The sequence below is a fragment of the Ammospiza caudacuta genome, chromosome 17, assembly GCF_027887145.1.
Source record: "Ammospiza caudacuta isolate bAmmCau1 chromosome 17, bAmmCau1.pri, whole genome shotgun sequence".
NCBI classification, from domain to species: domain Eukaryota; kingdom Metazoa; phylum Chordata; class Aves; order Passeriformes; family Passerellidae; genus Ammospiza; species Ammospiza caudacuta.
In genome coordinates, this window is record NC_080609.1 from 5,620,022 (window position 1) to 5,692,110 (window position 72,089).

General features: G+C 41.3%; 1 long non-coding RNA gene across 2 annotated transcripts; it reads left to right on the forward strand.

The window, feature by feature from the left end:
- The first annotated feature begins 11,997 nt into the window (after positions 1 to 11,997).
- On the forward strand, positions 11,998 to 32,805 carry LOC131565436 (uncharacterized). Of its 2 annotated transcripts, none has more exons than XR_009275448.1 (4): positions 11,998 to 12,130; positions 13,158 to 13,218; positions 13,356 to 13,620; positions 32,521 to 32,805. It is a non-coding gene; the product is annotated as an uncharacterized LOC131565436 (long non-coding RNA). The 2 variants fall into 2 exon arrangements; XR_009275447.1 differs by lacking the exon at positions 32,521 to 32,805 and adding an exon at positions 15,007 to 15,692.
- Positions 32,806 to 72,089: the final 39,284 nt, after the last annotated feature.

Consider the following 72,089-nt stretch of genomic DNA (forward strand, 5'->3'; position numbering starts at 1 on the left):
CTTTTAGAAGTTTTCTCTTGGATCAGTTTATACAGGATTTTTTCAACATGTAGTTGCCATGAGAATATTGGGTTAGGTTGTTCTCAATTCTTCTGCTAAAGACTCTCCTATTAACTTAATTATTAATTGAGAAACACTTCTAGAGTAGCCTGCTGGCTGGGACTCTGCCCTGGATCCCAGTCCCTGCTCCACATCCCGGTGAGTGAATCCTGCCTCCATGACCCTACTGCTGGGTTAAAGGGGATCAGGTGACAGCGGTGTCCCTTCTCCATCCCATGGGACACACTGGCTCCTCATAGCTCCTATTCCAAAAGGGATTTACAGCTGAAAATCCAAACTGGAGGAAAGCTTGTTTTGAAGGTGCTTTAGAGCCCCACAGTTTGCTCTGTGAGCTGGAATTTACCCTTCACTGACTGGGCAGCCTCTGTCCCTGGCCAATTTAATGATTTCACTCTTTAACAACAGGCCTGTGAGTCTGGAGTTCAGGATGTAAGAAAACTGTTAAATAAAACATAAGTGAATGCAAAAATAATCATTTAATGGACATTATGAAAGGACAGTAAACCAAACAGTTCAGTCCAATGGATGATGTATAACATCTAAACAAATATGACAACTAATTAAGGATTAGGTTCTGTGTTTTGGATGACAGGCCTTATAAAAACGAACAGCTAGGTTATGTTGGGGGAAAAAAAAAGCTGCATTTTGCAAATGTCAGGCAGACAGTTCAGTAAGCAGAAAAGCTCAGTTATCCAATTAAAATAAATGTGCAGTGTTCTCAATATAAAGAGCTAAAGCATCCTTATGTCGAGGAGTTAAGATGCTGAAATATAAGTGGAACAAAAAGTGCTCTCTATAAAGAATAATGCAATCTATCAAGATTAACATTTTGCATGCTGGCAAGGGCAGATAGTAATGTGTTTCAATTCCTGAAATTGGAAACATTAGACTAAGATCAGTACCAATTTAAACCCCAGGTAACCCCAAATATTGAATTGAATTAATTATTTACAACCACAAAGGGCTAATAACTTGCCCTGATGCCTTCTTTGGGAAATAGATATTTACAGTAGGTGCTCTCCTATTCCCCATAATCCTCCCTGGTACTTCATGTGAAATATAATTACAAGTTGCATAAATGCAATTTAGGAAAAAGTCTTCCACTAGAAATAATTCTGATTTATTCAGGAGTTTGATTCCAGTCCTGAGAAAGAATGAGGCTGGTTTGAACATTGTCATGTGCATGGGGTGTCAGGGGGAGGCCATAAAGTTTCAAGCCCACCAGTAGGGGACATAGTTAAACCTAATTTTTTTGTTGCTTTCTAACAAAAGGAGGTTATTGTGTAACAGTGGAAAGCAAGCAGTGGGGAGGGACCACAATAACAATTAAACTAGGTTGCACTTGATTTGTAGGAAAAAAAGATTCCACTATCTACACTTCCAGCAGAGCATATATTTTTTTTAAGCTGAGATTTAGACCTGTCCTTTGATGCAGGTCTTCAAAATAAGAATTTCTGAGGCTGGAAATGTGTAACAAAATTTCTAAAAGGATATTCAGTTCAAGGTATTTTCAACAGAATTAACATGAAACATATGGATTTTCTGGTGGTTTATAAAGCAGAAAGCAGAACATTATTACTAGGAGGGAGGCTTTACCAGAGCATTAAAATGAAATTCAAGTTTGTGAGGTGCCTGACATATAAAATAAAATCTGTCAAATGTTGAAGTGAGAGGTGATATCTTAGCTCTGCAGTGCTTGAGAAAACATGGAAGAGCATGGCTGTAACACTCCCACCTCTGTTTGATTTCGCCACCCACAGATTTGCCACCTTTTTAATGAAGTGAGCAGTTGCACTTGCAGCTCTGAGACTTGCCTCTGCTGTCCTCACCTTTATTCTTCTAGAAGCAACGTTTCACGTCTCCTTGGCCACAACTTTTGATGTTCACCCAGAAGGGCAGTGATCCAGCTCCCTATTATTTGAGAAGAATGATGGCCCGGGGACACAGACATTGTTAATTCACAAACTCAGCTGATGAGCTCTGCAACTGAGGTTTCATCACAGACTTGAAATTTCTGGGGCCCCGTTGCTCTTCAGTTAAAAAGCAAACAAAGTTCTTTCAGGAAAAATAGCAAGCAAGAGAAAAAAAATAGTTTTATCTGTGAAGCTGAAAAGCAGCTTTTATTGGCAGTTCTCTTACACTAAGAATAGAGAGAGAAATATGCATGTTGCTACAGCTGGTAAATTCTGCCAGAGAGACAAGAAATTCCTATGGGATGTCTCTAGATTCTGGTACATGTCTTTTTTATTGTTTTAATTTTTAGTTTTATTTTCAAACATGACCTTCTGCTAGGCCACACAATAAAAATTGAACATTTCCCCCTGTATTCCCCCAGCATTGGCCCCTAATCCCTGATTCCCCCTGGCAAGAACCATCCATAACCCTTGGACTTGGTTTGTGCCCTGGGATTAAGAGGAAGGCATGCATCAGCAGAGCATGCTGCACCAGTCCTCCACTCTGAATCCACTCTGAAATCACCTCTGGAAAATAAGAAGTGGCAACATGAATATGATAAGCAGAGCAACATGGCCTACTTTCTGATAATCTTCTTTTATAGCTTTATTCTCGGTGGCTTTGAGGGGAAGTCACTGCAGAAATCATTTTGCCCAGTGCCAAAATAATGGAAATACATGCAAATTTGTGCTCTCCCCCAGTTGTCTGTCTTTTTGTCCTTTAGTCAGCCTCATCCTGCCACCACTCTACAGAATTTCATACCTGTGTGGAACCCAGCATAGGACTGGGGACAGGGAAATAGGATATCATTACTGGAACACCCTAAGAAACAAATCCCCAGTAAAATGAATTATTGTAAGGGAACAGGAGATTTGGGAAAGTGAAAACCAACGAAGTTATTCCTGTTGAAGGTCAGAAGAAACTTGGTGCCAGCAGACACCATAGCTAGCACTGACCTGCCCAAACTGAGAGGGGATCTCCAGAACATTGTCACCTCACACCAAAGCACACACAGGATTATTTGAAAGCCCCCAAAGGCCACTTGCCTTATTTTGATGAGGTGTTTTCAAGTTGTTTTAGACAAAGCACTCCCAGGGTTTTCAGAGGCTGAAGTCACCTGAAGAGAGAGGTGTGGTCCAATTGCATACTTGTTTGCCTAGAACTTTCACAAAGAACAGTTCCATCTTCTTTTTTCTTTTTAATTGTGAGAATTCTTCACTTTTTCTACAAATATAAAAGTCCTTCTTCCTTCTAATTTCTTTCCTAAATTGAAAATAATTTTCTTCTCCATGTTGTCAGAATTAATTTTAAAGATTAAAATAAATAAATAAATAAATAAATAAATAGAAAGGAAAAAGAAGATGTGCTGGCAATGCTGCAGGTCTGCAAAGGAACACAGCACTGAGGTAAAGGAAGGCAGGTTGCTGAGTGAGTAGGTCCTAGGAATTTTAAATAAGCTTAAGACTGCTAAAAGGAAAAGTCATGAGGTCTCTGGTGTTTGTGAACATGCTGCAGAAAAGCAGACACATTAAAAGTGAAAGTTTTCCATTCTCTGTTGTGTAAGCACAAGCAGGCAACAACACCAACAATGTATTTTAATCAGAGAAGAGCTAACAGCTTAAATTTGCTCATTTGCAGGGTTCAGCCCAGAGCTCATAAGCACCTAAGGTGATTTCTGTAACTTCAGGAATGGATGTCCCAAAACAAATTGATACTTTTTTTTTTTTAAAGTTAGGTCTAAAAAACTTTTTCCAGGGAGATAGAATTTCAGGATTTTAGAATTAACTAATTAAAAGCCTGGTTTGGGGCAGCTGTGTATGTTTAATATGAGTCACATGCTAGCTTTATTTTCATCCTTGCCCATCGTAGTTCATTCACTGTGTAGTTTCTTAGAAAAAAGGAGTTTTGAACTCACTGAAAACATTTCACTCATTTGTTGAAAACTCCACCAAAGCAGGAAAATCCCCCGACTGTCCTGCTCCTGCTGGGCACACAACAGGAGGGACCCTTAGAGCAGATGGGCCTTGGGCAGCTGCAGATGGGAACCACCAAACCCAGCCCTGAGGGGCTCCAGGTACCCCTGCTTAAACTGGGGTGCATCAAACAGCAAACACCACTTAATAATCATAAATGCACACTGAAGCACACCAATGCAACCATCCCAGGGTCAGTGAGACCTCACAGGGTGTTGTCTGGGTGGGGAACTCCAAGCTAGCAGCTCGGCCTGCAGGGTGGGCAGGGACAGCCAGGCTGGGATGTCACAGGCTGGGCACCTGGAGGGGTTCAGGGGTGTCTGATGTCATCTTAGCATCATCTAAGAGACTTAGATTACCTAAACTGAAGGCCTTCAAAGCCTTAAACAAGAGTTAAACCCTCTTAGTTTCTGCTGAAGTCCACAGGCTGTTACCCTGCATCCCCTAAATGCAGCTCAGGTGCTTTAATTTAGCTAGAACCTTTCAATTTACTAGACAGATGGGCTTTGATCCCTCATGTGTGTCACGCTCCTATAAGGCCACAGTCACAGCTGCTGAACCACAGGAGAGCCATGGCAATCCTTTATAAGAACAAGGTCCATCCCAGCCCTGTGGGGCTGGGGTTCCTATCCCAGCGCTGGCGCCTGTGCTCCTGTGCAATGGGGAACAGAGGCTGCCCACTCCTTTTTCCCACATTGCTGCACAGAGAATTTATTTTCAGCCATCAAAGGTAAATTTGACCGTGAAGAAAACGTAGAATTGAGGCTTTTCTCCCTCTGAGTTGCATTCCTCCGCGCGCACAGGATAAATTAATTGTGTTTTTACCTTATGCTTTCCTGAAAATGTTCTCTAATAACTCAACCTAGATGAGTTATTTAAGAGGAATTCAAAACTGAGCTTTCCTAGAATCTCAACTGTGAAAGCAAATCAATTCTATAATGCACCTGATGATAACGTAAATGAAAAGGACAAATACTTATGTAAGAGAAGGAAACCAACAGTCTTGTCAGGAAGTTGGGAGGCTTAACTCTTCAAGTCACTTTTAAATATCTCCCCATGACTAGAAAAATTCCCAGTAGCTTATAGCTGAATAGAAAAATTGCCCCAGGACACTTCATCTTTGCATAACAATGAAAGAAATGTGCTGAAGAGTGATACAAAACAATGCAGAAAACTTTTTACCATTAGTGACGGGTACAATGCCATGTCTTCTTCTACAACAGGCCCTGAATCTTTCAGAGTTTAACTTAAAACTGAAAAAGCCTCAAGATGGGCCATGAAGGGGTCTGGGAAATCCCCCATGTTGGACATCTGTAAAACAGCTGGGACTTCCCCCTGCATGTGGAGTTGCTTGTTGCTAAAATGGCTTTACTGAAATGTTGCTAAAGTTTTAAAGAATACTTCTAAAAGCGAACAACTGTGATTGCACTGTTTCCAGCAGTAATTGCATTCCTATGTTGCAGCTTATGAAGGTTTTCTGAGATCTTACTTTTGTGTTTGATCCAGGAGAAGCAGTTTGCCTAAATAACTCAACTCAGTGGGATTTTTTTCTTGTTGTATTTCCTCTTAAAGCTTTTTTTTCCTTTTTTTTTTTTTTTTTTTTTTTTTACAATTCCTAATATGAAACCAGAGCCTGAGAAGATCAAAAGATCAAACAGCAAGTAAAGATTTAAAGAGCATAACACACGTTCTGGAACTGAGGAAAAGATCCCAACAAAACAAATAAAAGACCAAAGAACCCCCTAGAGTAGATTGCTACTCTCTCTGTATATTAACCTGACTTTAAATGGCAGGAGTTCCTTTGGGCTCATTTTTAAGTGGATATAATAGCTGTCTTTCAAGAGAAACCTGGGAAAAAGGGATGGACAGGCAGAGGGGAGATCTCCAACATCCTTGCAAAGCCATTCTTCCCTGGGAGTGCCTCCACCAGTGCTGGGGAGATCTATGCAAAGTCATTTTACATGGAATAAAGACCTGTCTGTAGCCACCTTCTCTTCCACAGGCTCTGCCTTGTGGAGAGCACAAAGGCATTTTCATTTCCCTCTTTGCTATTGCATTTGCTGGGAATGTCCTGACAAAGGCAGGAAGAATGAATCTGACTCCATGTTCTCAGAAGGCTAATTTATTACTTTATTATACTATATTATATTAAAGAATACTTTACTGAATTATACTAAAGAATACAGAAAGGATACTTACTAAATGCTAAAAATATAATAATGACAATTTGTGACTCTTTCCAGAGTCCTGACACAGTTTGGCACTGACTGGCCAAAAACAACTCACCGCAGAATCCAATGGAACAATCACCTTTGGGTAAACAATCTCCAAACACATTCCAGACAAGCAAAACCCAGGAGAAGCAATTGAGATAAGAATTGTTTTCCTTTTCTCTGAGGCTTCTCAGCTTCCCAGGAGAAAAATCCTGGGTGAAGGGATTTTTCCAGAGAACATGAATGCTACACTTTGCAGCCAAGACATGTGGCAAACGCAGCCATTTGGGTTTCAAAGCCTTTGTTCTTCACCCCTGACTGATATACAGCACTGTGACAGGCATAAGTTTTCCCCTTATTCAGCATGAAATTAACTTGACGTGCTCAAAGCAGCAGAGCTATCAAGCCCGGATCATAATCAGCATTGGCTTCTTGGGGGACCCTTCCCAGCCCAGCGCTAACTTGGGGTCTGTACTCACCATGAGCCCCACGGGCAGCCCCAGCACCCTCCACGTGTGCTCTGCAAAGGGCCAAAGAAGGGATGGATGCTCCCCATGTGTAGCCACACTTCTCCTCACAGAGAAAAGCAAGGCAATCTTCCCAAAAATATTTCTGAGATTCACATTCTCTGAACCTCAGGAAAAGGAAAAACAATCCTTATCTCATTTGCTGTGCCTGTGTTAGTGCAAAAGTAGAATGCAATATGGAGATTGTTTATCCAAAGTGATGATGTTATGTTTCCTTGACCTATCAGGGCCAGATATGTGTGTGTTGGGGCTGTCACTGACTGTCACGAGATTCTGTGCAGTGTGTGCAGAGTTGAGTGCTTGGCAGATTCAGTTTAGACGTAATGTAATATAGTGTAATATTATATAGAATAATATAGTATAAAGTGAAGTAATTCATTATGAAGTAATTAATTAGCCTTCTGATAAGATGGAGTCAGATGCGTCATTCTCTCCCCTCATCGGAGAGAAAATATCTACTATACCCCTGTCCTCTCCAGCCTCCATCTGCAGCCCCAAAGCCACAGAAGGGATGGATGCTCCCCTTGCTCTCTCCCTGCCCTCTGCAGCCCCAAAGCCAAAGGAATGGATGTTCCCCCTGTCCTCTCCAGCCTCCCTCTGCAGCCCCAAAGCTAAAGGAGGGATAGATGTTCCCCTTTTTGTTCCCCTTGCCCTCTCCAGCCTCCCTCTGCAGCCCCAAAGCCAAAGGAGGGATGGATGTTCCCCTTTTTGTTCCCCCTGCCCTCTCCAGCCTCTCTCTGCAGCCCCAAAGGCATCACCAGCCAGCCCGGATGCGTTGTTTTAAATATGCTCGTAATGAGTAAATGCACCCGCAGCCCTTCAGAGCTGCTGTTTCCAATGTTTAAGTGCCTTTTGGGAAGCTTTTAGGCTGAAATGTTGCTGTTAAGACACTGAAATATGAGTAAATCTTGCAAACGACACAAGTTCTAATGTTCCTCGTTTCTGTGGCGCTGCACGCTGTGCTAATGACCCGGTGACTGGATTTGCTGCTTTGGAAAGCAGAGCTCTGTGCTGTAAAACTTTCATCTAACTCGAGCTGCCTCTCTCTAACGAATTTTTTATTTGTTTACTTGTTGTTTCAGTAGAATTTAAAAGTAGCAATTAAAAAAGTCCAGCCAACCAAGCCCTCGTCCCCTAACGAGGAAGTTGCCTTAATTCAAGATTTAATATAATGATGAGGAAAACATTGTGCTCTGTCCAGTAGAGTGATAAGAAGTTAAGGAAGATGCATAAATATGCTCATACTTTGCATGAACAGGAATGCATAATTCATGTGAAGGTTTACACTCACACCAGCCACCACAGCTACATTTTCCACTCAGCTCTGCCTGGGCCTGACTCCTGTTTCTTGGTCAGAAAATCCTGATGTCCTGTGAACCCTGGCTCTCCTGTTCCCATGTACTTTGTTTGCTACAGGGTGGAGCAACTCCTGAGTGTGGCTGTGCCAGGCAGGGAGGCTGACCTGGCACACTCAGCATCTCCACAGTGGTTTGAAGCAGAACCTGAGCAACCAGCTTTCCCTCTGAGCCTTGGAAAAGAGGCCAGGGATTAAGAAGAAGCAGGAGTAGACAGGGAGAGTGTGGTGTTCAACAGCACAGGAGAGGAGGAGAGCCATGGAATGAAAGGAGGAGCAAGCCAAGGAGACTGTGCAGGTCTCACCTGGGGACATGGGTGTCTCCCCTGGATTAGGGAAGGGGAATATGGAAGCCAAGCTGCATCCCATGGTGGCTGCCTGTGCAGAGCTGCTCCCCTTTGCCTTCTGCTGAGAAGATCTGTGTGGTGCTGGAGGACAACAGGCATGGGGAAAATAAAAATTTACAATTCCTACAGCCAAGGTCAACACTGCCATCTCTGCTTGTTCTGGTGGAGCTCACAGGAGGAGCATGGGGACACACTGATGCTCCTGGCACTCCCACCTGCCCTTCCTGCATGGAGCCCTGGGGCACAGCCACCCCTTTGTCCCCAGGTTTGCTTTGCCTAGGACTAGGAAAAAAATAATTTGCATACAAAAGTAAATAAACCCCCAGCACTTCTGTTTAAAAAGCAGAGACCAATATTTACTATGTGTTTATTTACTGTACTGCTGGTGAAAACAATGTTGTTAGAAAAATAAATGGGCAAAATATGGTGATTTTTGTCTTATTTCTGAGCTAACTGAAAAGATGAGAGATAAAAGCTGATAAAAGCTATTTGCAATGAAATCCCTGACTGCTCCCCCCTGTCCCTCCACAGAGCAGGGACTGTCACAGTCCTCCAAGGGCTGGCAAAGAAATGTGTCCTTGTGGCCACCAGTCTGACTGTGGCCGTGCTGTGCTCACTGGCAGGGGTAGGGGGGTTTCCATCTCCATGCTTTGAGATGTCCTGTGCCATCCTTTGGGATGTCCTGTGCCATCAGCCCCTGGCACAAGCCCAGCACGGCTTGGGAGAGAGAGGGGACGTGGCAAACACAGCCCTGAGTGCAGAGAAGAGGAGAAGGAGCCTTGGGGAGTTTGGGCAACAAGCAGAGCAGTGCCAGCTCTCACTGATCGCACAGGAGGGGTGAATTTCACTGCTCCCCATCCAGGGGTCTCCAGCTCAGCCTCCACACTCTCAGGGGCTGGTGGGGAGTGGGATTCTGCAGTGCAAGGACCAAAATGAGCCGTGGGAGGGGAGGGCAAAGCGGGACAGGAGCTCTGGACAGAGGGACCAGCATCTCCTGCGACCTCAGTGGCCTCAAAACCACAAATAAACCTCCTCCCCCTCCCCATTATTGCTTTTTTTTAAAGCTACTCTCGGTTCCAAAACTTTATATTGGAGCTCCAAAAGCTGACAGAATAGTGTGTTTTGAGAGCTGTAGGTCTTTATTATGGTGAAATCATAACATCTAAAATCCAATTCAGCCCTTGCTATAAATAAGTATAATGAAGAATTTAATGATATTTCCACTAAAATTAGTCAGAAGGCAAACTTTAAAAAATGACACAGATCATTAACTGGGAACATTTCTCAGAAGAGATTTGTTATATTAAAAAGGCACTGAAATTACTAGCGTTAATCAAGTGTATTGTATTAAAAACTCTGTATAGATTAATTAAGTACTTTAAATATGAAGAAATAAAAAAGTGGGGATATAGAAGAGGAATCACAGACTTGAATCTCAGTCTCTTGACATGCTACTTCCCCTGAACTTCTTAAGCACCTAATTTAGTAAGAATTCAAATTAAATACTTATTCTTGGCTGGTCTAAGCTGTTTTTAATACCCTATTACATAAGTAACAAGATTCCTGGCATGACTTTTCATTCACTTTCCTCAAATACAGATACTGGGCTCTTGTCCCTGCCACACCCTGGGCTCAGTTGAGTCAGTAAGGGCCACAGACAGTCAGCAAAACACATTTTATACCATTTTTGAGATACTTAGCTGTGGTTCTTTGCCTTCAGAACCTGGCACTTTTAGGTGATCTCCCGCTGGAACAAATCTGGGCTTGTTTAGCCACTGACTGCAGAGAAGAAGAGCATTCAGCTCATACACCTTAATTTGTATTTGCCAATGAGGGCAATTTGCCTCTGCACTGCTGCTCCCTTGGGTACCAGGCACTTAAAACAACCTCAGTTCAAAGTACCAACTTTAAAAAAAAAAAATAAAAAAGCAAAACTGTGACATAGGCAGGCTGCATTTTATCTTTCTCCTTGTGGGAGCCGTGGAGCATCATCTCTGTCCTGCAGGCTGAGCCAGCCTTGCACAGGTTGGAAAGTGAGGTTATTCTGTGGGTGGAAAGCAGCAGCATCAGGCTCTCTGAGCCCTTGTTAGCACAGGCAGCAGCTCCAGGAGTGCTTGTTCCTCTCCTGTAGCAGCACACCCCATTGGCAGAGATGTTATACACACAATTAGAATATTCACTGTCAGCTCCTGCAGAAAAATGTGCTTTACTCTTATGGCATGGGAAAAACAAAGTTGTATTTTCCTGCTTGGGTGTTGCAGTGTTTTTGCCAGATCCATTTGTACCAGGGGTACTTCAAGGACAGGAAAAAATAACAGAGGTGCTCCCTCCATCTGCAGCACTTGGACTATAAAGGAGAATCTGTAAGAGAGGTCAGCAAAGCTGTCCTCACCCTACCTGCAAAATAACCAGTCTTTTCTTATAGACAGACACACAATTTTACATTTCTACATGAAGAAAACTATAGCCCATCTTCTTCCCATGCTGCCCATGCAAAGTCCCAGCCAGGCCCCTGAACAGGTTGGGGGCTGACCCACAGAAACCTGAACCAGCTGTACACTCTGCCCAATCCTGTGTTTCTCCCAGGGATCATAGAACCTTTTACTGGTTTAAACTAAACATTCAGGCTTGAAAGCTGGGAGACTTACATTTTTATTTTTTTAATGGATTTAGTATTAACAAAATAAAATAAAAAATATAATTCTGGTGCAGTTTGACTGGCTCAGTAGGAGGTATTATCATACATCCTTGTCTCCCAGTTTCTTATTTCAATTGTGTGGTGCTTTAAATGACACTGGATAATACAGCAGAGTGTGTGTCAGAAACAGGTCACCAGCTGATTTTCTGCAGCTGCTTTATGGAAAAATATATTCCTTAAAACTCAAAAGCTCTTCAGCCAAGGCCCCAATACTTGAGGAGCTGTTGTATATTCCAGGTTTGTTATAGTGCAGCTCACATTCTGGGCACACTCTTTAGTTGTGTGATAAAAAACACTGACATAGATTCATGTAAAATGCAGTAACCTAAAATGTTTGTAGCCACATACTATCACTGAAACAGAATGAAGTACATGTATATTTTATTTTATTTTATTTTATTTTATTTTATTTTATTTTATTTTATTTTATTTTATTTTATTTTATTTTATTTTATTTTATTTTATTGAGATATTAAATCAGAGATTGTCTTCACCTGTGAAACTCAACTCGGTGGACACACTTGTAATTACATTAATTAAAAACATCTGGAAACTGTTTCATAGCTTTATGCTACATGAAAAACATATTTTTCACAATTATTTTTAAAATAGATATTTTTCAAACTTGGATTTTCTCTTTTTATTGATGTTTATTTCTAATTTTTTTCTCCGAAACACAGTTTATTTTGCTATTGGTCAGGGAGTAAGATAAAAACCTGAAAGGAGCTACACCTGAAGGTAATACCTGAAACGAGCTACACCTGTGTTTTATCTCCCAGGCACATTCCAGGGTTGATTCCTAATGAAGAAAAGCTGCTTGTGAGGGGCTGGGTATTAAGGAGAGGCTTTTTGGGGCGGCAGTTTGTGCTCCTGTGGGTTGCATGGTGGCTGTCTGGTGGTTTCTTTGGTACAGTGAAATAGTGAGATTTGGCACGCACTTTCTGTTTTGGGAGAGAAGTATTTTGTCTGTCAAGATGTTTGTGCCTCCAGAAAATAATGATCTGGGTGAGTATTGTTTGGTGCAAGCCCCTGTTTGTTCTGCTTTTCAACTTTTGTTGAGAGATGAGAAAAAAATCTGAGTCTTGGAGGTGATTCTGAGCAGGGAGGGGATGGATGAAGGATTGATGTTGAGCTGTTGAAAAGGGGAGTGTGGGGGGCAAAGTACTTTAGGTTTTGTGTTTGCTTCTCACTATACAAGCTTGCTATGAGTTAATGGAATCTCATCATTTCTTTAAGTCGAATCTTCTTTGTCTGGGATGGCGATTGGTGAGTGCCTTTGCTTCATCTCCACTCAGAGGCATTTTGTGTTTCCATCCCCTTGTCCTGCTGGGAGGGTTTCTGCCAGTGACCAAGGGCTAGTGGTGCTGGAGGAGCACTTGGAGGAGAGTCAGTACCTTGGAATTGGGCAGATTCCCCTGGAGAAAGAGGGAAAAGGGTTTTGGGGATAGAAACAGGGAGGCTCATCTAAGCAAGAGGGAGAAAAAGGTGTTTGGCTAAGAAGGGTGAAATAATTGGGGGGTGTAATGTAATCAGCTAAGACTAATGCCACATAAGGCTTACAGAAGCTAAAACTTCAATCCAAGCAGTGAGTTTTGAGGAGTGCTTGGCAAAGAGGGATATGATGCTCTAAAGGTATCTTTAGGCCTGACTTAGGGGTGCTGTTTATCCACAGTCAGCTGAGAGTGAAGCCCAATGTAAAGCCTAGTGCTGCACATAACCATGCAGAGCTCCTGGCCATGGCTGAGCTGGGCTGGGGGGGCTCTGGGGTCTGTGTCCCATGCAGTGGCACTGAGCAGGGTGCCTGGTCAGCAGCTCCTGCCAGAGGATGCTGCTGGGATCAGCTTTGATGGAGTGCTTGGGTTGTTTGCTCAGGTCCTTTCCTGGAAATGCAGCAGAGCTGCAGTGCTCAGCCGGCCACCAGCACTTCATCTCACTCTTAATATCTGCCTCTTGCAGTATTTGTGCTGTTCAGGTAGAGCTATAGCCCAGAAGTTTCAGTGAGTTAATAACTCAGACTCTGTTTGTGGTGCAGGCTCATCCAGGAGAAATGAACAAATATTGTTGCCCCAAATCTGCACTGAGTGTGAATGTCGGTAAGGTTACATCACTTGGTTACAGTATATGTCATTGAGACACTTGCCTTGAAATTTGTAGTGATTTAAGTTTAATTTTGGCTCAAGAATCTGCGTAAACTGGAGCACAAACATTATCTTGGCTTTTTTTGCTTTAGCTGGAAGGTGCCAATGAAGTTCTGTAAGAGAGCAGTAAGGCCAGAGCCAGAGCTGTGAACCCAGAGGGAGGAGAAGGCATTAAAATGAGTCAGCTGTGTCCCTGCACTCGGATAAAAGTTCTCAAATTGTGAAGCAGACTCTTACAGCCAGCAAGAGAAGTGAGCTTGCCAAGGAAATAACCCTGGAGGAGTTCCTGCTCTGCCTTAGAAGGAAGAGAGGAGGATCATATATTTGCATATCCCCCATCCCACAATGGATGAACAGGTTTGAAAACTCCCTCCAAAATGCCTATTTGCTTTCTCTGTTTGTACTTGAGGGGTTTTTAGTCTCTCTTCTATTTCAGTGCAGTAGCTGGGGTTTTTCATGTGCTGTCGGTGTCCTCTAGGTGATACCTGGCCCTGGTATTACTGAAAGTAGTGCTAACAGCAGAAATAGAAGTGTCTGTGCTAGAATAGAGAAGTCACATTCCACAAAAACATTCCTCTCCAGGCTGAATGATCTGAGCAGAAGTGTGCTCCAGCAAAGCTTTGTTTTTCCCCTCACTGCTGGTCACTGACCCCAGCCTGTCTTTCCCTGCTGATGGAAGGTGGTCATGGCTTGGAGGTAGAGGAAGCCTGGGTGGGGAACATGCTGCCACCACACCAAGATGTGCTTTCAGTGTGAGCCACCACAGTGGAAGTGCCTCACATTCAGGTGGAACTACAAGTGCAGCATGGAAATAAGTGGTCCTGGAAGTTCCTGTGTCTCAGTGATGACTGAGGACCAGGTACAGGCAGGGTGTCCTCATGACTATTCATACTGTGTTTAGGAGAGAAAAATAATAGGCAATCTCTGAGTTGCTGAAGTTTTCAATTGTATGAAGTGGTGCAAGGAGCCAGCAGTTCTTAATGAGGTTTTGTAGTTTCACTGCACGTGTTTCATTTGAAGGTAAAGAGTATTTGCACAGGCACTAAAATAGAGTGGAGAAGAACTGTACAGAATTTATGCTGCCCCTGGGGTTAAGAGTGTCTATATCTGACGGTTTATGTCCACCTTTTCTTGCAGAAATGATTGCAGGGTGAATTTTAAGAACTTTATCATGTGCAGGATTTGTAAATGCACAGGAGCTGGGTTAGGGCTCTTGTGCTTGGAAGGAGGCTGCTCTAAGCCTGGTGCTCTCAGAAATCATGCCTACCTATGCAGCAGGCTTAGTTTCAGGAGCAACCTGCACTTGGGCTGCCTAATTCTGAAACAGCCCCAAAATTAGACTTAATATGTGAAACCTGCGAGTCTGTACATTGGAATTGGAGTTTCCAGAAACAAGAAATGGATTCCTGTGAGCACAGAACCAGTTAGTTTTTATTTTCTTTCTGTTACTTAGAATGTCAGAGATAGCTGTAGCCATAAATAATTTTGAGAAATACAATTATTTCTATCCTGAAACTTTGAATGAGAAAAAGTTTTTTGTGTAAAGAAACTTAATGGAGACTGTGACCAGGAACTTTAATGGAATGTTTCAGGTGCTTATCCAACCAGTGAGTGCTCAGAAATAGAGCACTTGAGCAGCAGTTTGTGCTAGTGGTAAACAGCCATCATGATGTTCTCTCTTGTTGTATTACAGTTTCAATGTTCTGCCATGCAGAACTGTTGGTTCTGTTTGTTTGTGTGCAGCTATTGCCTCAGAATGAGCGAGCCATGGAGGAGAATGCCTTTGTGAGGAATCCCTTTGGAGCCCCACAGCCTAAGGATGGATGCCCCAAGCTGCAAGGGGAGTTCAGCTCTCTGAGTTTGGGAGCAGGAATTAACCCTGTCCTTCCTTAAAAATGGGTGTACATCTCCTCTGCTCCTATCCCTGCCCTCTTTTGATTTAATATTTAGGTCAAAACTAGAGTTGCACACAAATGAGAAGTTGAAATGAGAAGGCATGGTAGCCATCACTGTGTTTGAAACAAATTATCAACCAGAGCAGGTCAAACCCCCTTGAATCACAGCGACTTCTTCCCACTCAGGATTACCAGGATGTGCATTCAGTCCTTGTAAGTGGGCTTCAACTTTTCTGAGCTGCAGAAGAAAGTTGGATTAACATCTCTGTGCATTTTGCCACTTTCTGACAGCACTGTAAGCTGCAGGCTGGGGACTGGATTCCCACACAGGGTAGACACTTGAACAAAAGTACGGAGCTAAGATCATCATTGTTTTGACCTTTCTTCTCCTTTTCTGCTCAATTCCTACTGTGATCAATCAATAGCTGCTGTGGGAACCCTGGGTCAATATAATTTAAACTGGTTAGTATGTCAGGATGATGCCACTTCAAATACTGTAGCAGTCAAACCTTGCTGTATAAATAAAAAAATCCCATGTAGTAGAAAGAAAGCAGGTGTTTTTTTTCCTTTGAAACATTTCTGAGCTGACAACTCTGGATTTATGCTGACATAAATTATTCTTGTAAAAACAGAAACAGACAAAAATCCTTGGGATAGCTGCTTCCCTAATCTCAAGCAGATCTGAGGGGAAAACCAGGAGATGGGTTTGAGCATGTGAGAAGCTGGCTTTGTGTCTCCCTTACAGCTTAGGCTCAAGTGCTCTGCTTCATTAAACCTAAACATAAAGCAGTTGTACCCCAGCCTTCTGGCTTAAGAAAGCAGCGAGAGTTTGTTATAAAACTCCTTGCTTGACCAAGGTTTTGTTTTCTCTTGTGAGAAAAATGTGTCTTAGCTTGGTGGTGGAGCTCTGGAGCACCTGTAGGTGTTGAGAGGTGTTCAGGCTGCACTCCCAAATTGGGGTAGGGCTCCCCTCTGTGGGATTTATCCAAGGTAGTTACTATTTTTTTGGTAAACAAAGGGAATCTTAGCTTGCAGACTTAATGGAAAACATGAACCATCTGTGAATGTTACTTGCAGCTCATTTACTTCATTGGCAAATATTAAACGGTGTTGTAAAGAGCCACTGAAATTATGGAAATGGGTTTTAACATTAAAATCAAAGTGCAATTAGAACATTTCATTGCATAATTGTTTGGCAGACTAAGCTAGCAAGTAGAAGATACCCAGCTTTCTGGTTTATTGGCCGCAGGTTGTGTCTTTAGAACTACAGAAGCTATGTTTTTGTATTTATATTTTTTTAATGATCTGCACAATTATGAAAAGGCAGTGCTCACACATCTTGGGGTTTATTTTGTATGACTGTGTTTTACATTTCTAAACTGTAATCTCTGTTTTCCCTAACTAGCATAAATTGGAACCTGCAGGATTTAGAGTCAGGGATACAGACAGCAGCAGCTTCTTGTTTTTCCCCCTGTGTACAACCTCCTCTGGAACATATAGCTTGCTTGGTTTTAATTATTGTTCAGATAAAAGAAAAAAAAAAAAGGTTCATCACCAGTGTGGCCCAGAGTGTTTTGTAAGTAAACACCACCTTACAGCAGACATACAATCAATCCCAAAACATGATTTTTACATCTGCAGAAAAAAAAGACATCAGATTTAGTGTTGGAATACCTAAAAATATTATATGTATTTGTAAAATACAATTTTAAAATTTATTTGCCCAAAGCATGTTACAAATAGTCTCTGCTTTGCTGTTTCATCGGGAACAATGAGGGATTATGATAGGTAAGAGCTAGCCAGTGATGCATAGAGTCCTTGTGCTTTTAATTTATGTATGGAGTGCTCAGAGTAAGAATATATTTACTGTCTCATGCAGCTGAGCACTAGGGGCACAGCCCTGGGAATGAAATAACATGTAGTTGAAATTACTGCACAATTCTTTTTACTGTAAAAGCTTTTCAGAAACTGTCTCTTTCCGTTCAGTGTTTGTACATTAGGGTCCTATTTGTGCCTGGGTTCCCAGGTGCTATTGTAATGCAAATAATTGTATTTTTTTTAAATGCACACTGTGAGCTCCAGTGTTGCTTCAGGAGTAAATATTTAAGTACCTTTAATATTGAACATTTGCTGAATGCCTTGGTACTGCTGCTATAACTGTTTACTTTATTTATTTGTGGAATCATGTTAGTCTTGGGGGGAAAAAAGTCTCTGCTCTTGAGATCATGTTTGGGGTCCTCTGTACTATTCTGGGTAGGCTGAACAAGAATTACAGCAGGTGATTTCAGCACTAAGGTGAAATTGTATGGGAATATTGCTCCTGTGGGGGCAGAGGTGTTCTGCCAATCAGTATTAAGGTGACTTCTTTACAGGGAGCACTGCTGCTCTGTGGAAATGCACTTTACTGCTCTGCCTGAGCTGTGCAGTCTCTGGGCACTGCAAATTACTGAACAAGTAGGAGAGCAACTCTTGTAGCTTGTGGCATTACAGGTGGTGCCGACAAGAAGCATGTTCCCAGAAGCACACAAGGATAATGCTAAAATGTGGGTATTTCCATGCTGTTTGGCTCAAAGGCCAGGTGTCCTGTGGCTCCTGCAGCAGCCAGGGTCCTCCAGTGATGCTGATGCTGGGGGTCTCTGGCTCTTGTTCCAGCTAAGCCACTGTTCACCTGGGCAAGAACAGGGATTTCTTAGCAAATGCTTTAGGAACAGAAAAAATGTTTATTTGATTTTTGATTCCTTCTGCTTGTTCTTTTTAATATGAGTGGGGTGGATTTCAGTCTGGTTTGGGCATGAAAAGTGAACTATTTTCCTGGTGTTGGTTTTACATTCAGAACTCCCATGGGTTGAGGCTGTTACCAACACACTGTTCTTTGGTCGTTGAAAACAAGAAGCTGGTCATTGTGGGTGTGTTATCTGCTGGCAGCTGCAAATCCAGCCCTTCAGCTGGCCCTTTCCAGCCTCCACAGCGCTGGGTGCCCTTGCTCTGGGCTCTGTGTGTCAGCTGGAGGCAGCCCCTGCCCCTGGTGGGTGCACCCTCCATGAGAGATGTGCAGGTGGTGGTGGTAAGGCAGAGGTTTGGAGGCACGGTACGTGCTCAGGATGTGTCGGCCAGGGTGGTACCTGCAGGTCAGGAATCCAATTTCTACCCTGGTACTGGATGAGCAGCTGACACGGGATCTTTAATCACCTCTGGGAGCTGAGCTCCTGTCTGTGAGTTGCTGTGTTGAGCAGAGCCCTCCCTGTGTGGCTTTAGATAGGGGTCTCTGCCACAGCTGAGTTGAGACATTTGGGAGCCAAGGCCAAGGAGTTGTTTTGTGCATTCTGGGCCATTCCCCTGCATTCATGTGCTGCAGGGTTTGGTATGAAGAAGCTGGCAGGTTCCTTGCCTCACCATCAGTAAATACATGGATCACACACAACATTTCTTTAAAGGTAAAGAGCTAAAAAAAAAAAAAAATCTCAGCAAGCCTCATGCAAATGAGCCTGCCTCCTCAATACAATTTCCCTGAAACACCAACACAGTGCAGGTCTTTGTAATGTGATAAATCAGCTGAAGCAGCAGGAATTTAATGTACTTGCTAAGGAATAGCAACTTTTTTTGAGCACCTCTGGAGGTTAATTGATGAAAGGATTTTGAGTTGATAAACACAACAGGAGGATTTGGATGTTTTCTCTCAGATGAAAACCTGTCTAGTCTGTGCTGCAAGATATTTATTTAACAAGAACTGTAAGTATGAAGCTCTAAGACAATAATTTCCCCTCCTAAAAAAAAGGCCTTTATTTCAGTCTGACGTATCCCAGGATCACTGTGACATCCCAGATAATTTCAGATCCCTTCAGGGGTTTGGTGCTTAGATACATGTACATGCTAATCCACAGAGTAGATGGAGCAGGAAGATGACCTCCGAGCTGTGAATCCCCATGGATAGGAAGCAAACAAAAAGGAATGGACTAAGGCAACTTTGCAATATGAGGCTGGCACATGGTGATGATAAACAGTCAACACTGGCACAACGCTGTTGTTTAGCTTTCAACTGAGTTAGTCTTGCTGTTACCACTGGGAAAACTAATAACATAACAAATGAAACTATTGTTCAGTTTCATTAAAAAGAAATCTGATAAGATGGGGAAAATTGAATTAGCCAATCTCAATAGAGTTGCTGCTTGTTGGAGCAAAAGCAATATCATCTCTAATAGAATATGTCCCAGATAGTTTTGGCTGGCCCATGCAGTGTGAATTGTGTGTGCAGATGCTGGCACAGCCCTGCAGCAGGCTAATGGGAGCGTTAGTGGGTCAGCACTCTGCATCTCCAGCAGCAGCTCCACGGCCAAGGCTGGCAGTGCTACCTGTGAGATCAATGAGATGAATTGATTTCTCTTGGCAGAGCAGGCTGAGGCTTCCTTCCAGGGAGGCTGTGGTGCCCTGCTCTGTGTGTCAGGTGGGCCCTCCCCTGAAACCCTCAGCCTGAATGAATGCTCTGCTCTGGCCGTGGCTGTAGCTGCTCTGCCAGCCTCAGGGACCACCTGGATTCCTATCTTAAAAATTCAGCTTTGGAATGCATGTTGAAAGACTTGTACGCCCAGGTCTCCTGGTTCTCTAGACCAGTGTTTGTTTTATTGCGGCTTTGTGAATCCCCTGGGAGCGGCCCTGCAGGACGGTGCTGCCCAGAACTGGGCACTCTGTGACAGTGCCAGCCTGACTGCAGGGGGCTGAAACCCTCGCATCGCTTAGAGCTGGCTCACACGTTTTATACCTGAAATAATCAGTGCTTGCTCATTTTCTTGGAAAACAGATGTGGTGGTATTTGCAAGGGTCTTAAGATGAGGGAAGAGATGAGGATCTGACTCCATGTTTCAGAAGTCTTGATTTATTATTTTATGATATATATTATATTAAAACTGTACTAAAAGAATGGAAAAAAGGATTTCATCAGGAGGCTAGCTAAGAATAGAAAAGGGATGATAACAAAGGGTTGTGACTGACTGAGACAGTCTGAACAGCTGACTGTGATTGGCCATTAATTAGAAACAACCACATGAGACCAATCACAGATGCACCTGTTGCATTCCACAGCAGCAGATAACCATTGTTTACATTTTGTTCCTGAGGCCTCTTGACTTCTCAGGAGGAAAAATCCTAAGAAAAGGATTTTTCAGAAAATATCATGGCTACACAGATGTTGTGATAACGCAGCACAATAGCCTTGTGGGAGATGTTGGGGTTCCTCAGTTCCCTCTGGCTCTAACCTGTCCCTTGTCACAGCAAGATGGGCTGGCATGCCACGGTTCATGTTTGTAGAGCTCATAAGATCCAAGAGGTTGCAGGAATGTCCTGTGCACCTTTGGTTCCTGTGTGAGTGCAGTTAAACTGTGGGATATGGATAATCTCATTTGCTCAAGTGTAAGAATTCAGTCATTTAATTGTTGGTAGAAGTTGAGGGGAAAGGGCACCAAGTGAGAATTTTTGTTTATTTATTTCTCCCATAATTTAGAAGGACAGAGAGGTGCTTGGTTGCAAGAAGGGAGTAATAATATATGGAAGATTTTTGGGTTTTTTTAACAAATGTGTTAAGTGCAGGCTTTGAGGCAGTGTGGAGAGGGGGGACACAGAATTCAGCGATAATACACTTTAGGTAGGATCCACATATTGAATACATAGCATAAACACCTGCATAGGCTGTTTGGCCCCAAACATGGTACTTAAGGAGATTAATCTGAATACTTTCAGGGAATTACCTACCTAGCCTTATAATCCTTTGACATCTTAGTATCAAAATGTCTCAGAATTCAGTTCAGCTTCTTTATTTTTTTCTTAAATTAAGATTATTTAATTTTGAATTAGAGAATTATAGGTGTTGATTTTTACACCATTATTCTGCTAGAATTAATTTCCCAGAATTGCTTTTTCTTGTTGCTGTTTTAGTAGGCTTCTGGGCTGGCTTCTACCTATCAAAACAGTGTTGCTATAAAGACGTTTTCTTTTTCCTTGACATGGTTTTCTGGGGACTTAAAAGCACTGCAGTGGCTGTTTGGTAATGCTCTATGACTTGTAGCACCTTCTAAAATATCTCTTATGTCATCTCATTCTCACAAAAGTGGTGCACTGTGTTCAGGTTTAAATAATATGTTATCAGATTCAAAAGCTTACTGTCCTTAAATGATCAGAGTGAACTACTTCATTTTCAGTATGTGGGGAAATGAAACATTTTGTAATAGAAACTTAAATCTCCTGCCTGTGGAATGAAATGACCTTGTGTGGTACAAGATTTACATTTAAGCCAATGGGCACGAAAACCTGCTCTGCACAGCTTTGTATTTCCAGCTAGCTGTAACTCCATTTTGTAAAATCAAAATGGAAATTGTATTCTGAACATTTTTATTTTAGTGGATTTAAATGTAGCAGTGTAAATAAAACTATTAGATGACAGAGAAAAAGAGATTTGAAGAGTAATGTGTTGGAGAGAGCGAGGATGTGTGGAATTTGTATGAGAGAAAAGGTTCTTGAGCTGCCAGTGGGATGTTCCACTGAAATCTGAGGCAGCAACAGGGAGATGGGGATGAGTGGAAGTTTGTGAAGTTAGGAAAGAGCTGGAAAAGGTTCCCAGGAGGCTGCTCCATGGCAGCCTGTGGCCCTCACAGCAGGTGCAGGGCTCTGCAGAGCCCATGTGTGCAAGTACTTTAAAAAAAAAATCTATATCTAGATGATAACCTTTTACAGGGCTTTTAACTCCTGTTGCATGTGTTAAAGGGCAAACTGAGGCCCTTCTTCTGCATATATTCTGACTTGGTTTGTCTGTGAAGCTGTGACTGACATCTGGATGTGAGTAGGAACTTGGAGTGTAACTGTCATGGTGAGGATGGGGAGGATGAGCTGTCGTCATGCAGACTTGAGCTGTGTACTGAGGAAAGCGGCTGTTTGGAACACCAAGTCCAATAAAATGGTGCTGTATCAAGGCAGGTTTTGTTAGAGGAGAGGGAAAATAGGGTTTCTCTTGGGATTTTATCCTGTAAGCCCCATCTCAGCAGCTCCAGCAGCTTTCCTCCACCATGGCTCATGGCTGGGAAGCAGCAGCATGCTGAGGGTGCTGCAGGTGGATCTGCTGTCCTTGGGCTTCTTCAGGGCTGGCTGGAATTGCCATCCTTGGAGGGGAGGAGGATGAATAACAGGAAACACAATGTTAGTTTATGTCCATTTTCTCTGCTCAGCATGAGCAGTGTACAAATGTCACACACTTGGGAGGTAAATTGATCTTTTCATCAAACTTGGGGAGTTGTTTTTTAAGTTATAGGAGGTACAAGGGCATGTGTCGATGGGCAGGACTTGTGAATGTCGTGACTCAGGCATCTTCCTATTTCTACTGTTGATGTGGAGTCCAATATTCACTTTAATTGTAGTGTTGCAGCTTTTGTAACTTTAGAGAAACTGCTCTGATGGGAAAGAATACAAAGCAAGTTGAGGTTTTTGAGACATACATAAAGTAGAAACTCAGCAAAATAAGATATGGTTTGCCTGTAAGACTTCATGTAAATCACAGTTTTTCAAATGCTTTTTTCCATGATTTTGAAGTTTTTTAACCTGAAGCAATGTATTCTTGATATCCTTGTCTCCTATCAATGTTCTTGGCATGACTTTTTATTAACTGGGCCTATGACCTGTTGAAAGAACATTCCCTAGCTTAAGATCTGCTCAACTGCAGATGGAGGCAGCTTTTGTGAAAGGGAGTTATTGTTAATATGAGATGGTGAAGTTATGGTAATATATGATATATTAATTTGTTAATAAGTAATGATGTTTAAGAGCTTTGTCTCAGCTGAGGCTAGGAGGAAATTCACTTTTTTCTCTTTTTACTCTTCTTTCTTCTGTATTTGTTAGATCTTTTTTATGTCCAGTTTTCTCTTTCTGCAATACTATTTTAGAAGCTTTTAGAAATAATGTGGCCGCGTTCACATCGAATTGTGAATTCAAAGCTTGATAGAAACTGCTCTCTCAGCTTACTTGGGACTCTCAGGAAATCCAGCTGCTGTTGGGAGATGCTTTGTATGCTGTGAGAGACCCCATCCTTCTGATGGGGAGCAAACAATAGATCCTGGCAGTGCATGACTGCTAAAACATTACTGAGCTAGCAAAATTCTGACTAACTTCCTGGGCTCCACTTCAGCATTTTCCTTTATTGAAACCTGCAGCACAGGTAACCAATTTTGCTGTACAGTCACATTAGATTTCCTGCCTAAACTACAAACTTTTAAGAAACAGACTTTGCCATAGTTGGTAATTATGAAACCAACCAAACAAAATATGCATGTGTACTTATTTTATGGACTAAATGTTTTCTTATTGTGTGCTATACCTGTACAAGTTCCCATATAGAGAATAACCATTTTAGATACCTCTCTGGGCTGGCATTGCTACTCCTTAGCCTAAATTGGAGCTGTCTTCACCAGGGCTCATTTCCCTCTCATGACTGTGTTGTTCCTCCTGTGGTGCTATTGCCAGCATCTCTGGCCAGGTGCTCTGTTACCTGTCTGGGGGGCAGCAGTGCCCTAAAAAGGTGTTTTTGGGCTCAGAGACCAGCCTGCCTTGTGCAGCTATCCCCTCTTGACCTGAGCAAGAAAACAGCAACAATTTCCTGTACACTGGTTACACCAAAGGACCCAGTCCTGTTTCTGCTTGTCACTGTGGAAATTCTGGCAGAACAGAGGCCCTGAGATTGCTCTCCTGTAACTCCTGGCCAGTGGCTACACAAAAAGAATCCTTTCTTTAAATGTGAACATATGTACTTTTGGGTTAAAGAGATTATGAGGTAGAGGTTAAAGCACAGAGTCCTAGCCAGACAGTTTTTTGTATTTAATTTTTTATTCCTAATGCTTAGGAGTAGTCAGCTCAGACAGCTTCCTCTCCTGGTTAAGGAAGGTCTGCTGAATTCCATTCCTAAATGCTTTTGTGCATTAGCTGGCAACTCCTCTCTCATCTTGCTCTTTGGACTTTTGGACTTAAATAGATTAATTTCCTTTGATCCTATTGTTTATGAAAATGATGGAGTTTTTTCTTTTTCTTTTTTTTTAAACCAATCTTTTACCCTAATTCTCTTTAATCTCTGACAGAAATGTAACCTGCCTGGCTCTTGGGGTCTATCCAATGCTTTTCCTATCACTGGTTTTGCTAAGATTTCTTTGCAGACTTTTGCTGTTTCACTGTACACACATTCCTGGTTTTAGTTCTGAACCACTTCATATACAGGCAATCTGAGCACCCTGAGTGTTTGGAAGGAAATAGCAAATAGGAGCTGGATAACACTCTGTACCAAATGTCTGTGTGGCTAAAGCCTTTCCATGGACAAGAGGAGGAGAGGCCTGTGCTGCTTTAAAATTAAAAACTGGTTTGTAGCAGAGTAAATAAGCTCCCATGGTTGTTACTTCCATGATGCACTAATTGGGAATGAAAGCATTGCGTGGAATTAATAACACAAAGGCATCTTGATAACACCTGTCTGGTGGTACATTAGGCTGTTGTGCTGGGAGGGCTTTAAGAAACAGGGCACACAACTTTTCACAGCTACACTTTGTACTCCAGGTAAGTCTAATGCAAATGAGGGGGAAATTGGTGACATTAGAATAATAGCACTGCTTAGTCTGTAATAGTCTCTACTTAATAATGACTCCATAGTTAAAGTTTTCAGATGAAGGCTGAAAACAAGAAAACAATTTGCTCCACAGGAGGCCTTGTGGCTTTGTGTCTTCTGTTTTCTGAAAATGAATATTCAGACTAAGACAAATCAGGGAGTACAATGAAATGAGATAAGCATCTAATGCTTCCAGGGGAAAGATCATTCTCTGGCATAAACAGCAGTTGCATGCAGAGGGTTCTTGAAATTACAGCATGTTGATTTGTCTGTGTAAAATACAGGTAGATTTAAGTCAAATGCCCTCTGTAAAGTGAGACTTGTATCAGAATTCTTCTCCCACAGATATTCTTCCAATTATCTTATGAGGAAATTTAGGCCACAGCAGGGACTGATTCCTTTTGCCAACGTGTCCAGCTCCTGCCTCAATGCGATGAGGAAAGCCAAGAGGCAACTCAATATTTATTTTTTATTGCAATCCCACATCAGGCATTGTAGTAGTAATCAACAGTGGAGAACAGAACATAGCCCAATTGGCTTCTAATTGACAATCCAGATTCAAGTAAAACAAATTTCTAAACTGGATCAACTCCTGTTGAATAAATGACTAAGGCTCCAACAAATATCCTGCCTGTGCAGTGACAAAATGGCAACACTCCTGGTTGCCTTTCCATTTGTGATTTGTCCATACTGATGGCAAAGTCTTTTTAGCTGAGTGCACTGCTTATGGTGCAGGTTCCTGTCAAGGTGAATTTGATTCATTTTCCCTTATTGCACCAAAGTTTAAATCATGTCATTTCTATCCGTGGCTACATGTGGTTGATTTGTGGTACATGTCCAACTGGAGAATACATAACAGAAGATTGATTCCAATAGCATTTCTGAAAGTGTAATGATAACTTTTTATGGCTTTCAACTCTGTCATTGTGCCGGTGTCAGTGTTCTGAAAAGAGTTTGGGATCTCACACGTCACACTGTGCAGGAAAATAAGGTGGGGAGAGGAGCAATATTCAAGAGGGCTGGGAGGAAATCACATTTCTTCATTAGGTTTGTCTGCAATGTAAGAACCGTCAAAATAAAAAATCACCACACCCTACAGAAAGGAACATGTTGAAGGTAGCTCCATAAAGGGCTGCTGAGGAAGAAACTGAAACCTGCATCATTTGAGTGTTAATGAAACATTAAAGATACATGGTGATTTTAAGTATCTGCATTTTGGAAGGGTGGTTTTCATGTTGGCTTTGATGTGACTGCATGAGGTGTGATTTTTTGCCTGTGACCGTTTTTCCAGATACACAGTGGTTCTACTTTTGAAAGTTGTGAGTGATTTGGGTGCACTTTTAAAGGCATCAGAGCCGCCAGGATTCTTCCAAACCTCTTAGCTGTATGGCCTGTGTGGGTTTCTTGTATTGACAAAAGAGTTCACTGACACTTTTAAAGCTGCTTAAAGCCTGTGTCAGCCAGCAGTCAGAATCTAAGCAGACAAAAGAAATACCAAGTAGATGAAAATTAGAAGATAGCACAGGAATTCAGTAGCAGGTCTGGGAATGTCTTGAATATTCTGGGTTTCTTGATTCCTTCTCTTCAGAGGCAAAGTAATTTATGGTATCCTTGACTTCTCCTTGGCTATGTGATTCCATGAAATGCAGGTGCTGTGGTTGATGGGAACTGTGATTTCCCAATGTCCCCTGTAAGCAGCAGGTACTATTTTGGCACAATCCTCTACTGCTCTCTTTCTGATCAGCTCATGACTCCAAATACCAGCAAACCACAGAGGTAACAAGATCTACCTTGTCAAGGATCATTCAAATACATTGATCTTGTTTATACTCGGTGTTCACCGGCCCTTCCTGTTTGTAGAGCAGTGTTTGCAAGTACTACTTGTAAGCTGGATAAGTTAATTAAGCTCTTGAAATAAATGTGTACAATGCTTCAAATTAAAAGCAGATTTGATTTGTCCTAACCACTGTACAAATGCATCAGGGACTGCATTGTCATATTCTTTGAAGATACAGTGATCAGAAAACCACACTGACCATTGATTGAGTGCTAATGGCAGATATTACTGTTGGGAACTAATTGCTGGTTGGTATATGAATTCATGTGTCTATATAAATATATGTGTATATATATATACACATATAAACCTGTGCACCCCTGGCATTTAAATAAAGGATCTGATTTCATAAATACTGATATAGTTTCAAAGATACCTTTCCTAGCTGTTTTCTAAAGTTCTACAAAGTATTCTCTGAGAGCTGCTCCCTGCTGCTGGTGGGCTTTCCCAACCAGGAATGGTTAAAAGAGCTATTCTTGTTGAATTTTCAGTTTCTGTGCATTTGAACTGCTGCTCCAGTCAGTATGTAGATGCTGGTTCAATTTAATTGAAACTTGTTTCTTGAAAGAGAAGACAATGAGTAAAAATCGGTTTTCACTGGCTTAGTTCATGCTGATAAGCAAATTAAATCATTTGCTGTCCTGAACGTAGATAGGAAGAAGATTGAGTATTCTTTGTACTTTATGGCCAAATAATTCCTAAGGAAACTTCAAGCTGCAAAGAAAAACCACTGTTTGAAAGAACTGACCTAACTCTTGTGTACTTTGTACCTCCCACCTTTGTACCAGGGATTTTCTGAGCCTGGTCAAGGTGGGCTGAGTGCCCACTTGGGCAAGTGTCACCTTTCCATGGTAGGGCATGCATTGCCTGGGAGGAGTCAGAGAACTGCAAACTGCTTTGTGTTACTGGGAACTACAGCCAAGGAGCCTTCTAAAACTACAGAAAAGCACTTTTTGACAGTTGATGTTCTTTGAAAGCTAAGTGCAGCACCAAATGGGAAGGTTGAGCAGGGAGGGCTGGATTATGGACAATTATATTGTTCCAGGGAGGTCTGGGGATTGATGCTTGGTTTTGATGAAATCTGTTCACTGTTCAAGGAAAATTAAGTTCTACTTGCCCAAATTATTTATGGTATGGACCACGTGCCTTGCATCACATACTCTCTGTAGTCAGTGAGTGATAAATCCATGTGATGGAGGCCTCTAAAATGCATGAGAGTTGCAGTAGGGAGTGAAAAAAGGCAAAAGAGGGAATAGGGCAGAAATTCAGACTTGAAAAGAGGTTTTTTTGTTTTAATGCCTTGAGAAAATAATCTGAGGAATGTCCCATGCAGCAAAAAAAAAAAAAAAAAAAAAAAAAATCCAAGGCCAGTTTAGCAAATATCTCTGTGATTTTGTAGCATTTTTTCAGTGTTTGCATACCTGCCTGTGCTGCAGGGCCCTTCAGGAGGCTGCTGTAATTGTCCCCTTGGAGACTTGGGGTGTGCAGCCCTCTCCAGAATTGCTTCATTGGGCACTCAGATGACTTCAGCTGCTCTTCTCTAATTACTGATGGAGACTGGAGGGGCCTCTGAATTTCAGCTGAAGAGCTGATCTCTTTCAAGCTAAGCATCATTTCATAGTAAACTTCGTTACTTTTGTTTTGTTTTGCTTGTTTTTAAAGAGAGAAGAGGAAAGTAGTATAGCTTTCCCTTACTAAAGGCAACACTTTTTGGTCCTATTTTCACTGTGCAAGTTGGTAGGAAATTGAGTTCAGAGTACTGAGGACACAGTTCAGGTGTTTTGAACCCTAATGTACCTGATTTACTGAGGGAGAATAATGAAGCAGAATAGCCTCAACTGCTGGAATAGTTTCACTCTATTGAATTGCATCAGTTTTAGACAACTAGGTCTGAACTGTGACATGTGAGATGGGATGTTGTAAATAGCATGGCTGTGTGCACAGCACAGCCCCCCTCTTCATCCTGCCTTTGCCTCTAAGCCTTTCCAGCTTAGAATTCAACACAAGCTTCTTTCTCACCAGTGAGAGTGAATTTTGATAATCCTGAGATGTCTAGACATCTGAACTCCAAGCTGCCCAAGCCTGAGGTACATCTTTTTTGGAATTTCCATAATCTACATCTTACGTGACCTATGCAGTTCATGTAGTAGTTTGTTTCCAATTAAAATTTTAAGTTGTAAAAAAAGGTACCAGAGAATTTGCAGTGATTCTACTAGGAATAGGAGAACTAGCTCAGGCAAAATAAGATTCAATTCAAGTGTGGGTAGGTTTATGGGATTGTAGAGTTTTAGTTTCATTCTCACACTCCTCTGTAATTCCTAATTTTGGACAGAACAGATGGACTGAAATTCTCTCTCTTCCCTTGTTTCCCTTCTGGGAGAAAACATGTTTGCAGGGACAGATTCACCAGTATAATTGAAGTAGAGAACAGGTCTGCTGCATTTCTGACCAACTGAAATCCAGAATAAAACAAGAAAATGTGGTTTAGATATTTTAGCCAAAGGAAAATATCCTATTAAAGAATACAGCCAACATAGGTATAAAGATCAAGTCATTAAGCAAAAGGGAATGATACAGGTGTTGAATAATGCTGGATAAAACAAAGAGGGGCTCTCTGAGGTGCATTGGGATTCCTGTGCTGGTGCTGTGCCTGTATCCCAGATCAGATGTAAATGGTGTCTGGGTTTACCTGAGCTCTGAGTGAGTGCATGGCAGCCCACACTGATCCAGGGGCCTTCCTGCACAGCTTCTGCACCCACACAGAGACTCCAGTTCAGGCTCAGGTGGGCACAGGAACTCCTGCCTCAGACACAGGTGAACTTCTCTGGCCAGGAGAAGGAGTGACTGTGCCACGCACAGTTAAACACAGAACCAAGGAAAATCAGTTTATCCCTGACCAGAACCCTGCCAGGTGAAGGTGCAGAGCTGCTGTGTCAGAGCGCCCAAAGGAGCTGGGGTGTTGCACAGGGTAGGGCTGCAGGTGCTTGTCCTAGATTGACTCTACGATGCTTTTATCCCCAGTTGTCTGTTCTGTTTATGCTGAATAATAAGTTTTGCACCTTTAAGACTTGTTCCAGAGAGTGAAGGGGGAAGAGAAGAAGCGTGTACTTTGTTTTCAGACACTGCACTCACTCCTCCACATTCCTGCTCCTGGACTGTGTTGTCTGTGGATGGACAGACAGCAGGACAGAGCTCTCCTTTGTTTTAGTTAGTTTTAGCTAGCTGAGGCAGAGAAGCTCCCTGGACTGTGGGTTATTTTCTTTTTTCTTTGGAGCTGTTTAACCTGCTCTGGCCTGAACACCCAGGAGAGCACCAGCAGCTCCACCTGAGGCCCACTGGGCCGGGCCTGGACCGTGGCATTTCCAGCACCACAGGGACTGATAAGAGACCGAGTGAGCTGAGGGGACTCTCTGAGTTTATCTCTTTTGGAGCAGCAGGAGGTTTTATTGTTTCATATTGTTTAGGTTTTATTGTTTAATAAACAGTTTTTTTCCACTTTTCTCCAAGGAGGTGTTTTTCCCAAACCGGTTGCAGGGAGGGCCCAATTTAATTTGCGTTCCTAGAGGAACCCTTTTGGGGTTCTCTCCCACATTTGCCCCGAACCAGGACAGTGCTCATCAGCCCCACAGAGGTCCCTGACTCTGTGCCTTGGTTGCCAATGATAACAATGGGGAATGATTCAGGCTGGTGGCAGCATAAAGCACTGTCAACCCCAGCGTGCTTTTAGCACAGCCACCCCTTTCTGTGAGAATCCCTGTCACAAACATCTTTTATGGAAAACTCTTTCCTTAGGATTTTTCCTCCTGAGAAGCTGAGAGGCCTCAGGAACAAAAGTAAACAATGAATATCTGCTGCTGTGGAATGCAACAGGTGCATCTGTGATTGGTCTCATGTGGTTGTTTCTAATTAATGGTCAATCACAGTCAGCTGGCTCGACAGAGTCTGATCCACAAACTTTTATCGTTCTTCTTTTTCTATTCTTAGCTAGCCTTCTGATGAAATCCTTTCTTCTATTCTTTTAGTATAGTTTTAACATAATGCATATCATAAAATAATAAATCAGCCTTCTGAAACATGGAGTCAGGTCCTCGCCTCTTCCCTCATCCCAAGACCCCTGTGAACATGGTCACAAATCCCCTTGGTCACAAGAGACTCAGCAAGAGTTAAGAGCATTTAGCTTTTATAATGTGCAAACTCTTGGGAGTGAGATCCTTGGGAGGGCTTCTGAAAAAACCAAGCTGGGCTCTGGAGCTCAATAAAGTTGGAGACTGAGAAAGGACTCAAAGTGCCAGACAGGCTGACAGTGCTCCTGTTTGTGCCTGGCTGTCTGCTTACAGCTGGCACTGGAGGCAGCAGGCTGGGCTTGATGAACCCTTGCCTGAACCAGCATGATAAATATATCTGTGCTCATTGCAGAGCACAAAATGCTCTACAAGGTTGAAATCCTGGAAGGCAGATTCTGTCCAGCTACTGGATTTAAATTCCAGTAAATACCCATATACAGCAGAGAAGGGAATAATTATTATATACCAACTCTACTAGGTAAGAAAATTATTTCATAATCCCTTTAATGTCTGTGCTTCCATGCCAGCCAGCTGGCTTGGTTACTGAGGTAAGAGAGGCTACTCTATTCCTTTAACAACTTGTTTTCAATCAAGCAAGCTAGATTTTTGCAAGATCAATATGAGATGAACAGAAAATATTTGATTACTTCAGGAGCTGTCAGTGTCTGACTTTTTTCTAAGCTGACATAAATAACATCTGGGGCAGCAAATGTACATGCTTCTGCTTTCTATTTCTGAGCATTATTCATGGACTGAAACTTAGCTTGAAATTGAAACAATAAGAGTTAGAATTCTGGAAAAGCACCACTTCAATTTGCAGCAGAGAAACAACAAGCTGCCAGCTGGAATGAAGATTCCCAGCACACAGAAGGCAGAGAGCATGGTGTAGCATGATGCAAAGTACAGTGCAACTTGCTTGTAAATCACACTGCCTTTTAAAATTCAAGTCCTTCTCTCTGGCAGAGTAGAATGCTGCTGCAGTATTGCCCCATGCCTGAAATTATAGCACCTAAAAAATATTGCTGTTTGCTCATGCTGTGAGAAAGGTGAACCAGGAAAATTGTCTGAGAAGAAATTGTCTGTGCTGCACCTTTGGGGTGGGTGCTGCCGTCACTTTTGCACCTTGCTTGTGCCCCATCTAGACAAGAATTTTAAAATGTCCAGGTTGTTTAAATATCAGATGTTATTACTAAATCTGAAATGGCTTTATGAAAGGTTGCTATCTTCACACCTGCTATATAGGTGGTTATACTTCTGCTTGGCGAGTCCTCAGAGCAGGAACAACAAGAACACAATCCTACAATTTCTATTCTGTGCTCTGAGAGTGCCTTTAAAATGCAGCAGTGTTTCCTACCCAGCAATTGTCCCCAGCAACCTCTCGAGATCTGAGCTATTAACTACCAGTGATTGAGTACATGTGCTGTGGCCTTTAACCTCATCTTTGGGTTATCATTTCTGATGTTTCTTTCAATAACTTTGCCAGGGTTTTGGGTTTTTTTCTTTTTTTAGCTGCCACTGAGATTTTTTTAAATTTTTTTTTTTCCAGAGCTATGTTTCACACTTTTGGGCTGTATCCCCAGGATAGAAATACTTACCTTTTCTTTCATGTCTCATGTGCAATTTGTTGCCTCTGACAATTCCTTTCATTCTGAAAAATATTGCTTTAGAGAAATCAGTTTTAAAACCCAGCAGCAACAGACTATTTTTGTCTGTAGCCATTCCAAAGAAATACCAGTTGCCAACTTGTCTCAACAGCAATCAGCACCTCCAGGTAATGGCTCCTGACACACTTTGGTATAAAATGTTGCTGAAAACTCACAATCTGGCTCTTCTTTTTAGGCTAACAAAGAAAAATGCTGGAGGAGAGAAAAGATGGAAGAGTTTACTTCCTCCCCCTTGGAATAAGGGCTGTGAAAGGGATGAGGAGATATCAGTGTGGGATCCTGAACTGGCTGGGGACGAGCACAGGACGCTGCTGTCGTGTGTCTCTGAAGGAGCTGTCACCTTGAGTTAGGCTGCTGGGCCATGGCACAGTGCCACCCACACTTGGGTGTACCCTGCAGTGAGCAGAAGTGGTTCAACTTCCCAGGCACACCAGCTTGGATAATGTCAAGGAGAGGGGAAAAAAGGGAAAGAAGCTTGCTTGTCAATGTTAAGAGAATAAATAAAAAATTAACTAAACCTTTCCCATCTGCTGTGCCAATAAAATTAAAACTGGCCCAGTGGTTTTTAACCACCACTTTTTTTTTTTTTTTTTTCAGGCTTTTGATGGTTTTAAAAAGTCCTTAAAAATTCAACTTGTGCAGGTGGGGAGGCAGGGATGCAATCAATTTTTCTCCCTTCTTGCCCAGCTGAGGGAGAGGGAGCACAAGCACAGTACCTGCAGTGACGTGGGGAGAAGCTGTGACCACTGAGCCCCCACAGCCCAGCTTCCCTACCTGTGGGGTTGGGGGGACTCCTCTTTGTGTTCATGGGACAAAGTTTTGGCCCCAAGAGTTTCACAGCCTGCAGTTGAATGTCTGGCACAAGGAGGGCCCACATTTTTTGTCTATTATTCCAGACATAATTTGTAATCAACTAAAATCCATGATTGAAATGTTGTCATGATGATGACTTGTCTGAGCTGAACTGGGCATGTTCTCCCTTTGCATGTGGATAGAAAATTAGAGGCTTTTAAAGTTTTCAATTTTTTTTTATAAATTGCAATTTAACTTGGGCAATTTCACAGAAAGCCTCTGAACTGATTTTAAACCAGTGTCGAGGGGTGGTGAGGGAAATATTGGGTGCAGGTATCTTGGGGAGCAGCTTGAGCTGCAGGTTGAGCTCTGCTGACCCCCAGGCAAGAAGAGACCATGAGCTGCTGTCCCTTTGCATAGAAAAGGACAAAGGGACCTGGTTGCAGGTGAGGGACACTCTCAGGTGGGAGCCAATGACACACACACTTCTGCACATCTGGGCTGTGAGGGTATAAAATCCCAGGATGTGTTTTGTTCAGGTCCCCCCTTGGAGGCACCAGCTTGAGCTGTTATTTTGGTATTTAGTTATTGCACCAAGATTAAATTATTGTAATGATCAGGACACCTGAGACTCTGCTGTGGGGTTGAGCAGGTGGGGAAGCACCTGGTCTGACTGTGTGGGGTGTGTGAAGGGCCTTTGGTGAAGTTAGACTGTGTAAACTGGAGTTTCACCTGGTTTTGACAGCTCATGATTTTCAGGTGAACTTGTGATTCAGAGTTTTTCTATGTAAAAATCTTTCCTGAGAGATTAGGTAAATCAGGTTTCCAGGGGAACATGCACAAGAAAACCTTTACAGCCACCAAAATAAGCTGTTAGAATAAGCTGAACCTATTTAGCAGTTTGCTTGGTAACAATTGATCAAACTAAAAATGTTCGTTATATCCCAGCCCCTGCAAGCAATTTTGCAAAGACAAACCAATGCCTTCCTTGTGTTTGGACAAATCTCAGGCTGGAGCATAACACAAAATTCAGCTGCTAAAGAGCCACACCTGGATCTAGCACTGCCAGAAAAGCTGCACTTTTTCAACCTGTTCAGGATATCTTTTGGGGTGGAGAATGCTACCTCTGAGGTTTATATGGGAAATACAAAATTAATTTACCTTTCCTTTCCTAGATTCTATACATTTGGGGTTTTTTTCTGTGCTTATAGCACAGCTGTGAGTCTTTTTGCATCTTTGCAGTTTTCCATTGATTCCTCAGTGTGGTACCTTTTTTTTTTTGGTTTAGCTGTAGCCTGGTCCTTACTGCTTTCCTACAGTCTGAAATCCATAGCAACATGCAGTTTGTTACTGTTGCTGGAAACTCAATCACTATTTTTATATCTCATACCAATGTTCAGGTATTAGATGTGTCTGGTTGTTTAAAACTGAGTGCAAGTCTAATAATATAAGCTTATAAGTGTTAGGGAATGGGTGGGAAATACCATGCACAGCAGCAATGGGATTTCACTTATCTATTTACCAGAAATGCATTAATATCAGGGGCAAATCATGGTATGTTTTGTGTTTAAACTAAATCTCTTTTCTCCCTCATTATTTATTAATTTTTTAATTTTCTTTGATTCTCTCTCTTTTCCAAGTTAACGAACCAACCATGCTCTGGCCAAATCTCTACCAAGCCAAGCAAACTCCTCCTTTTTATCCTTCTTTGATACTATAATGCTTCAGTGTAAAATCCTCTGTGCTACCCTTGCCACCTGACATCTTAGAAACAGGATTTATCTCTGAATGTTTATTCTCCTCTATTCTCCATTTGAACAGTGTAAATATTTGCCTTTGCAGTTGTGGTGTTAGAATAAACTTCACAGTAAAAACTTGGCTTAATTAAGACCATCAAAACACCTGTCAGCTTTGTGTGTACAAGAGGCCGAGTCAGAATTAGCTGCCTACAGGTGATGCTGCACATATTTCAAGGGCTTTTTATTCCTTATGGCAGAATGTCTTTCAGAGGTGAATTTTGCAGCAGGCACTTAGGCAAAATTAGATAAAAAGAAAGAAAGTTTATATTCCTCTAAATACTGAAAGTTAGGTTTTACCCAAAAATTTTAAATGTAGTTTCTCAGAATGTGCTGTCATGTGTGGGGTGAGATACACCAGAGCAAGTATGTCATAAATACAGCTGAATTTTAAATACCCTCTTGTTTTTATGCCTGCATTCATCTCAAAGCACACAAAAACTAGAAGTCAATCTACATGAAATAGGAATACAATCAATTAGCTTCTTCATTTGCAATAGTAATTGCTTAAAGATGAGAAAGAGATCATCCTGAAAACCTGCTGGAAGTAGAAAATAAATGTATGGAGAGAATGTATGGATTACTGTGATCTTTCCCAGTTATGTTTGATATTATGGTTAAATTTAACAGTTGTCTTGGACATTTTTTGTTTTAATTAAAGACTTGATAGGATAATTTGCTGAGGGCTGAGGGTTCACCCACAGGATGAGGGATCAGGGTGAACACAGAGCTGGATTGCAAACAGCAGCACTTGAGGTTTTGTACAATGCAATGCCAGGTGCAGCTTGATTTCATAAAACAATAACCCCTGGCTGATGGAGTGTAATATGGCACATCTTCAAAAATAAATGAGACAAAATATTCCAATTACAGACTAATCTTACTTCTTTCTATCCTGAGCCAAGCGTTTGCCTCAATTGTTCAGCAACAAATTACCCCAGGAGCAGAGAACTACCATGGAGGATAACAAAGTGGTGTCTGCTCAGGGAGATTAACTCCTGATCAGATTCTCATATTAAGAGTTCTTGAAGGAAAAAAAGCAAACTAATTCACAGCAGATGAGACACTGATGTCTTGTTCTTTGTCTTCAGAGGAGCCTTCTGTGCTGTGTTCACCAGGATTTTTTTTTTTTTGGAAGCTGCTTTTTGAGGATTTGTGTGTGCCTTCTGCACAACACATGCTGCAATGAAAAAATAATCAAACTTACAGGAACAGTTTCGTGGGGGCTGGGAAAATTTTAGAAGTGTTGAGTTGTGCCAATTAATGCTTTTATTCAGCACCTCTGAGATTAAATTAATGATCTGTCATTAACTCTTTCATGCATCTGAGTCATAAGAATGTGTCTCTTTTTCTCTTCTTTTGGATTGTTTTAAGACTGAGGCTGATTTTGCCCTGCAGAGGGGAATTCATAAAGAGGCCAAACAGAGATGCAGAGAGACAAGCAATGTAGAGCTGTTAGTTCCAGCCATACTGTGAATGCACATTATTACTGTGTTGAAGGAGTTTTAGGGGAGAATACTGATTTATGTGCTGCAGTTGGATTTACTCCTTTTCACTGTGTTTCCCCCTCCACACCCCCAGTAAATATCTTTATGTAGCTGCTCTAATGACAGCCTTTGGGTGTGCTCTGCAGTCAGAGCTGGGGGTTCTTTGCTGTCACCCACAGCCTTCCCTGGGGCTTGGATGTAAATGGAATTCCTCCCTTGCTTCCAGCTGGATGTTGTGATCCACACAGACCCTCTGCAGAGTTTGAAGTGCTTCACAGTCAAGTACAAGTTACTGCACTGATTAATTAGTTTATAAATATTGTCTACAGCTTAACAAAATGTATCATTGCTGCGTTGGAAAGAGCCACTTGACACTCTGTGTGTATTTTAGGCTGTGAAGATCAGCTGCAATTTTAAATGTGCAAAACCACTCCACTGGAATATCTCTATGCAGATGGGAGACAAAACTCTGCCAAATTTTTCAGTGAGTGGTTAATGGTCATTGTTTTGAGAAATTCAGGGTTTAACCTAGCATGGTATCTAAGTGTAACACTTCACCTGTGTCTCCTTTATTATTAATCACACAGATTTAGGTTAATTGAGCTGCTTTGCAAGCACAGACTGTTAAGGACATCAATTCCTGACATCAGCTCTTTCCTTGCTCTGTGGAAAATATTCTCTTGAGAAGACCAAGCAGGAATTTAAAACAAAGCCCAGTAACCTTACATGGTCCTGACTTTTTCCTGGGACAGCCAAGCAGTGACTCCTGATGGTTGTTTTCTTGCCCCCCAGTTTAAAAATGCAGGTTTTGTTGACTTTGTTTCAGGTTGAACTGAGCAGCACTCTCTGAATCCCTTTGGTTAACAATTGCTGCCACAGCAACATTATGGAACACTGGGAAACACTTGAAGAAAGGGATTTTGAGAATATTGAAAGGAGCTCAGAGTGAAGGGGCTTTGATGAAATGTGGCAGGTCGCTGTGCTTAGGAGGTGGCTGTTAAATGTGGATGTGTGGAGGGGTTAATGAGAGGGGATTCTGTTTGTTTTGGAGGGTGGGATTATTGGTTTGCAGCTGCTTAAGCTGTGGATAGCTCTGTTAGATAGAGATGAAAGCACAGGTTAAGATGCAAAACCAGAGGTGCTGATGGAAATCTTTGGAGAGGCACTGGGGGTTCAGCTGCAGGAGCAGCCTTCAGCTGCAAACATTGATGAAAGAGCCTTGGTTCCCCCCAAACAGCCTCCCAAGGAATGACTTTGCTGTTCTTTCCCCTGCCCTGTGAGTAACTGGGTGTGCTCAGGTTGGCTCCAGCCAGGCTGTGCTCCAGTGCACTGCAGCTCCATTGCTGGGAGTGCAGACTGCCTGTGATGCTATAAACCACGTTATGAAGGTGTTTGTCAATGTTCTGGCTTCTCAAAATGCCTGACTATCCTTGAGACCTCTGCAGTCAGCCAACTGCTCCAGGCTTGGCCAGCCACGCTGCTTGGCAAATAGAAAGGCATCTCATTATGGGTAATTTGATTTAACATACCTGCTCAAAAAGCAGGTGACTCTTCATTTAGCTAGTGAGATGTTAAGGCTAATATTTCAACAGCTTTGGAATTATGGCATCGTTTTGGTTTTGTTGTTTTTTTTTTTTTTTTCCCTGTATTAATTTAAAGCAAAATTGAGCATTTTTGTAGTTTAGTTGTAGCAAAACTCCATGTACTCACTTTGTAAAGTGGTTCAACAATCCACATTCATGTGAATAATGGTTCCCTCTTACATTAACACTGTCTGGAAAGGTTCCTTCTTGCTTTCTCCTTTCACTTAAAAAAAAACCTGAGGTGGGGTGGGAAAAACCCCACCAAAAAAAACCCAAATCAAAATAAAACAAAAATATCTATCCATTTCTTTCCTTGCTTTATGACAGAGAATTGTTTCAATTTTGAGTTTTCCATAACTTTCCAGAGTTCAGGTATTCCTCTAGCTGGTAATTCTTACTAAGAAGGTGTTGTAATGATGGCTCCAATTTCTATTTGGTAGAAATGTAGCCTGGATCTTCCAGTATTTCACCACAACTGTGAGAGCCAGGCCCTAAATCCAAGAGATTGCTCTGACCAGATCTAGAAATGTTCTGTGATGCTTCTCTTTGTTTCCAAACCATTCCCCATCCTCCTGTGACCCCATAGAAAACTGGGGCAGAACAGGTGTGCAACTCATTACTTTGCTCCTCACTGGAGTGCAGATTTTAATGCATCATGTGAGTTGGTTTTTTTAAGGCACTTAATAATCAAGCGCCTTTTTTGGTTTTTAAGGCACTTCAATCATAAAATTCTATTAATGCAACAAAGACTATCCTGTTGGATTACAGGGTGTGTCCTGAAATTCCTATCAGAAATCTTTAAAATGCATTCCTTGTATATTTAGAGTGCAGGAGAAGCCTTGCTGCTAATGCCCTGAAATGTGTGCCAGGTCTTCAGGGCATGCTACATAACATGGCCCCAAGAAGAAATGCCCTACTTTCAAACTGGAGAAGTTAAGACAATGAATTATAGAATTAGATGGTGAGGAAACAGTGAAGGAGGCACAAGAACTAATTGCAGGGAGAGATGTTGCAGAAGTGTTTTTAATCTTGTACACTAGGGCAAAAGAAGTGGTACCAAGCTCATTTGCACATGCACATTAAATGTATTAACCATCTTCTCACCTTATGTAACATATCTAAATAATTTAAATGTGCTCTTTATGTAACTGAAAGAATATATTGCTTGAAGCAAAGTGTAAGGGGTAGGGGGAAGGGTTTTGAGAAAAAGATTTCCTACCCATTTAGCTGTAGAAATGATAACCCAAGTACTGTTTTTCCACAACTGTTTGGGCTAAATTTGAGTGAGATGTGCATTGGAAAAGCCCTTAGAAATTAATGAGAGTTCCTTTGCTTCTTCCAACCTTAACTTGAGGTATGTTCATTATTAGTTTTGAGGAAAACTGCCCTCAGTTTGTTGGATTCACTGCACCCACTGTTTATAGTGGAAATCCTCCTTTCAGCGGCAGAAAACAGATCTTTGTTCAGATGCTTTTAAATATATATTTTTAAAATCATATATTTCATTAAAATCATATTGTTCAGCTTTATGAATGTCTTTTGATCTTTCTTACCCATTGCAATGACTTTGGGAGCAGGTTAGCGATCAAGTCTGGCCAGGTCACACCTGAAGATGATTGAGGTGGCCCCGGGATAGCAAATTAGCTCAGATGAGATTCAGGTGGGGGCAATTAAGTGTTGGGGCATTTAAATAACAGCTGGGAAAGTTCCCACCCTTCAGTTCTCCGTGGGCAGTTGAGAAGGAAGCATGCAGCAACCAGGGTAGGTTTTGTTGGTTTTTTTCATACTTTGTTTCTTGTTTGTGGATTGTTATGTAGTTTTGTTGTTTCTGCTGTGTGGACTTTGTGGTGGAAATCGTCATGAGATTTTTATGGGGTCTTTAATATTTTTTTTCCTAATTATTTCCTGTTTTTTTGTGCTAAAAGGAGCTGAGTAGTTGAAAGCAGCAAACTTATTTTTATCTTGAGTAGCCAAACAGAGTCACTGCAGAGGTCGTGGTCTTGAGGCCTAACAGATTATCACTGTGGGAAGAGAATGTGATTTGTTAAAACTAAAAACAATTTAAATAACTAATCAAAATTGCTTTGTTTGTTGGTTTTGAGTTTTTTTTCTCTGAGTCTTTATTTTGGGTTTTAAAGTTCCTCATTTGTGACCTTAAAAGTGGAATGATGTTCTTAGGACACTTTCCAATTGTAGAAGGCCTTTTCTGTTTGCAACTGTACAATGAGATGTGTCAAAGTGCTTTTTCTCCTTTCTGTGGCAAATCTTAATTTTATTTAGCACACAGTAAACATTTATTTTTGTCCTCCTAGAGATAAAGAATTTGCGTGAGAGGTTTTTGAGTTGATCTGAAACAATATTTGTCTTGATAATTGGATGCATTTATCCAGTTTTGTTGGTTTTGTTGTTCTTTTTTAAAAATTAGGTTGTTGGTTTTCCTCAGTGAGGTCTATCCACTAAAAAAAACTGTGTATTGAAACTAGCTTAGTCTAAAATATGTTAGATCTTGGCAATATAATCTGTGTGAAAGGAAAACTACAATATTATTATTCCATCTACCCTGTTAAATCCTTACCTAAACGTGTTGGGGGGTTATTTGTTCCCTTTTTAAAGCTATTTCAACACCTGGTATTTACTCAGGAAGCCTGGGGGACCCATGTGGTTCTCAAATTGCTGCTGTTCTCCAAAGCTCCCTCTGTTGCTCTTTGGCTGAGTGTGATGGAGTGCCTTGCGTGCCTGGGCAGGTTCATTTCTCACCAGGCAGAGCCACGTGCTGGCATCTCTCAGGGAGTCCCATATGCCAGGACACCTGAGCCAGCCTTTAGTGCCTCCCAGCTACGTGGCAGCCCTGGAAGAACCTCTCTCAAACTTTCTCTGCTGTCACTTTGCTGCTTTTAGGAGCTGTCTCAGCAGCCTGCAGAGATGAACAGGCTACAGGAGTGGGGACTCTTAGGCATTCCTTTCAAGTAATAAATAAATAATGCATTCCAGGCTGTGCTACCAGCAGATGTTCCTTGTTCCAACTTTATGGTTCTAGAGATAGTTAGCAGCAAGTTCAAAAGTAGTTTTATAGTATTTGTGTGGAAGAGCAACAACAAAGAAAAGACACTGAGAACTGCTGCAGGTTTCATTTCCTGGTAGGCAACTTCAAATATTTGCATTTTCTATGAAAGGGAAAGAAAGGGGAGTTAAAATTCTGAAATCATGGAGTGCCTTTCATAATGAGTAGGCTTCAGCCTCAATGGCCTCTCTGGAAGATGAATTATAGAAATTATGTATAAATTGTAGAAATTGTGTTGGGGAATGAAGGGGTTTCTGTGTGAGGCACTGTGAGGGTACCCAGGGCAGTGGCCTTTGCAGAGCTCCCAGCTGGGACATGGGGAAGGCACAGCAGGACCCTCTGTGCTGTCACCCCTGAGCTGTGTCAGCCAAGGCTGCTCCTGACCTTCAGTGAATCCCTCTGATGGGCAGGGAGAGGAGGAAGGGCTGAAACCCAACTTTGGGTTTTGTTGGATATTTTAAGATTCACTCTGTTTGCACTTCTCTGCTTTCCTAAGTCAGGAAGATGGTGTGAGAATTGAATACCTGCTCCCTTCCAGTGCTTCTGCTTTCTCAGTTTTTGTGCCAAAGCGTGACAATTCCTGTGACGATGTTACCATTTTGCTAATGGTTCATGCCCTCGTGGATACCCTCCATTGCCCTAAAATATGCAATCATTTAATTGTCATTGCAATCCTATTATATTGCCATTATGGAACGTCTGGTGGGGAAAGCTATGAACATATTATTAGTGCTGAAAGGGACAATTTACTGAATCTCGCTAAATGCCATCACTTTTCAAAAATGAAACAACATTACTTTATTATGCATGTCTTACTTTAATATTCTGCTCAGATAATGATTGGGAGCCATTGATCTTTTTCTGAGTGGAGATTTTTTTTGTACAATTTTTAGTTTGTTGCAGCGGTAGGAATGCTAACAACTTCTTGGCTTCTTCCATCATTCTTCTTTATATTAAAAAAAGGAAGGGATAAAAGGCAGCTCTTGTTGGACTGGAGTTGTGAGTACAGTTTTTGAAGTGCTTTGTGTTTTGTGACTCAAGAAATGTTCCTACTTATAAGTTCATACAAGTGAATCAGATATCTTCCCCCTGGCACTCCCTCTCCCCTTTGGCTCCTCTTCCCTTGCTTTTTTTAGCTGTTTTGTAAACTCTTTGGGGCACAGGGTACATCTTAATGAGTCTTTGAAATAACATTATGCTCTGCACAACCTCACTTGAGGTCTCCAATTACAGCCCAAGTACAGATAATTAACTCCCTGTATGACTCTGGTGCTGGAGGAGGGTTGGTTGCATTTGAAGCACATGCAACTTGTTGGCAGTGTGGGAGCTTAAAATGGCAGGCTATTCCCAGAGATGGTGCAGTGAATTGGAGAATTTGAAATTCTTACTGATTCTGGAAATTCCATTTCCTTCTGTGGCTGGCAAGTGAGGCTGAGTGAATCATTCCCTCATCTTTGAAATTGCCTCCAAAGAGCTACAAGAAATCCAAGGATAATGTCATTGTGGAACAATATGGAGACCAAGAGGGGCTCCTTCAATGTGTTATAAATTCCAGAGGAAAAGCTATTTTAACCATAAGGAAACAAAGTATCATAGGAGTCCTTTAAAATTTTTATGGTTAGATATCTTTATAAGTGCACATAAAACAAACTGAAGAGCACTACATGCAAATTATGATTAATAATTTGAGCTTGGAGGGCATTAAAAATTCTAAGGTGTGGTAAAAGAAAAATGGATCAGGATTAAGAATGCAGATATATGCTTACATTGCAAATGTGTGACCAAGCAAAGCAAGAATAGTCTGTCACTTATTCTTTTTTAATTCATGTGATATGTTTAGCTATTTCATATAGATTCTACAAATATATATAATTTTTTTTAATCCTAGATTTCTTCCTGGTAATTTTGAATTTCTAGTTCTGGGCCAGCTGATGCAACACAAATAGAATTATTACTATACAACTTAGTTTGGAAAAGGGTGTTTGAAAAGCAGTTTTGAATTGCCTTGTGGCAATTCTCTTGTACATAAACTCATTTTAACTGCATAAAACCTACTATATTGCATCTAGAAACTGCAGTGAATGTGCATTTAGATGTTATGAATAACTGCAGTTAAGTAGAAATGAAACTGAAATAAATCTGAATTTTATTTGCACTTTCCCTTCATTTTAATGCCACTCAAGCTGCTGCTACCTTTTATTCTCAGAGTAACATAGCTGTTAAGGATAAAGAGAGTGTGTGTGTGTTTATCTGTGAGATGCTCAAGCACTGTTGGCCTACATGTAGCATGGTTTATAACCACAGAGGCTGTGCAATGAAATTTTGACTGCTGGACATTATTTTAAAGCCGTTTGCTCCTGTCATGGAAATGCATTACAGAGCTAGCACAAGGTATGGCCAAGAAAACTGAATAACCACTTCAAAATTTAGGGTTTCTGTGGGTGGTAAGGGCTGGTTATGCCTTGGCAATCAAGATGCTGTCAGAAGGTGTTGGGAATGTGCAGGAAGGGCTGTTCCTGCAGACCCTGAGTGGGTTTGCAGCAGCCAGGGCTTGGCTTTGTGCTGTGGCAGGGAGCACAGCCAGTGGCACCGTGTGGGTGACAATAATTGCCCTGCTCTGCAGCCACAGCTGACCTGGAGGAGCCCGAGTGACTGCGGGGGAAATGTTCAAAAGCGCTCGGATGGCTTGGTCAGCTCTGTGTCATTTCTGAGCGTGACTCACCTGCTCAGGAACTGCAGCCCACAGAAAGATAATGTGCTTTGTCTGCCAGTGCAGCCAACAGCCTCGGAAAATTTTACCATCAAAAATCCTGGTTGATGAAGGTTTGCTTGATTTATCAGGCTGTGATGGCTTTTATTTGCCTTCCTGCTGTTCTTTTTGCTGCCAACTCATTCAAATCTAAACTTTTGGACTATTTCTCTTCTGTCAACTCTCAACTTTTGTCATGCAAGCCACCCCGCACAATTAGTGTCAGAGTGTAATTAAAATGCTAAAACGAGGGAGTAGGATTGTGCATTGCCTGGTGGGCTCCTGCCAGCAGCTAATGAACAAGCCCTCTGTCCTGAACACATGGATGTGCTGGGAAAACAGCCTGGATGCTGAACACAGAATCTCTTAGCAAAGCCATCATGGAGAGGAGCATTTTGAGAGTCATGCTGCTCCTCCAGAGTGTGACACCCTCCTGGGGAGCTGGGACACAGCCTGGGCTGGTCCTGCGCCATGCAGTGACACTGCTGTGGCTGTGCCTCTCCCCCTCACTGTGGGTCCGTGCCCTCAGCACGTTCTGTGAGTCTGATTATCAGCACTGTTTCTGTTATAGTTTTCTCTCTTTTTTTTTTTCCCCCCCATTTTCTAATGATTAAATTTGCACTAATAATGATTCTTTGATTAGGCTGTTAATATTTCAATTATGGTACTGGGAAGCCAATGGGTGGACATAGAAGGTGCATTTCTTTTTGCCCATAGCAACATTTTGAGCATAATTTCTTTGATCTATTTTGAATTCACAATAGCACATATAAGGAAAAAAAAAAAGCAGCATGGAGGCTGATCAGGCTCAGGAGTTATTACAGACTACACTGCTGCTCTGTCTCTTCTTTTCTTAACTTTAAACTTGTTTTATCACACCCCCTTCTCCTTTCCCTTCTTTAAGGAGTTATCTCAAAGACTCAGAATTAGTGTAGCCTGGAAAATTTTTAATTTGTGCCCTAATTAATGAATATAATGTAATGTACACCTGTGGTGATAATACCTTTATTAGCATTGAAGCTGTTAGACATCAAAGCTTTATATCAGGCAAAACCATCTATTTCTCATTTAATGGAGTCACAATTCAAGTGTGTTTTGTTAGAATGAAATCTCATCATAACTGGAGCTCTGCACAGAGTGAGCAGAAACCCTTCCATGCCGAACTACAGGTCAGTAATAGGGTAGGATGTTATGTTGGGTCACAATCCACGTTTAACATCTCTGAAAGTTTTGTGAATTCGTTCATTTTAACACTTGACAAGTGTCTTAAGAGGTAGATGCATTAACATTATTTTTGCTTCATAAATAAGGGTGAAAGTGTTCTCACCTCAATGTGAACAGTTTCAATAAAGAGAAAATGCCTCAGCTTTTGCAGCAATAATTTGTTTCCTGTGTGGATAAACTGAAGCTGAAGGCAAAATAGTTTGTCTCTATCTAGTATTGTAAATACATTATTTTCCCCTTTTAAAATTGAAATCCTTCCTATTAGACCACAAGCAATCCTGAGGTTTCTTTCCCACAGCTTCTTTTGTTTCTTTTCCCAATTCCTCTGCTGTTAAATCCTATTGTACAACATTTTGTTAAAGGCTTTTTGTTTGTTTCTGATTCCTCATCTCTCTAAAATGGGAATTTTGTTCTGGCTTAAAAAAAAAAATATCTTGGGGATTTATTGTAGAAAATCCTGGATGTGCTTACTTTGGTAAAATTCTCCATGATTTCATTGTTCTTTTTAAGAACCATGAAGAAATCTGGTCATGTTCAATATTGCCTGCCCAGGCAGTGTCTTGTAGGCATGACAACAAGCATATGTTGTTGGGGAGGCAAATGCAACTGGCTTTGGAACTCATCCATCTCTTGAGACAGGGGTGGGAGGAGAGGGAAAGGTAACAAGGAATTTGTTATAAGACAAATATAAGATGAACGTTCCCATGAGAAAACAGTAAAGAAATTCTCAATATGTAGGGTTTGATTTTCATATTCTCTGGATCATGGTTGTATTTATCTTCTGCCAGGAAGGATGAAGGGGCCAATAATGGTGTTTTCCCATTCTCCAACCTTCTTTTCCTTTTTTTTCCTCTATGGATTCTTAGATTTATTTTTATCTTGGAGAAGCTGCATTTTACTGGTGCAGTAGGTTAGCTTTTATAGTTATAAAATTTAGGGGAGAGTGATATCCTTTCCATACAACTTCCAGAGTGCTTTCTAAAGCCTTTATTGCTGTAATCTTTCAGATTCAGTAAGAATCCTTGACCTTTGCTGCCTCCATTATTTTAGAGATGTTGCATGACTCTGATTCCTCTGTGCTACCACATCATAAGGGAAAAATCTTTCTTTATGGAAATGGCATAGCTACATCAAATAAACAAGACTTGCATTTTCACATTAAGTGCTGTAGAGATCTGCCTGCACTTAAGTGGAGAAGTAACTATTACTGCATTACATAACAGGTAAAATAGAAATGGAGCATATTCCTAATGTACAGTGATTATTTATACAAACATTTAGTCTATATTTAAAAAAAAAAGTGAAAATAATTCATTTGAAAACATGAAAATGAAACTGCCTTTTTTTCTTTAAATTTTGAAAATGTTATTTTCACTCTGTTGTATTTTGGGGCTTTATTTAACAATGAAGGAATTCAGTCTGGCTGCCAGAATCAGCTCTTGCCACCTTTAAGGTAGGGATGTGGCTGTGGTTGGGAAGAGCCAAAGGTGATCTCACTTTTGTGCTGACACAATAACCAATGTCAGAAAACAGACCACATTAATACGTTTAATTAAAACTTTTATTAAAAAATACATGTGTAACATTTCCAATTACACTGTAAGTTTGAAGGGACATGGTCTCTTGGGAATGTATTCAAGTCTCTGAGGAAAAAACATTCTAAAACACACATAAAAGGACACTGCAAGCCAGATTAACATATGAAACTCTCAGCAGTGGAGTTCCTTGAAGAAAATGAAGAAAAATGTTGGGAAGAATATTTAGAGTTTACTGTTTTACACTGCTCAACAGCTCTGTGTTCATTAACTGGCACATCCCTTCTAATTTGTGATCTCATTTGTACTGTGTCAACAGCTTTTAGCAGTGCCTCTTCACATTCTGTTTGCTTTAAAACACGGTTTCTGTAATCAGGGAGAAAACTGGGAGCAGAATCATCACTTCAAAACCTCTCGTCATTCTCATTGCTGCCTCCTCTGCTACCTGGCTGAGCTCTGGGTGGTTCCCCTGTGAGCTGGGGAGGTTCTGTGGGTGAGGCTCTGCACATCTGATAGAGCTGATCAGTGCTTTTAGTGAATCCCTAAAAGGCTTTGGGACATTGTAAAAGCATTCAACAATTAACATTTTCTTTCCTTTATGCTGCATTACCAAAGTAATCTCTTCTTTCATGTTTTGCCATGTGATAAAAACAGGACTGTTGGGATTTATAGAGGCAAATTTGGCAGTCTGTCCCTATTTGCTTGGACTGGATGGCACATGTCAAATTCGTGCCTGTCCCAATGAAGGTGTTACCTGAAATAGGAGACAGTGTTAGTGGGTCAGATGTAGATTCAGGTGTTGCTGTTCTAGGAGTGTGGGCCAGGTGTGATTTACAGATTAATCTGGTTTCCCCTATTTAGTTTGCATTTTCCTATTTATTATTTGTTTTGTAGTTCAGTTATTTTGTAATAATTTATCTACCTCTACACAGAAGAACCCTAAACAATGACAAAAAATGTTTTCCATACATTTCAGCATTTTTTCTTGTTATGGTACAAAATACTTCTCCATCCATTGCAGTTTTTATTTTTCCTTTTGCATTAAGATGTCACTTGAAAATATTTTGGAGTGTTCCAATGTTCCTTGTAATTTTCCATTACCTAAATCATCCCAGGTCCTTTTACAATAAGCCTCAATCCAGCTAGAGACTTTGTTCTTGTCTCCCTTTTATCCCAAACTCTGTCTCAGTTACATCAGAAGCTCCAGCCCTATGAAATCCACTCTTGTCCTGCTTCTCAACAAATTTTGACAAGTTTAATTTGCCTGCCTGAGGATTGCATTATTAGGTTTGCTGTCACCTTGTAGTGCTTCTTCCTTTGCTGGGTTCATCTGTAATAAGTCAGAGTTCATTCATTATAGAAATTCACAGATATACAGAAGAACCAATTGTGAAGAGACTTTAATAGTTTCTATTCCTTATAAGAGGGGTGTCCTTAAATTATATAGTATTATAAAGAACTTTTACTCTTAGCATTCATTTTCTTAAGCTCTCAATCCCTTTGACAAGGGGAATAAGAAGCAGGGGTATCACCTGGAACAGGGAGGGAGGGAGAGATCCGTCCAACCCCATCTTTCTTTGGCAGATTGATGTTTGGTAAGTTTACAGGAGTTAATCTAAACCTTCTTGTTTAGCTCCCCATCTGATTTGGTGCTATGATAAACAAAGAGGAATAATTCAGGCCTTTTGTCCCATGTGTTTTTATGTGTGATGCATCTTCTGGAGATGCCTTGCAGTCATTCAGGTGGCGTGGGGCCTTTCAGAATGAAAAACAACAAGGAAAAGAAAAGAGTAGAATAAAGGGTGGTTTGTTCTGTAGTTAGCTGAAGGATTGGATAGGAAAGTTGGAGATATTAGTAACCTTCAACAAATAATTAAAATTGAGCAGGAGGGCCTGGAAGCAGCTGTATGTAATGTAGCAGCTCACACAGCTCTGCAGTTTTCAAAATAGCTCTGTATACACTTGGTTAAATATTTTGCTTTTATTTATAAATATTTCACTGCAGCCATCTACTTCCATAGTGCTCCTTATTCCTGGCTGTCAATAAAATGGGTGGGGAGCCTCGTGTGTATCTCTGTGGGCTCTTCCAGGTGCTGATGGAAAGACAAGCTTGTGCAGATGTGGAGAGAAGGGGAAGCTGAGCTCTTCCCCCAAAGCACAGCCTCAGCTCCACAGTGTTTGTCACCACAGTGCCCTTATTGAAATTTGTGTGGGTGATGTCAGTTTAATAGGCTCAGCACTTTTAGGGGACATTGACAGAAACTAAATTGGAAAAATGCAACAAATGTTAGGTTTTAGCAGAATATCGACTTAATACAGATTGAACAGGGAAGAAAAATATTGCATGGTGTGCAACTTGAACTTCACATTGTCTCATTAAAGACTCTGCAATGGATAACACTGTCTGCCTGCCTTGCCCTCAGCTGTATACCCAGCAGATCATTCATGTAAGGAGTAATAATATACCACTCCATGGCACCTCACTGCAACTGCCATGAAGTATTCTGTGATCTGGTTTTATTACTTACTAAAATCTGCACTCCATTTATTTCTGTGTAACTGGTTTTTTGCTCCCTCCCCACTTTTCTGTGGCCCCACATCTATTTCTTATTCATTTGTTTGACCCAAATTTCTTTCTTATATACAAAAGTCAATCCCTTGGCACCCTCAGGTCCCCAAACCTGAGTGTGTGTTTAGATGTCTTTTTTTTTCCCTTTTTAATAGTGTACTTACAAAAAATGAGTCAGAAGAAATATCAGCTTCTGTCAACGAGAAAATTTTGCCTCCTGTCTAGAATAAGTGGATTGACTGAAAAATTGAAAACTGGGCCAATTGACTTAATTTTCACTAGGAAAAAACCCACTAATTCTCAAAATATGAGCTCAACAGTCAATTTGATTTTTCCATTTTGACATATTTTATCAACTACCATTATCTGCTTTAGAAATGTATAAACTGTGGGCTGAGGGCACATCAATGCCACCATTAATGTGAATTAAAGGTCATTAATTCTGATACCAGTAAAAATACTAGCAAAGGGTGGTTTGTCAGATGGGCAGCTGATGCCTTGGGTGGTCACTGATGAGGTGGCCAAGTGTGTGCATGCTCCCTTGGCTGGGGGCTGCAGGGGATAAGGAAGTTATCCAGGAACAATTAGCTCATGGTTAAGTTTGTGAGGGTTTTTTTGGCTTTGTTTTTTTTCCCCCCAAAATGAATTGCTTACTATAATCCTATTGTTTACTCACCAGAGGATAAAAAGAGATGGAATTTGCCAACTGTGCAAAGAGTGGGCTTTTGGTGGGAGGGACTGGTGATGTATTTGTGGCCTGAGTCCCACTGTGACTGTGCAATACTGATATTTAGTGCTTTCCATTTCTTAAGCGGTAATTCTACACAACTCATTATTTATGTTCAGTAAATGCCAAAAGCTTTTTTTTTTTTTTTTTTTTAAGAAAAAAGGACTGATAAGTTTGTTCAATAGCCTCTGGAATACTGAGTTTTGCTCCTTGAGTGCAGGAAAAGCTGTTTGTCTCCTTTCAGAAAACATCTAGGTTTGACCCTTCATGGGCAAACTATAATGTGAATGTGAAATTGCACAAAAGCCAGAGAAAGAATATTAATATTTCTCTCCATGTTTCTCTTTTCATAATTGCAACACAAGCACTGAATGTGATTTTGCTGTCTTGAAACAAACACACCAATAAGTCTATCTGGTCTGCCAAGAAAAGATGCAACATCCAGACAGCTCTTTGTACTGTCAGATGAAATGAGGCTATTTTGACTAGTGTTTAGGATATACAACATATGGCACACTGCTGATTTTTGCTTCCGAGGGATCATATTGGATTCACGTATCTGATGATATAATTCTAAATGCACCCTACAAAATACTGAAATGGCAACTCAGCATGTTTTTTTTTTTTGTAGGTGTCAGAACCATAAAAAGTTGTTCCTGGCTCTGTTCCAGCCCTTCTTTTTTTTTATTAAAGCTATTTTCTTAGCTTTTAACTAATCACAGCTGTCCTTGAGGACAACAAAATAGAAGTTAGGCAGACTGGGAGATGTTTTTGTGTTTTTGCTTTTCTGCTCCCCTCAGCAGACAATTGACTGTGGTTTCAGTCTTCTGATACCTGAAGTCCAACCTGAAACCCCACCAGGAGAGCAGTGCCCAGCACTCCCTGAGTTGGGGAAATTTCTGCTTTGGGGCTTTTGGGTGATGCTGAAGCCTTTGATTGCCAGTTGAACTGGTGTCCAAGGGGCTCAGGAGAAGAGCAATCAGCTCTGCTCATGGCACCTCTTCATTAACCTCTCAGCACTCATCAGAACCCTCCACTCCTGGGTTTGGGCAGCAAAGAGAGATGGCTGGTTTATATCTTTGATACGGTAAAGGATCATAGAATGGATGGGTTGGAAGGCACTTTAAAGCTCATCCCATTCTACCCCTGCTATGGGCAGGGAGAACTTCCATCAGACCATGCTGCTCCTGGCCTTGGGCACCTCCAGGGATGAAGCCACAGCTTCTCTGGGCAACCTGTGCCAGGGCCTCGCCACCGTCATGGTGGAGAATTTCTTCTAAGATTTAATTTAAATCTATCCTCTTTCCATTTAAGGTGATTTCCCCTTGTTCTCTCACTACATGATTACACATTGTGATGCTTTACTAAGATTGGTTATTTTCTAGGCTGAGAAGGAAAACAAAAATGACTTATATTTATTGTATCTGCATGATTTTCAAGCTAGTTCCATGTTGGTCAGTTGGTCTTCTTTGGCACATGAGCAATATGATTTAGGCTATGGTTTAGTCTAAACCTGGACTATGAGGCATGGCTTTGTGGTTGAGTAAACTCCAGGCTGTGCTGTATCCTTTGCTCCTCCTGTACCTGTGGACTTTACATGACTAAATATTCAAGGGGTTTGTTGGGAAAGTTTCCCAGGATTCATTTTCTTTACCTCAGGAAAACAAACAAGACTGAGCAGGAGCCGAGCTGCTGTGTGAATTTTGTTCTTAGAGAGACAGTGGGCACCAGCTTAATGCACACATTTGGACTTTTGGGTTGATCCAATGCTCTCTGAAGAGCATTGTACTGCAGCCTGAACTCACCCAGCAGATGAAAATCTGGTTTATATAATGCTCTTGTAAAAACTAGATTAATCACTTTAATTAGGTGGCCCTTTCTTTTATTTTTAAATGCAATTTTGGGGTACCAGGTATTACATATGGGAACACTTTCCCTGTGCCATGGTGTTGATGGTCACAAAAAATAAATGCTTTTTCCAAGTCATCTGTGTGATCCAATAAACATACTGTGATCCTGCCCATCTCTTTACTTGTCTTACACAAATTTGATATTCCTGCTACAGTATTTTCTTGCAGTCTCATTTTCTGTTAACTTTCAATTTTTATAGGCTGAAAAGTACCTCAGGGAAAGAGCTTACTGATTGGTTTTTTGGGCCCTTTTTTTTTCTCTTGTAAAAAGCTATTTTTATAAGCCCTACAGTTTCTTCTCTTTTTTCAGTGCTTGCTTTTTCAAAAAGAATAGCAAATTGACTGTATCTGAGAGCTGATATGCCTATTTTGCCTGTAACTTTTAGATGCTATTTCCTTAGAAATTTCCTGATGATACATATGGTGTCTATGAACAAGCTGCCCTCTCTGTATTTCCTTTTATTTCTTTTCACCCAAAGGCTTCTCATTCCTAAAATTTTAATGTAGCAACATTTTTTTTTTGTTTAAAATCTGCCTTATTCTCAGATGATCCCTAACTCTGTTTTATTCAATCATTAAATTATAAGACATTAAATTATAAGGTGCCACCTTGTTATTTCTGTCATTTCCTCACTGATCCACAAGCACACGACCTGAAAGTGAACTTTCCCTTTAAAGTCTTCTAAAAATATTCCATTCTGGGATCTTCTGCTGCAGCTTGTGGCTGCCATGAGCTGCTGTTGTTATTCCTTTGCTCCATTTCAGTGTGACTGCAGGAGCAGAACCCACCTGGGTGAGCAAGAGCTGCACCAATTCCAACCCTTGGCTGCACGAGGATGAGATATTTAAGAGATACTCACACCTTTGCAACCCCACTGCTGCTTTCTTGAGCAAGTTCCCTGTCCCAAGTCATAAGGAGTTTGTTCAGGTTAAAAGCATAGTAAGGGAAAATTGAAAGTATTTTGTGTGTGTATATGTATAGATGCATGCTTGTGTATGTATATATATATATGTATGTAAAAGCACAATTTTGCAGGAATTTTCTCAAAACCAGTCCCAGACAATGAGAATGTCCCACTACAAAAATATTATGCTGGAATTTTCTGAGGACATAGGACAGTGGGACATAGGAATTTAGGCCCATCCTGTGGTATCAAGAGTATGTAATTCAGCTGGCTCACAGGAATTAGATAATTCAGACTGAACTTGGAGCAGTCTGGATTGTTGATTGTCTCTGCAGCTCTGCCCAAGAGATGCCACAAAAATGAGACAGAGATGTCCCAAAATAAAACACAGGCTGAGCTGTGCTTGCTGCAATGTTGAGTTGGGTTGCTTGACATAATTTGAGAAGAGTATTTGGTTTTGGGTGTTTTGATGTTTTCCTAGTAGATTTTCCGTGGTGTGGTCTCCACGCATATTGCCAAGATGTTTTTAAAGTAGCTAAATTGAGTGAGATATACAGAAATTATTTTGAATCAACCGAAAATCAGTGAGCTGGGCCGTATATTTCTGACAAATTTATCTCCGTGGAATGTGAGGGTTGATGACAAGGCAGACAGACTGTTTTCACATGACCTGTGCATCTTTAACCTGACCTTCCAGTTTTGAAGCTACATGTCTGCTGTGTCTTAAGAATTAAAGAAAAACTTGGTTTAGTGGTGACAGCTGTGACTTGAACAGCTTAAACTGGAAAGGTGAGGTCATTAAAAAAAAACAAATGCAGTGTCCTTATGTCTGCAGTGCTGGCCCTTTGTACAAAGAGTCTGGGAGCCTGATGGTAATACATAAAAATAATGGTTGTATGTGACAGTCTATTTTGAGGAACTCCCTATATTTAGTGACCATTAGACAGTACACGAATTATTGTTAGACTTTTCTTATTTGTCCTTAAATAGGATTTGCAGAACTGCCTAATGGCCATTGACTCTTACAGCTCTAAAACAGCCACTGCAAATCTATTTTTTCTCTTTTTGACTTCGGCCTCTGCTGGCTCCCTTTGGTTTTGATGTTATCTATTTTAAACCAGATCTGATAAGGGATAATGGCTGCATTAGAGTTGAACAACTGCTTTGCTTGATCTGTCTCCATTGGCTCTGGAGCAAGGTCTAGGGACTGTCCTTTGTGCTAAACACTGCCACAGACAGACCCTAATTTCTCAATCAATTCCCCCGTAAGGTGAATGTTGACAGCTTCAGCATTTCCTGGACCAAATGCAAGTGTGAGGATGTGTGGATTCTGAAAAGAGACACAAGGAGCTTAAGGGAGCAAAGGACCAGGATCAGAGGGGAGGGTCAGTGGGAGCTGATCCGTGCCAGGGAGGGAGAAGCAGCCCTGCAGATGGGAGGGAAAGAGGAAGAGGAAGGATGCTATTCAGGCTTCTCCTACAGGTACTGCAGCAGGAGCTCTCACTGCTTTAGGAATGCTGTACCTGTCTGCCATAAATGTGGTGTCTCCTTCACTTACTGACAATAGCTGCATTATTTCTTGATATATTTCATAGTTATCTACATATGTATATATACGCTTATATATACATATATATAATATATATACATATATATTTATACATGGAATTTTTGTATTTTATATGATGATCAGTTTTACATACATACACCCATGTTTATACATGTATGTATGTAAAACTGATCATCATATAAAATACAAAAATTCCATGTATAAATATATATATGCCTATTTATAAAAATCATAGTTCTGCCTCCTCTTAGCAAACTAGGGAAAACAAATGTGTATGTCCAATATTTATTGCTGGGAATAATGACCTAAATTATTTTCTTGTTAGAGTTCAGATAGCTTCATTATTATACAGTTTCCTCAGAGCAACTCTGAAGAGGTTTTTTTGTATAAAATGCATTTATTTATCACAGGGCTTGTTATCTGTGCTGTAATTACAGTATGCATACTGATTTTAGAGAGCAAGAGAATTAAAGCTGTTAAAACAGTAAGGATAAGTTTAAAAAGATACTTTAGTAATTCTTCTCTTAAATCACGAGGTTCCTAACTCACAAGTTCTCTGTTTCATAAATCAACCTGGGAGGAAACCTGTTAGTTAATGCATGGGGAGAGGGCTCATCCCTCCCTCTCCACCACAGTGCAGGGCTCTCCTGCATCACTGGGCAGTGGGAAAATCTCAGCAGTCCCAGAGGATTTGCTTCAGGAAGCTTTTTTGGGCAACCTGCAATGGAAATGTGACCTGTACCATCGTCATGGGGCAGCAAATCCCTGTGTGGGGTGGTGGCTGCACTGTGGCGTCCAGCCCCTGCCTGCCCCTTGCCCTTGCCTGGACCTGGTGCTGCTGATCCCAACAGGAGCAGACGCCACCCTGAGCTGAATTCTGGCTCCTTAAGCAACAGTCACAATGTGGTCTTTGTTATTGTCCTCTCAAAATTAGTTATAAGATGTCTAAGAGGGGTTTTGTAGGCCTAAAGATTTATTTCGTACAATTGCAAAATTTTTTTTGAAACCCTGAGGTTCACCTGTGAGTAATTAGCTGATGAAATTAATCTAAATTGATGTTTGATGTTGTATGGTATTGAAGAATTTAGCCTTTATTTATTCCATAAGAACTTTAGGAAGAATGCCATGCCAACAGATCTAATTAAGAGGGAGAGCTGCTTTATGCTGTGACATTACAAGATGGAAATAGAATGGAGTATGTGGTAATTAAGGTGCTGATGAGTTTTCCTAAACAAATTTGTGTCTATGGTGAACTTTGAATATAGTCCAGCCTTATTGTTTGATGGAACTTTAAATATACAGCTGTGGCTTGATGGCATTAAACTTGGATGTGACAGTGTAAAAAATATTGACTCTTCTTGTGTTAATGCTGTGCTGAAATGTTCTTTGCACCAGAACTGTTTGAAATGAGTTCAGTTTGCTAGCCCACTGTAACATATGACATTTTTCTAATTAGGGCAATGTTTAATTTACTGTCTCATGGCTTTTTGAATAAATATAAATTGTCATACTAAAGTGACAGGTGTAAAACCCTGGGTAGCTGTGTTAGAGAGGTTAATTTGCTCTTAATCAAATCAGTTCTGCTTCACTTTCTCACGGGGAGTGAGAGATAATAGGCCTGTTTAACTGGAGATTAGGCAGCCTTTTCCCTGGAATTCCCAAAGGGTTCACCTGAGACTTATTGTGTCATATTCTCTATAAAGATATTTGAATACATCAACATTTAAAGATGTGCTAGATTGACTCACAAGGGTATTTTGTTGCCTGCATTTGACTCAGCAACACTGAAAGGAGACCTAGGACTAGAGGAACTGTTGGAATGTGGTCCTGTGGAGAGCTGCAATGTGCCACCCATTGAAGAAGGGACCCATCCCCTTCCCCGGTTTGGAAAAGAAAAAGGGTCAGATTTCTTTAAATTTGGGTTTTTTTTTTTTTTCTTTTCCCTTATTGAACTGAAAAGAGAGAAAAATCCTCACCCCATCTTATATTCTGCAGTGAGAAAGTTGTCAATATGTACTGCTTGAGAGCTGATAAAGGAGCTAAGGAACACAAATGGAAATGCCCACCAGTTTGTAGGCAGTGAGAGCAACAAGGAATCCACTGGAGGGGTGTGGGCATGAGAAGCTTGGTTTGTGGGATCGATAGGTGAAGGCCAATTGCTGCAGTGCCTGCCAGGACTTGGGGAAGGGGCAGTCCCCACTGAGGCAATATCAGCATCCTGCTGAGGGGGTGAAGGAGGAACTGAAAAACATTCAGCAAACAGGCTTGGGGTGTGTTAGAAAAGAATCCGGTGTGTTACAGAATATTCGAGGCTAGGGCTGAGAGCAGTGCCAGCTTTGATTGCCTGCTGCATCTGGGATAAGAGGTTTAGCTTTCAGGGGCAAACTGGCATCTTATTTTATGACCTTCAGTGTAAATAACTCCACTTTCAGAATGGGAATGAGGAGGTCTTTACTCTAAAGTTGTGATGCTTCCTTGTCACAACATTTTTAAGCAGCTGCATCTTGTATTTTGCTAGCAGTAAGGAGAATGAAATAATAACCACCCTTGCATGGCAATCTGTGTGCAGAGGAGAAGCCAAAAGCACAAAATTTCACAGCTCCTTGTGCCTGGCAAGAACAAGCAAGGTTCTCATTGGTTTGCCATGGAAGCATTGGGGGATACAGCCCAAGGAATGGTCTTGGTGCTCACTCTGCTTCAACATCAGGGAAAACCATCCTGAATAACATTAAAGATAAACATATGACAGAGCTGGGTCTGGAATTGCTCCACTGGGAGACAAAGGAATGTCTTGACCAAATGAGTGCATCAAGGAGAAGCAGGAAAAGGTGACACACTTCATCTAGAGCTCTGAGCAAATCCCTCCCTACATTATTCCACATGAAGAAGAGCCATCTTCTCTTTAATAATTTAGGAGGCAGGAAATTAATCTTTTGTAGTCCCTGGCCATAGATGAATGATGCAGTAAATTGAGACTGATTTTTGCTTGTGTGTATCTTTTGTTTCTGAATTATCACATGCACCTGTGACTTTTTCTATTTATTTGAATGGGTTTTGTGTAAGCCAAGTACTGAGAGAAATGTAGCTGTTTTATTTTTTTACATAACCTATATTGTATGTAAAACAAGCAGATCCTCTGACATGTTTAGAGCCCTATATTCTGGATGTGCTGGGCAAAATAAGAAGGATAGATACTATCACTCTTGTATTATTTATGGACTATAAAGTCTTTACAGTGGCATTGACAAAGGGTTTATAGTCAGTACACAAGCTGGTTATACCATAAATTGTAATGTTATATGATAAACTGGAAGTTTATAGCAGTAGTAGATATCAAAGAAAAAAATGAATTTTGGTTTGAAATGATCTATCATGGGATGGAGTTGCTACATGTTTAAATATTCAACCATTTTTGTCTTCATTTATTTTGAAGCTACTGATAATTCATGTGCTACAGAACAAGGATTTATAGGTTTATTTAGAGACTGCTGTGGGGGGAGGAAGGAACAGACCCTTTAAACTCAAGAACAACACATTCTGGCGTGGTAGCTGAGAAAAACTGATGCAATTAAATTGATTCAAGTCTTTGGTTTCCAGCCCTAGAAATGGCAAACAGACCTGTTGCAAAATATTTGGTCTGTTGCTACAGGGCTCCCAACAATGCAATAAAATAGTTGGATTACTATTTCTAGGAATGTAAATGAAGACTACTTACAGCAAAAATGTCTTAAACATAATTTAATTGCTTTGAGTTTACATAAAAACTAAAAGCAGGAAAATGTCAACAAATGTTAGCTTCCCTTCCTTTGTGAGTTACATTCCTTTCTTAACTAATGATTCTGTAAACAAGAACCAAAATATTCTTAGTGTTTACTTACAACACTTTAATTTAAAAAATCTCATTGCAGTTTTTCCCGTTGCAAGGAATTACTATGTATTACATTCGTACTCTTTATTAAATTTGTAGTTTCTCACTGCTCTTTGCTCCTTTCAGAGCACTTCTGGTGTGTAAGTACTTTACAGATGGAATAGCACTACAAACTTAAGTAATTATGGCTAGGTAAAACGAATTTTTTTTTTGTAGCTTCTAAAACTGACTTAAAATTATCTCAGTTAGTGAGAGCAGGATACTCACAATGCCAAGGCCATGGATTTGTTTCGTGTATGGGCTACTGGTGTAAGCGTTGGACTTGGATTTTGTAAGTCCCTTCTAGCTCAGACTGTTCTGGGGAATATTGTGTACCATTGGTTTTCAAAGTGTGACAACTCCTTTCTGCTGTCTTCGTTTGTGATGTGCTCAACACCCAGGTACAACCAGGACTTTGGCAATCTTAAAATTAGACACAAAACTGAAGGAAAACAGCTTTTACTGTAAAAAATTAGTATTGCTGGCTAGTATTTGGTGGTGACTGGCATGCTGGCAAAAGAGAGACTTGCCCAATTAAACAGAGATTGCTGTGCTGGGCAGTGAGCAGGTTTGAGAGGGGTGGTTCAGGTGGGAGTCCAAGCACAACAGGAGGGATGCGATGGAGCAGGCAGCACATTGAGAGCCCAGAGCATCGGGGTGCAGGGCCAAGGCAGCCCCTGGTGACCTCCTAAACCTCACTGTGCCCTCCCAGAGGGGTTCCCATCCCTCCCAGAGGGGTTCCCATCCCTCCCTGGGGCTGACAGATGCCTCAAGATTGAGAAGTATGCATGTTATGAACAGAGAGAGACTTGAAAGCCTCTTCACCACCCAGCAGAATGGCCTGAGAAATTACATTCAGGCACTGAAATATGAGCAATATTTGTCTGTCCCCACTGCCAGGGGCCCAGGTAATGTCTGAGTGTATGCACAGCACATCCATGGCTCCTTTCCAAGCTCTGCTCCAGTCTGGCTGGATAATGAATATGCATGAAGGGGAAAGGTGTGGGGGGTTGTTTGTTAGTTTGTTTTGGTGATTTTTTTTTTTCTCTAAAGAAATACTTTTTGTTTCTGGGGGGAGAAAACCCAACTGCTGTTTTCCCCTGAAGTACAAGTTTTGCACTGTGTACATTGTTAAAGCACAATGCTGAGGATGAAAAGATGTATCTCCCCAAGCAATTTCTTGAGTTGTTTTTCATGCAACATAACAGTTTTCAATTGTGCCATGTAGCAGTCAAGTGGTCTTGTTTATTTTAGTTATGCCTGAGGAATTCTTTGAAGAAATTAAAAAAATAAAAATAAACCAGCAAACCATTTTGGGGTTAGACTCTCTGCTTGTTTTCAGCCTCCTCTGATCTTTGACATCACTGCTGAGAGATTGAAAAATTGGTATTGGTAACATTTCCCCATTTGCAGTGGTGTAAACAAGCACATATTGTAAGACCCTGAGTTTTGACATCTGCTTCTTTACCACAGATGTTTTAAATATGAAATAGTTCCACAGCAATTTCAAACAGCAGAGCTTTATAGGAGCTTTGGCCACTGTTGTACCCCATAAATGCTAATAAAGTTGGCATTAGTGTCTCCAGGATGGGTTCTTGCAAGCTGGGCAGGTGTTTTAGGCTTTATGGCTGCCACTGTGGATCGGCACTGAATGTTCACATGGGGTAAAATGTTTGTGTCCCAGAGCTGGTGGGGAATTGTGGGCAGCTTTGTGTGCTGGGGACACTGGTGGGAGAGCAGCCCTGCATGGATCTGCTCCTCCCTGAGGTGGCCACAAGGGCTGACCCATCACAGACCTTCTGGGAGCCTGCTCAAACCTTGTCCCTACGTTTTCCTCAAGACCCAGAGAGCTCTAATGAGCCTTAATTGCTCCAAGCAGCCTTGTCCCATGGCCCAGGAGAGGTGTTAGAGCTCAGGTGGGTCTGGGACAGAGTTTGTCCCTCCTGTCCCCTGCCCTGCTGCACCCCCTTGCTCAGGTATCTATAGGGTGTGGGGTGACCTTTGGGACTGGTCCCACAATTGTCACAGGAATTGTGCAGGTCTTGTGCAGCTTCCCAGATTTGCTTCCTCTCCCGCTCAGTAATGGAAGTTGCAGGAAGCTTTGTAGAGTAGGTGTTTTTTGGGGTTTTTTTTGTTATTTATCTGTTCTCTACTGAAGTTTCTGCCTGATTTGTTTAAGAAGTTGCATAATTTATCTGCAGCTGAAAACTGCTCCCTTTGTACAGCACCAAGAATGACATTTTCAGTTTACTAAAATAAATAAAAAATAGGGGAGGGGAGTGGGGGGAGTCAGGGACATGTAGACATGCCAGTGGCTCTTGTTTGTGCCTGGCAGGTAAAAAGTGAGTGAACTGTTAAATTACTGTTGTGCTCCTGTGTGAGGTCATCATTGATTTCAATGAAATTCTTTAATGTTGTTGCTAACTCTTAAAATCTATAGCAAATACTCATTGGACCATGTATATTTCTGAGGTTTTATGAGCTGTTCACAATTCATTCAATCACAAATACGATATATACCACTGAAATATGAAAAATTCCTTGGGTGGTAATTTTTCCTTTTGTATTTCCTGAGCAGAGTATACCCTTGTAAGCACAATACCTATTTCAATCTACCACAATTTACAGTAAAAAACCTAAAAACTAATTTAAGTTTTCAGCCTCTTATGCAAACTAAGATAACCTAAGCCTTTGGTATCTTCCTTGTATATGTATGCTAAAATGCCAGTTTTAATACAGATGCTTTTAGCTCTGGGCAATGCTTTGGTATCTCAATCAAATACACTTTTATTTTCTAGATAAATAAAGGTACCTCCATGTCTGGACTGCTAAAAGCTACCTGGTGCCTTGTCCTAGCCATGAATATTTCTCCTAATAAATACAATAGAATTCAACTGAGTTTGTTAGTTTTGGGAAGTGCCAAAATGGAAGTGTGTAATAAATAAATCTCCAGGTGAGGTGAGCTTCTATGTGAAGCTTGCATTCTGCATGGGCTCTTTGGAAAGAAGAGAAGGGGCTGATGATCTGCTCCTGCAAGGCTGAAACCACACCTGAATTTACTGCCCTGGTGTGCAGCATCCCAAACCACCCTGCAGTGACACCTCTCAGCTGTGCACAGCAAGGAGGAGCCTTTGCAGCTGCACAGAGACACTTAGAGACATTCTCTCACTTCTCACCCCTCACTTTCCAAGAGCTGTCTTGACTCAGTGCTTGAGCTATGCAGCTATGCTGTCAAAAAGAAATAGGGATTGTGGTCCGTATCAGAGCTGTTTATATTTTATTTACAAAATACCATATATTTTGATTCAAGTCTAAACACATAAGCACTTAGTAGAGCATAAGCAGAATTTAGCCTTGAAAAGACATAATTTTAGCTTACATTTCAGAATGAGAGTAAATGTTTGCCAAAGATATGTGCATGCTATACCTTGAGTGTGTGTAGTCCCTCTTAAGCCTTCTCGCAGTGATTGTGGCTTACATAGCTCAGAGCTAATTTTGCAACAAAACCTTACAAGTGTAGTACTTGGAAAACCAAAACGTGCTTACAGGCAGAAATCAATCCTGCCTGTGGAAGTTTCTTGATACAACTTAGGCTTTGCATCAACAGCTCAAGTGGGACTCCTCCTTGGAGGTAATTTCACAGCAGGGTAGGAGTGCTGCAGTGGGAGCAGCCCAACCAGTACAAAAAGGGGTAAACCAGTACAGAAAGGGGTACCTGAGCAGCCAACTGGTGCTGATCACTGCAAGAACACTGTGGCAAAGCCCAACTCAAAGAATCGATTTATTTAAACACTTTCTCTTTTTATTTAATTTTTTCCCCACTGTCCCTTATTGTCTACAGTATTCCTCCTTCCTCCCTGAGGTCCTAAATGAATCCATGACATAACCAAGTATGTTGTTCCAAAATGGAAGTACACTTGTTTCTGTAGAACTATGGCATGCACAGAGAAATTTATTTTTAGGCAAGAAACTTGGCACCAGGTTCATCAATACACAGCTCTTGCTCAGACTCTTTGTAGAAATGATTGATCAAAATGAATTGATGAACACCAGCTTGTTTCATAGCATGGATAAGGTAGTTATAGGTGGCTTCTGAACTTTTGTCTATGTGCAAAATAGGTAAGAAGAGAAGAGATCTTGCTGCTTCTTTAAGAATCAATGGCAGGACGGTTCTGCACCAGCTCCGAGTAGCAGAGCAGGAAAGATGGCACAACCAAGAGAATGGGTGGCATCTGGGCCTAATGTCATCTCACTGAATCAGATTGCTGAATTCTGTAGAGTTCTGCATTATGTATAGGATGCTCTTGAGCTGTCATCTTGTTTTTGTGGCATATTAAGTTAATGAATTATTTTTCTAGGCAAATAAGACTGTTGAGGAATGTTTGTAGCACTGATGTATGATGGTCAGGCTACTGCAATAATCCTTTGAGCTCCAGTATTTGTTTGATCCACAATTACATTTCTAGTGTGCTTGATAAGAAATAGCTGAGAGCATGAGATTGCAGATGTGTATGTTGCTGGCATTATCATAATTGAGACATACTGGCTTGTTTAAAAAAAATGTAGTGAATGTGCTGAATCTTTCAACTGGCATAACACAAACGCCCTGTGTTTACTTTAAATGTCTGCATTTGCATCTTATGCAACCTTGACTAAAAAATCCTACAGTCTTCATGTTCTTGGATTCTTAGAAATGTTTCTCTTTATCTCTGCTAACCTGCTGCCTGAGGCAGAAAGCAGATGTTGATTCTGGCTGTATTTGCTCATTAGCAGAGGAAGTAAGATCCAAGCCCCCCTTGAGCTGATACCTCAACATGTGTCTGGCCTTAGACTGTGATGAAGGCACTCTGGACCAGCATGAGAAATAGATTAAGTTTCATTTACCCCTCAGGTGGGGGTGGGAGCAGTGCACAGGTCTGTGTGCTGTCCCAGAGCTGGAGGGGAGCACACAGGCAGCCCTGGAGGCTGAAGCCAAGGCAAGGGATCAATCTCCTGGCTGTGTGGCAACATCTGACTTTGAGCCCGTTCATAGGGAAAAGAGGCTGGTACAGTACTGATTTTGTTTATCTGCCTGTCTCCTAGATTTGGTCTTATAACCACATGAAATACAGGTAAAAGAAAAATTTCAAAGAGAAACAGAAGCCTATGACTTGGGGTGAGCATGTGGTAGAGGAAACCCAGGGAAAGAATAACCACACCAGCTTGTTTCTGGCTAGGATCAGCAAAACCACATGCGAGAGAAATACTATAAGTAGCCAAAATAGCAGGATGCTGTTCCATCAAAAGTGACAATGAGCTTCCAAAACGTGTCAATCAGGCTTCATTATTCCTGTAGTTTTGCTGTCTCAGTATCTTCAATACCAAGGTGTATAGTTTAGAAATCCAACCCAGAACCTTGCTCTGTGTGGTTTGGTCCCTTATTTCTGTAGTTTTTGTACCACTTTGGGATTGTTCAGTCAGTCTCACCACCTACATGTTGGAAGCTTTGCATTGTTTGTGTATTTTCCAGCTATAACCCTCTTTCTACCTTTTGCAGCAATATAAAAAATGGTTTTGTGATTTTATTTTACTGCTTTGTGCTATGCTTAACAGTCTGTATGAACACAGAACCTGATATAAGTGAGGTAAAATAGAGAATATTTCTCCACAATAAGTAAACAAGTTTAGCTCATTATCTATTTTGTAATCATTCCCTACTCAGCATGTGTGCATAATTTTTGTTGCCCAAATTATCCAGAGGTTAAACTAAAGCTTACATATAAATAGGAAATATTTCCCACATTCAGCTTTGCAACTCCCTGCTAGGCAGAGGAACACGTATGTGCATATTTTACAGCAGCTCTGAGCACACATTTTTCATTCTTTTCAAGTCTCTGTTGGTTTCTGTGGCGGTGACCGTGGGCCTTTGATCAGGCTGGCTGTTTGAAATCTCGGAGTGGCTAATAGCTCCTTGTTAGTGACGGGGAGGAGATGAGCACTGCAGCTCACAATCACAGCCAGTCACTCTCTGAACTCCTGAACTGGAGTGGTTTGGAGTGGGTTTTAAAGCAGGGGTTTGAATTGGCAGCGTTTGAAGTTGGCACCAATAGCAGTGCCTGGGCACGGAGGTGACACGAGGCTTCTCCATGGGGTGGAACTGGAGAAGTGCTCAGGACAGATGTGTGCAGCTGTTCAGGCCCACCAGGAAAAATTGGATGTGTTGATCTCTGCAAGGGGAGGGTCTTTATTTGAAATATTGATATTAAGGATGGGAAGAAGCTTCTGTAACTGTCTCTAAGCCATAGAAATGCCCACTGCCTACTCAAAACAAGGCTGGGGCTTCTCAGTATAGAGGAGAGGGACACTCAGCCCTGAGGAGAGGGTAAGGGATGTGCTTGTTAGCACTGTTCTGCAGTGTGGGCTAACTTGGAGGAACAAAAGTAAATCCTGGACAGAATAAGAAATCCAAGTAATCTTTTAAAATACCTTTTCATTAAGATATCCAAATGATATGTGACAAGTTTTGAGTGTAAAATATCTGTGTGTTGTACATGCTGCTGGTTTTGAGAGTTGATGCTGGTCTTCTAGGGAAAAGGAAAGGTATTATTCAGATAGCCTATATATCAATAAGGAAGACTAGTAAAAACTAGCTACAGAAGAGAAAAAGTGACAGAGAAGGAGTACTTATTTTGAGTAAAATCATTGATAATAATAAAAAGGCAGGACTTACGGAAATTAAATTATTGTATACCTTGTATCCCATTATTAGAAGGCTGGCTCATAGAGACCTAAAGTCAGTTGGTGAAATAGGTGACATGATTTACATGACGGAAATGTTAGAAATCAATAGTTATGACTTATCTAGGAGGGATTTGCTGGGCATAGAGGTAAACAACTATTGTAAAAAATCATATTTCCAGATAAGAGATATTGAAACAAAGTTATGCTGAATGGATATGAATCAGCTTCTGCTCAGATGATGCACTACCCACAGTTTGTGTAACAATGGCTGAATTCCAAATGAGAACTGGATAATTCCCTTCCTACATTTACTTGCAATCCTCACAGTGGAATAATTTGTGCAATAATTATAGTGGCTAATTTGTCAAATTTCAGTTTAGACACCGCTGCTGGAAAACAGTGCTGGAAAATGGATACTGCTGCAGGTTGTACTTGATTATGTCTATCCTGCATCTAAACATGAATTATTCTGCCCAAGCTCAAAGCATCAAGTTGTTTGAGCAGTCCAGCTTGCCTTCCTGGGCAAGCTTGGTTTTCCAGCTTTTCAAAAAGTGTGCTGAGTCAAAGGGGAAAAGGTAGAAAATAATCTTCTTTCTCTGAAGGCTTTTCTATGTCTTCCCCTGAGACCTGTATCAGCAAAAGGTGTTTTGCTCTTGGCCTGAAGCAGAGTTTTGACTTAATTTTTTTTAAATTACTATGTAATCTTAATAAAACCTCAGAAAGTTGAATATCATTAAAACTGCTTTTCTCTAGAAAATCAGTCTGTTTTAAGACTTCAATTTGATACTAAAGGTATGGAAAACCAGTAAACAGATGCAAGACATGCTTTAGAGACCAGTGTTTTCTGCAGCTCAGAAGTTATCTCCCCTTTAGCAATGCATCCCATCCATGACTCTCATGAATTGCATCTTGCATCCCACAGGGCATTAGCTCCTATTGGGAAAAAAATGTTCAGGAGGCATCCAAGAGTACTCTGAGAACAAGAGCATCATTTAAGCAATGAGTAGCTGCTGACTCACCAGCAAACAAAGATCCTGCAGAGGCAGCTAATTTCCCTGGAGCAATGCTGAGCATTTGTAAACAGGGCTGTGCACACATCTCATCACAGATCCCTTACATACACAGAACAGCTCATCACAGATCCCTTACACACAGAACAGCTCATCACAGATCCCTTACACACAGAACAGCTCATCACAGATCCCTTACACACAGAACAGCTCATCACAGATCCCTTACACACAGAACAGCTCATCACAGATCCCTTACACACAGAACAGCTCATCACAGATCCCTTACACACAGAACAGCTCATCACAGATCCCTTACACACAGAACAGCTCATCACAGATCCCTTACACACACAGAACATCTCATCACAGATCCCTTACACACAGAACAGCTCATCACAGATCCCTTACACACACAGAACATCCCATCACAGATCCCTTACACACAGAACATCCCATCACAGATCCCTTACACACAGAGCATCCCATCACAGATCCCTTACACACACAGAACAGCTCATCACAGATCCCTTACACAGAACATCTCATCACAGATCCCTTACACACAGAACATCCCATCACAGATCCCTTACACACAGAACAGCTCATCACAGATCCCTTACACACACAGAACATCTCATCACAGATCCCTTACACACAGAGCATCCCATCACAGATCCCTTACACACAGAACAGCTCATCACAGATCCCTTACACACACAAAATATCTCATCACAGATCCCTTACACACAGAACATCCCATCACAGATCCCTTACACACAGAACATCCCATCACAGATCCCTTACACACACAAAATATCTCATCACAGATCCCTTACACACATTGCTGCACTTGGACTCCTCCCTTCCCCAGGAACATCACCTAATCCCTACTCTCAATTTCATTTGTTTGTTTTTCCTTGTAGAAGTTGTTCAGGAAAGGGAAGGAAAAGTGCCAGGATTTTCCATGTTGCTTGGGAGAGTTGGGATCCAACTCCTAATGGACAGCAAAGAACTGAGGTCTTAATTGCCTTTTAAAGTCACTCAAATTAAATAATAATCTCACAGGAAATAATGGAAGAAATGCCTGTATTTCTGACATGTAACATGTGTTTATCACTGTGAGATGCATCCAATAAAGAGTGGGTGTGAGAAGGGAGACGGAGGTTGAGGGACAGCTGAGGGGAAAAAGACATTTGCTCAAGATTTAACTGATATTGCTCTGTAGATTTAATACTTGACTTTTCAACCTTTTGCTAAATGATTCCATGTTATAGATGGATGAATTAAATAGAGTCAGAACTTTCTAGACCTTTGCATTATATTTAATGTCATCTTAGACCAATGAGCCTGGCAAGGTGCAAAATAAGAGCAAGAGCTGAGTACTTTTTGTGTAGTTATTCTGATGCTCGAGTCAAACTGAACTAGAAATAAAAAGACTGCTTTCCTTTTCAGGTAATCTGCCCCAGATTTTGGGGGGGCATTAACATACTGTAGTTAGCAAATTAATTATTAAATACATACGCAACATAAATACAAACCCAGGTGAGAAATTAGCATTCTTCCAAGTGTGTGTCTATATATATTTATTTATAACGTGTGTCAATCTGCATGATGCTACAACCACTGCTTCTTCTAATAGAAAAGTCAAATCACCAACAGGGTACATAAAATACAACATTTTGGCTTCTAATACTTCTCAGTGAGTTCTGCCTTTAATTTTATGTATTTTTTTAGCAGCTCTGATGAACAGGGCATTGGATTAAGTGTCAGGGATTCTGGGCTGATTTTCTACTTCAACCATCATCTTTCATACATTGTTTTTGTTACTAAATGATGGTTAAATACAATGCCATATATTCCTGGAAATGAAACCTTAGCAATAAATTAATGCATCTAAGACTATAAGTGGACATAGGTATTTAAAATTAACAACTCCGTAGTGTAGAACATTAAAAATGGAGGGGTCACAAGGAAATAGCTTAACAGAAAAGTAGTGTGTAGCAGCTTGTAGTAGGTAGCAAAAAGACTTTATTCCATTTTCCTCTTCACGAGCAGAAATTGGTAACAGACTATTTTAATACTTTTTCAAAAGCTGCCTAGGAGCCCTAGCTACTAAGCCATAAAAGGAATGGGTAAGTCCCCAGAAGGCTTCCTTTCTTTTCTTCTATAAATGTGTAGGGGGAAAAAAGCAAAATAATAATAAAAAAAGACACCCAGCTTCAAAGTTAGATGTAAAATAATTTTCCTTTATCCTTTATCTATTATCTTGCCCAGTGCAATGTACTAAAGCAGTTATCTGAATGTTATGGAATTTAATGTTAAACAAAAATAAGCAGAAACAGAAATCTGTTTTAATTTTGCTCTAATTACTTCCTCAGAACCAATCAAGCTGCCAGTCAGGGCAATTGAAGGCAGCAAACAGATCAACATTTTACCATCTTCATTTTTACATACAAAACTTAGTTACTTTGTTAATGGACATAAAAGAGATTGCTGAATTTGTTTTCAAGTGTAGGTAGCTGATTATTTCTTGAAATAATATTTACGTTATTGTCTTTCAAGTTAATTTGGAGATTGCTTTTTTCCAGCACAATCAATTAAAAAAACTGCCTGCCAAATCTCAGGGAGGTTTTTTTGAAGACACTGAACAAAATCCTAAATTAAAGTAACACTGATAACACATTTATACAAAGGGTGCTGAGCTAAAGTGTCTTTAGAACAAATACATTTCTAAAGATCAGAAATCAGTTTGAAACTGATTTCTCTTGCATCTGCACTTGTGTAGTCATGTACACATCACTAAAACTCTCACAATTTCTCCTTCTCATGTAACAGAAAGCACAGGCTTAAGGTTTTCAAAGTGTTACCTGCACCCATAGGAAAAGTACAATGTATACTTGGATTATTGTATTTCTTTATGCTATTGTATTTCTTTATGCTGGATCTGGAAAGCATGTGATTTGTTTTCAGAGGAAACTGTACTCCTAAATTCCTTTGAAAAATCTCCCTCGCTAAATCTGTTATCACCCAACTTCTTTATATAGATAACAAAAGGCATCTGTGCTGTCTTTTCTTTATATGCTTAATAAAAATAGTTTGATTAATTCTAAATGACAGGCATGGCAAAAGAAAGTGATATAATGAATCTGTAAATTGAGAGAATTTTTCTTGGGGTTCTTTTTTCTTTTGCTTTTTCTTTCCTTGAGTTTTTTTGGGGAATTTTGAGGGCTGGTTTTCTTTCCTGCAGATTTATTGAAGTAGTGTGCAGGTAAGGACGGGAGGGATTTGTGTTTAAGGTGTCAGTCTGGAAGACAGAAGGAGTTTACATCTTTCCCTGCCTGAGATGTTTGAGTTGGATACCTATTGTTTCCTAGGTTGGAATGTTCCTGCAAAATACTGATAGCATAGCATTTGTGAGAGTCTCAGAAATGAAGATGTAGGAAGGAAAGCAATGCCTACACAGCACTTCAGGCTTTGTTTATTTCCTTGTGAAATAATGTTTCAGTTATTTTTATTAAGAACAACAAACAAAACAAAGCAAGGAACAGAAAAACTCCAAAATTCAGAAACCTCAGCTTCAGCCCCTTTCCATTCCCTAAATTTCAAACCCTTATGTAAGGAAGGATGCACTTGAGTTGCAGAAGGATGCCTGAGGGCAGGATACAGCTTCTGGGAGAGGAGGGAAAGCTCTCTGATATTTAGTGTGGGTTAACTTACACATGGACTGTAGCCAAGTAATTATTATTTTTGGTTTTGTTCTTCTTACTCTTTGCTTATTTGAATATAGCCTTTCTTTCTTGGACAGTATTTTTTCATTAAGTTCAACTTAGTTAAACAATTTAAATAATTTTTTGCAGTGTATGATTTTTTATTTTCTTTCCATGAAAACCTCATTTTCCTTGCTTACCCTCTCTTTAGATGTGGTTATTTAACTTACTCAGTGATGAGTTCTGCTTACAGACAGAATTACTGAGACATCTGTGGAAAGTACATTTTCAAATGACAGCACAAAAGTTCTCCTTGTAAACTTGAAAATATTTGCATGGGTATGAGAGGTTTCTGAGGGCCCAGAAGGTAAAGCTTTGTTGTGCAAGCTCATGGAATAGACAAAAAACTTTCTTTTTTCTGCAGCATTGTAGTTTTGTTTCACTGCTTCAAACTGCTATTTTTCTTGGTTTCCAGGTCCTGAGCAAGAACTATAAATGTCACAATATGCTGAGTTAATGAGGGAGCACCAGGCTGGGCTCTCTGCAAGACTTTGCTTTGTGGTTTTAAATCAGAAAATCAGAGCCTTAAATTTATCTGAACATAGCCTCCTTTTTGCCTGTGTGGTTTAATGTGGCTTAATTAACTAATGTCTTAAGTGAGGATTCAAGTACCCATGTAGATTAAATGAGCCAATTTAGGATCCTGCAGGAGCTGAGTCCCTCTGAAAATACATCTCTTTTTCCACAAAGGAGCACAGAAAACACTTTGGAGGCTGAATTAGTTTTGTGTGGCAAGGTTTTGGTGCTGGGGTGGTTTCTGTGAGAAGCTGCCCCATGTCCAGCAGAGCCAAGGCCAGCAGCTCCAGGACAGACCCCCCTCTGGCTAGGGCAGGGCAGGGCAGCACCTCTGGGATGGCAGATTTGGGATGGGGGAAGAGCAGCTGTGCAAGGACAAATTGCAGCTGAGAGAGGAGTGAGAGCTGAGGGAGGAGCAGCTCTGCAGAGCCCAGGGCAGGAGGGGCCCAGGGCCAGAGCTGAGAGAGGAGCAGCTCTGCAGAGCCCAGGGCAGGGCAGGAGGGGCCCAGGGGCAGAGCTGGGATTCCCTGGCTGTGCCCAGGGAGCAGCTCTGGGAGGCAGAGATGCACCAGGAGCTGTGGAGGAGCCCACACTGGAGAGGGGGCATGGCCAGAGGGGCTGGGATCTCCTGGGCAGCCCAGGCTGGAGCAGGTCCTGGCAGCACCCACAGAGAGAGGAGCCCAGGCTGGAGCAGGTCCTGGCAGCACCCACAGAGAGAGGAGCCCAGGCTGGAGCAGGTTCTGGCAGGACTTGTGACCTCACAGGGCACCCACACTGCAGAGCTTGTTCTGAGGGACTGCACCCACTGGGAGGGTCCCTGTGCTGGAGCAGGACAAGAGGGTGAGGGATGATCACTGCCTCATCTGGTCTCAACCCATGGACCTTCCATTACACTGGGATGTTTTTTCTCTCCTGAGGAGGAGACAGGAATGACAGAGCAGATTTGGGGCACCTTCATCCCAGTCCCTGTGAGGGCTCCATGAGGGGAAGGTTGGTCTGAGTGTGGCAGGTGCTGGGCAGCACCAGGAGTGTCCCTCCAGGGCCCAGGTACAGGCCCAGACTGGGCAGGAGCTCCCACAGCAGCCAAGAACTTGTGGAGAGGGGCTGGGGCTCTCGTGTCCCCCAGCAGCCCAAATGTCACCTGGGCATCCCTTGGGGAGTGAGAAGCAGAGCTGAAGTCATGGATAGAAGCCAGTAATGTTTTTGTGTATTGATTTGAAGAGTGTTAACCCCATAAGCATCAAATAGGAGTTTGATGAGCTCTGACTGCTGATTGCTCTGACTCTGAAAACCTTGGCTGTTTAGGGAAATTTCTCAGTTCCTGTCTGCCCACCCAGTGCATTCCTGTTTGCCATGAGCTCCCTTTCCCTGGATCATGGTCCAGCTCTGCCGCACACCAGCCCAGCAGGGCTCCTGCTGCCTCTGAGCCTGCATTGCCTGCAGTCTGGTCATTGTTTGACATCAGGAGAAGTTCACACTTATTTTCTCATATGTGTTTGTTTTTACATGATTGAATATTTACTGCAACAGCAAAACAATCTGTTGTGCTAAGAAGACAAGTTCTGCACAAATGAGGATGCAGACTTAAGTAGAAATTCATTAAACAGCTAATTCAAAGGAAATATCTTGATTTCCAAAGCTGCATCACACAAGACAAAGGAGAGTGATGTACTTCTTAACAGTCACCACAAACAGTCACAGCAGACACTGGGTTTGGAATAATTGAATCATTAGAATTAAACATCTCCAAATCAGAATCAAAAGACTTTTTCTGGATTTAGCAATTCAGACAATATTACTGTTGAAATAGGAAAAGCATTGTGTTATAGGAGCTAAATGGCAAGCTCCTACGCACAGAACAATTAGAAGTTACTCAAAACCCTTCCTGCACAAGGGCATTTATAAAAATGCAG